Source organism: Tetrao urogallus, assembly GCF_951394365.1.
Source record: "Tetrao urogallus genome assembly, chromosome: 16".
NCBI lineage: Eukaryota > Metazoa > Chordata > Aves > Galliformes > Phasianidae > Tetrao > Tetrao urogallus.
The window spans coordinates 10571232-10639080 of NC_136829.1; the positions used below are offsets into that span (position 1 = coordinate 10571232).

General features: G+C 57.1%; 6 protein-coding genes across 7 annotated transcripts in view; 5 read left to right on the plus strand and 1 right to left on the minus strand.

Moving 5' to 3' along the window:
* Positions 1–1915: 1915 nt before the first annotated feature.
* Positions 1916–13061, plus strand: HM13 (histocompatibility minor 13; the record flags this gene model as incomplete). Its single annotated transcript, XM_079543493.1, has 12 exons — positions 1916–2086; positions 3206–3304; positions 4452–4534; positions 5445–5533; positions 6256–6341; positions 6457–6582; positions 8317–8374; positions 8848–8931; positions 9250–9286; positions 10320–10422; positions 10885–10970; positions 12911–13061. 12 exons carry the CDS (start codon positions 1916–1918, stop codon positions 13059–13061), a joined length of 1173 nt encoding a protein of 390 aa, XP_079399619.1.
* A 5346-nt stretch (positions 13062–18407) lies between these two features.
* Positions 18408–18906, plus strand: ID1 (inhibitor of DNA binding 1; the record flags this gene model as incomplete). The annotated part of the gene is made up of 2 exons (XM_079543528.1): positions 18408–18722; positions 18865–18906. The coding sequence occupies 2 exons, from the start codon at positions 18408–18410 to the stop codon at positions 18904–18906; spliced, it is 357 nt and encodes a 118-aa protein (XP_079399654.1).
* Positions 18907–20988: 2082 nt separating this feature from the next.
* On the plus strand, positions 20989–25590 carry LOC306952528 (bactericidal permeability-increasing protein-like; the record flags this gene model as incomplete). Its single annotated transcript, XM_079543243.1, has 16 exons — positions 20989–21118; positions 22110–22289; positions 22424–22538; positions 22685–22813; positions 22892–23047; positions 23129–23192; positions 23291–23351; positions 23439–23530; positions 23609–23785; positions 23876–23935; positions 24232–24399; positions 24540–24607; positions 24844–24886; positions 25126–25219; positions 25294–25367; positions 25522–25590. The coding sequence occupies 16 exons, from the start codon at positions 20989–20991 to the stop codon at positions 25588–25590; spliced, it is 1680 nt and encodes a 559-aa protein (XP_079399369.1).
* Positions 25591–27805: 2215 nt separating this feature from the next.
* BCL2L1 (BCL2 like 1) lies at positions 27806–41749 on the minus strand (the record flags this gene model as incomplete). Of its 2 annotated transcripts, none has more annotated exons than XM_079543199.1 (2): positions 27806–27943; positions 41387–41749. In XM_079543199.1, 2 exons carry the CDS (start codon positions 41747–41749, stop codon positions 27806–27808), a joined length of 501 nt encoding a protein of 166 aa, XP_079399325.1. The 2 variants fall into 2 exon arrangements, with proteins under 2 accessions (XP_079399325.1, XP_079399324.1); XM_079543198.1 differs by having other exon boundaries at positions 41198–41749.
* Positions 41750–49639: 7890 nt separating this feature from the next.
* TPX2 (TPX2 microtubule nucleation factor) lies at positions 49640–57810 on the plus strand (the record flags this gene model as incomplete). Its single annotated transcript, XM_079543579.1, has 17 exons — positions 49640–49742; positions 49953–50078; positions 50307–50415; positions 50940–51071; positions 51555–51605; positions 51734–51856; positions 52268–52401; positions 52737–52894; positions 53309–53480; positions 53596–53734; positions 54239–54455; positions 54669–54767; positions 55385–55561; positions 55705–55851; positions 56415–56526; positions 57171–57358; positions 57700–57810. The coding sequence occupies 17 exons, from the start codon at positions 49640–49642 to the stop codon at positions 57808–57810; spliced, it is 2298 nt and encodes a 765-aa protein (XP_079399705.1).
* Positions 57811–63935: 6125 nt separating this feature from the next.
* The window catches only part of MYLK2 (myosin light chain kinase 2), a gene marked incomplete at both ends in the record, with an annotated part of 4926 nt that continues 1012 nt past the window's right edge, over positions 63936–67849 (plus strand). The window contains 8 exons of the mRNA XM_079543352.1: positions 63936–65032; positions 65143–65477; positions 66317–66422; positions 66576–66669; positions 66757–66866; positions 67207–67348; positions 67487–67557; positions 67738–67849. The exon at positions 67738–67849 is cut by the window's right edge and continues 17 nt beyond it. Of these exons, the coding sequence (XP_079399478.1) occupies positions 63936–65032; positions 65143–65477; positions 66317–66422; positions 66576–66669; positions 66757–66866; positions 67207–67348; positions 67487–67557; positions 67738–67849 (2067 nt within the window). The remainder of the gene's footprint in view (positions 65033–65142; positions 65478–66316; positions 66423–66575; positions 66670–66756; positions 66867–67206; positions 67349–67486; positions 67558–67737) is intronic.

Sequence of the window (67849 nt, forward strand, 5' to 3'; positions counted from 1 at the left end):
ATGTTGGCACTGATCTGGGGGTGAGTGGACACCCAGAGACATCCTTTTAGGCTGGGTTATGGTCACCTGGACTCTGGCTGTCCTCGCTGCGCCGTGTCATAGGGTGGGATGCTGCATACTGCCTGTCCCTTTTCTCTGTGGGAGAACTGGTGACACCATAAGGACAGCGTCCAGGCAGGAGACCAGCCCCAGAGAAAGGCACATCAGCATTCCTGTGAGGGCTTTTCATCCACCCGCTGCCTGGAATACGAAACTATCAATCACCCCAGGTCCTGAAATAGATTTTTTTTTAAAAGAAGTGAAAAATATTGGGGAAAAAAAAATAAGTAATGTAACAGAGGCCTTTTTGTCCCTGCTGCGCTCTGCTCCCCACCCATGGTTCGGCTCTGGGCCAGTTCCCAGAGCCAGTGGAGATGCTGTGATCCTCACTGCCACCTGTGAACCCCAAACCAGACCCTGGGGAAGGGACGTGGTGGGACCACGGTGGCATCACAGAGGCTGGGATACACCACAGGTTCAGGAGGCTGATTTCACCCCATAACAATGTGCAGTGCTGGTTTACGCTGGGTGAATCCTTCTTTTCCACAACAGGACAGAAGAGATTTCCCTGCTGGCAGCAGAGGATCTCGTCCTGCTGAAAGGCAGGGGCAGCTCCTGCTGACCTCTGCTGAATTTCGACTCTTCTTTTTGGGCTTTGCTGCTAGATGGAAAGAATGCAGAAAAATCCATTTTTACCAGGCCTGAGCCTCAGATCAAGCAGCTGCCAAACCAGGGCTGTGGTGATGAGTGTGGGCAGCGCCAGGGACTGTGGGACATCCGAGCCATGGAGAGGAGGACAGGGTGGCACTGAGGAGGAGGAGGTGGCTTGGTGACATGGCCAGGATGCCAGCAGCTCAGAGGAAGGGAATATTCACAAGGAAAACACGCATTTTGGCCAGTTTTCCATCAGAGCTCTGGCCTTCGTCCAGCAGCACAGGAAGTTTGCTTTCACTGACAAGGCATTTCTGCAAGAGAGGTTTCTGCTGAGCGCAGTTACAGGTGGGCTGAGGGTGTGCAGGGGACAGTGCAGCAGGGCAGAGCACACAACCAGCCCGGCGCTGGAGGAGAAGCTCAGGACTCCCAGACCTGGTTCACACGTGGTACGGGCTCGGCTCTGTCCTGCATCCCATCCTCTGTCTCCCTTCAAAAAATGCTGTCCATACTTAGGCAGCCGCCGCCGTGTTCCCCTCTCAGGCAGAATGTCAGCACAGATCCTCGCAGTGGGGTAAACATGTTCCGAGCTGACACAGCGCAGTGTCCCAGCACTGCAATCCATCAGCAGGACCAACCTCGTGCCACGGCATCGGCAGCCATCGGGCATCCCGAGTTGGAAGGGATCCGATCGAAATCTTCCATCCCGCCAACCTCAGGGCGATCCGCTCCTCCTGCCGGGAGGGCACTGGGATCCCCCGGACCCCGCAGCACAAAACCATTCCCCCTTCCTCTCCATCCCTTCGGCCCGCAGCGCCCTCTTTCACAGCCTCCCACCCAGGAGGCAAACCCTCCGCCTGCACACCCCACGCTGCACCGCAGCACCCGCCGTGCCGCCCCGCGCCCTCCCAAGGGACAGCACTGCGGGGACACAGCGTGACGTTTTTCCACGGCACTGAGGAGAGGGGGGGTTTTTGGCTTTCAGCGGTGAGATCCGGGCTCGGAGTCAGGCCGGACGGTGGAAGGCGGGGCTTGGGGGGGGGGTTGAGGAGGCAGTAAAGCGAGCGCAGCGCCGCGCTCAGGCCTTGGCCCGGGCCGTGGGGGGATGCAGCGCTCGGTCTCCTAGCAACGCGCCCCCTGTTGCCGGGCGCTGACGCGGCGCCGCGTGACGCACTTCCGGTCGGTAGGGGGGACGTGTCCCTGGCGCGCGGCGGGAGCAGGCGCCATGGCGGAGGCGCAGAACGGCAGCGCCGGGCCTCAGGCCGTGCCCGCCGCCGGCGCCCGGCCTCCCGCCACTCCCGAGGGCATCGCCCTGGCTTACGGCAGCCTCGTCCTCATGGCGTTGCTGCCCATCTTCTTCGGGGCTCTGCGCTCCGTCAGCTGCGCCAAGAGCAAGGTACCCCGGGCCTCCCGCCCCCGGCAGCGCGGCTCCCGCACGGCCGAGCGCCCCGTTCCGGCTTTACGGGACCTCGGAGCTCGCTGGGCGCTCGGCCGTCCCCGCTCCGCCTCGCTTCGAAACCCCCGCTGCTCCCCGCCGCGCTGCCCGGCTCCGGGCGGGCCCGGGTTCGTGTCCCAGCCCTGCTGCTCGGAGCCCGGCTGCTGGGGGATGCGCGCGGGCCGCTCCGAGCTGTTGTTTTGAACCCCCGTTTCTGCCGCCGTGCCTCCGTTTAATGGTGTCAGCTGTTCTTACGGTCCGGGCGCCGGAGCTGCGTGCAGCAGGTCTGCGGCAGGGAATGGCTGTGGTGTTGTGGGGATTTCCCTTCCTGCACACCGCGGGGAGCCGTGTCCCCTTGGGCAGCGGCTGTGCCTTGGCCACACTGCTGTTCTCTCGCGGTCGCTTTGCGCAGCGGCTCCTGCCAATGTACGCTTTGGGAAGCGACGGACTGGGGTGTTTGCTGCCCGAGATTCCAGCCCTGAGCACCGAGAGCGCAGCCCCTGTGCCTCCTGTGGTGGGAAAAGAGCTGGGGAGGCAATTGTCCTGCCCGGTGCTGGGGGTCTGCTTTGGGAAGTGGCTCAGAGGGGGTTTGGCTGTGTTGATGCACAGCTGTTTGGGGAACGAAGCGGTTTGAGGAATCTGGGTCTTCTGAACGCAAGGAGTGGCTCAGAAGTGAGGTGAGCAATGAGAAGGTGATTGGAGAGAAACGGCATTCAGAGGGTGAGCAACATATGGTGTGCACAGATGGGGAGGCTGTGGGAACGGCCAGGCGCGAGCAGCGAGGTGCACAGCGTTGCTCTGAGCAAAAAAGGAGGAACGTCAGTATGGGAGGCAGGGTTTCTGTCTTCTCAGGAGGAAAAGTGCAGTGAATTGTGGCAGCCCTTGGAAAAACAAATGCAGGCAGGTCTGCTTTCTTCCATCTTGGGCTTTGCCTGCGATCCAATCGCAACCCTGCAGATGACTGGGAGCCAATGGCAGTGCTGCCATGGAACCCTGAGAGCCCCTGAGTGTCTGCTCAGGTACAAAGCCAGAGCACGGGCCACAAGGTAATCCATTTGTGTCCTCTCCTTCCTTCCCCAGAACTCCTCAGAGATGCCAGAGACCATTACCAGCCGAGATGCTGCTCGTTTTCCCATTGTTGCCAGTTGCACCCTTCTGGGCCTCTACCTCTTCTTTAAAGTAAGTGAGCAAATGGTGTTGATGTGCCATGAACACACTGCCTGCCTCCTCCATGCTGTGCCTGTTCTCAAGAGTTCTCTCCAGGCTGCATAGCCTTTGGGTAATTCAGAGCTGCTGAGAGTTGAGCTCACCCCTGGGCTCTTTCTGTCTCCTTGGGTGATCTGGAGGTGAACAAACCAAAACTGGAGGGGGCTAAGCACTTCTGAATTGCAAATGCTGCTGTCTGTTGTGTTCCTTGCTGTGCTTCTGAAGATGTCTCAGCTGTGACCCTGGCTAATTGCTGGTGAAGATGAGCTCATGAGCGAGCCCGTGTGTGTCCAGATGAAGCCTCTTTAGATGTGTGGATCCAAGAAGCTGAGTTAATGAGTTCTTGAGTCACAGAGAAGCAGTCCCAGCAGCAGATGCTTTAGGCCATATGGAAAAGGTGCCTTGACTTCAAGCACCTCTGGTTCCCTGCTCAGACCAGCTCCTCCTTTAGGCCAGTGGCAGTAAGGCAGGGTATCCGCCAACCTTCTGCAGATGGTGGGGTAATAAACAGCCCCCAGATCCACAGTTCTGGCCTTTGCAAGGATCCTCTGTGGGCACCAGGAAAGGACACATTGTAGCATGACACCGTGGAAACCACTGCGTGTGGTTTTTCCGTTTCGTATTTGCATCCTGCTCTAAGCTCTGGTGCTCCAGCATTCTTCCTCCTGTGTGAGCACGTAGGCTTTAGCACGTTCTGAATTAGGGATGTGATCCTGAGGAAAGGCATTGTGTGTGTTGGAGGGCAGGAGATCTAATAATACCCTGCTAAAGTGGGGCAGGGAAGGCAGTGCTGCCCTGGGAGTGGCATGCTGCCTCGCTCTGCTCCAGCTGCGCTGTGGGGATGCAGTGGGGAGGCTCTGCCCTCCTTTCTGCAGCACAGGGGTTATTTTTTTTTAACTGAGTGGCTCATAGATGTGTCACAACTCACAGGCCTGTTGCATTTATTTTGCTCTTTCCAATTTATTTTATATTAGCAATGCAAGAATTTGGGTTATTCCGACTCTTCTTCCTGTTTCCCTGGGGCACGAACGGAGCAGCTGCCAGTTACCACATTAAGCACTTTCTTATGCTTCACGCTGGGAGAATGCAGTTGTAACCTCTCTGTGGTTTTGTCTTGCAGATATTCTCTCAAGAGTACATCAATCTTCTGCTTTCTATGTATTTCTTTGTGCTGGGGATCCTCGCCCTATCCCACACCATCAGGTAGGGTGCAGTCACGAGGCTGCAGGGTGTTGGGCTGATTTGGATGTTCTGGAGCCTTGGTGCTTCGAGGCAGAGCCAAGTCCTGGCTTGCTGCCTGTTTTGATGGATCTGGACAGCTTTTTGGGGAGGCATGTCTTGAGCGTGCTGTGAGCCCTTCCTAGGGGAGCCAGGTCATCCCAAAGGCTCAGGAATCCTTCCTGCCTTGAGCTCCTGGTAGTGTGGGTCCCACCAACATCACACCCCAAGGAGCTGCTCTGGCCTGGCACTGTCCTCACTGCTCTGTGGAGGGCAGAGCTCCTCAACACCCTTGTTCTCTTTTCTGGAACAGTTGAAACTGGCAGCTGGATCTTGTGGCACCATCCTTGGTGTCTTGCAGTAGTGTTTGGTGCAAAGTGCTGAAACCTCGTGCTGTTTGAGTAACAGATGCACTAAAATCTGTTTCCTGTTTCCTGAGCTGTGGGACACTGGGGGCTAGATGCTTTCCCTAGAGCAGTCCTGCTGTTCTGCTCAGGCTTCATCGTTGCTCTCAGCTCGGTAGCAGAGCTGTCTTCTAGTGGCATAGTCAGTTCTGGGTGAGCAGACCTGTACAGTGTGTGGGGACTGTTTGTCTCCAGTGTGTGCACACCAAGGATGGGTTCTTGCTTCCTGCACGTGATGCTTTGTGTCTCTTTCCTTAGAGCGTTTCTAGGGACAGCCACGTGCAGGCAAATCAGACCTCTGGGGAGGATGAGCTCCCCTGCTTGGTGACAAGCTGGGGATTACACTAGATCCCTGACGTGGCAAAAATTGAGACTTCCTTGTCCTACTGGGAGGCTGACACTTCGTGCTGCAGTGCTGTCTTGCAGAGGTGCAGGCAGGGCCCTGTGTGGGGTTTCTCTAGAACTCTCCTTTTCTCCAACTTTCGTTTCAGCCCCATGATGAACAGATTCTTCCCTGCAAATTTCCCCAACAAACAGTACCAGCTCCTCTTCACCCAGGGCTCCGGGGAGAGCAAGGAAGGTACGCTGGCTTGCCAGTCTGTTTCTGTTTCTTGCTCGCTTGTTTCAACATGCAGCCCTTTAAAACAGCCTCAGAGACTTGCTTCTTGCTCCTTGCTGTGCCTTGTGTGTCCTACTGTAAGCCCTGCCAGCTCTGCACAGACATGTGCTTCATCTTACACAGGCTGGCACTCTCCCTGTTGATTACCTGTGCCTGGCAGGGAAGCCCCAGAAACAGTGTTACAGAGGGGGAGCTGATGTTAAACATGCATTTTAAGCTCACTGGATGATGTAGTACTGACTGCAGTGCTGCCTCCACTGGTCTGACTCAAGTCTCTGCACTGGTAGGCTGTGATTTGGTAAGTGTCTGCCCAGTAGCTTTACTGGTAAAGGAATACTTCAACTGATACCAGCAGGAGTTAACCGGGTGCAGGAAGAGTGAGCAGATCTGCCATAGGAGAGTGTCTGAATCCAATTTCCTTGCTGACAGAAGTATCACAGATGCTGTCCATGTGGCAGAGTCTGACAAGAAGGTCTGGTCTTGCCAGTGCAGGCTGCATGCTCACGTGCAGGTTGGATGTGGTGACTGTGGATGTGGCAGTGTGCAGGAAGAGAGTCCCCTCTTCTGGAGCTGCAGCACTGCGGTCTGTGTTGGTGCCTGCTGTGAGCTTGGCCTTCTCTACTCTGCACAGGAAGGAGAGCTGGCAGGGCTGCCTCAAGCGTGACTTCTGTGTTTTATTGCAGAAATAGTGAATTACGAGTTTGACACCAAGGATCTCGTGTGCCTGGCCCTGAGCAGTGTTGTTGGGGTCTGGTACCTGCTGAGGAAGGTGAGTGGGCCTCAACTGTCCTTGGGGGGTGCTGGGCTAAGACTGGGGTTTGGGATGCAAGACCATGGCTCTGCACGTGCCGTGGAACCCAGATCTCCTTTTCTGTTGTTTTCAGCACTGGATTGCCAACAATCTCTTCGGGCTGGCGTTTTCCCTCAATGGAGTGGAGCTGCTGCACTTGAACAACGTCAGCACTGGCTGCATCTTGCTTGGGGGCCTCTTCATCTACGACGTCTTCTGGGTAAACAGGAGCTTTCCCTGGGGCAGATGCGAGTTGCAGCCATTGGCAGAAGGCATGTGCGTGGCCTTGTGCCTCTTCAGAGGCAGCATGCTGGCTGGACGTGAACTTTTACTCAGGATTTCCATCTCCTCAGCCCAAAAGGGTGCGGTGGGGATGACGACAGAATCAAATGATGACAGAATGGGGATCACCAATTGTATCTTTAAAAATGTTTGACTTGGAGATCCCAGCGTGGGCAGGGATCTCATCTGGGAGCCTGGCTGTTGTAGGCTGCCCATGTGTTCAGCACATCCCGTCCTGGTGATCTGCATTTATAACTAAGGGCTGCCCTGTGCCTGGCTGGCAGATGAGGCTGCTCTGGGATAACACCGATCCTGCTTGTATTAGTTCCTCAGCTCTGTCATCTGGCAGCTTCCTTAGCATCCTTCTGTTCTCTTGCACAGAGAACTAAATACTGGAGTGCTTCCAGGCATTTTCCCTCAGCCAGTACAGCACTCCAATGTCTTTATTCTGAGGTTCTCCTTATCTTTCTGCAGTGATTCTGAATCCCTTTTTCATGAGTCCTGTGTAATGTCTGTATTCCTCAGTTTTTCCTGTCTGCATCCACTTTCTGAATTACTCTGTTTCCAGAAGCCTTAAAACTTGCATACCTTGAGGTCTGTCCAGCAGTGCTACAGCTGCCTGAGTAATCCCTCACTGTTTAAGCCTGGCTACTGTGTCTTATTTTGTACTTGGCCGGTGCTGCCTGTGTCAGAGGTTGTCAGCTGTGCAGCTTCTTGGTCTGCGTGCTGCTTCCTCCAGTGCAGTGGACTGGGAGCAGTTAGCCTTACCAGTGCCTTGTGCTGTGCTTGGGGTGTGAGCATCCTCAGGATGTTTTGGAAAACACCATGCTCCACGTTCTTCGCTTCCTGCTGCTGCCCATCAAGGTTGGCATTCCTGATCAGTCTCTCTAAAGTGGAGAACCCTTTGCTGTGCCCTTCTGCAGGGAGCAGGCACTTGGATCTTGGCACGGATTTAATTGCAGTGAGATCCAAGGAAGGTTTCAAGAAGGCAAAGGGATTGCTCAGTCAACCAACGATACGGTGTCCCTGCATAATCCTGAGAACTTGCATACAGTGCTTTTTGCTGGTCTCAGTGTAGAGTCCTGTCAGTCACTTCCTGGCAAAGTGCAGAGCATAATGCACCTTGGAGTGTTTGCTCTAGGACTTCTCATTAATCACTAGCTCTAGCATTAGCCAGCGTGTGCTTTATTTGCTTACTGCTGGTGTAGCCAAGACTGGAGGCTGGGAGCTGGAAAGGAACAGAAATAAGGGTGGTTGACCCGTGTGCTTACAGTCCATTCTCCAAAAGATGCCAACGTTTAAAGCTGACAGTGCAATAGTGATGAATGACCTCAGGGCAAAATGTTGCTCGTCTGGTGAGTGCTCTGGTCCCTGTTGAAGCAGGCAGCCTGCTGGTGGTCGGGACCCTCAGCCGAGGGCTCCTACTCACAGTGACACCCTGCACCCTTTCACATGTAGTGTCACATTGGCTCAGTGGGGCTGAATGCAGCCTGGTTGGTGCTGCAGGCCCGATGGCTTCCCTCCGTGTGCCCTCTCCCCAGGAGCTGGGATAGCCTGTCTGTATCCTCTCAGTACTGCTGGTGGGGAAAGCTGTCTGTAGCTTCATGCCACTGATGGTATGCCTGTCCCCCATGCAGCCATGGTCACCCCAGACTCCTCTGCTTTCCCTTAGGTTTTCGGTACCAACGTGATGGTGACAGTTGCCAAATCGTTTGAGGCCCCAATAAAACGTGAGTAGCTGTTCCCTGTGTGCAGGAGCAGCAGCTTCATGCTCTACCCATGGCTCTGCCCCAGCCACTGGGTTTGGAAGACAAGATGAAGGCAGGAAGGGGCTTCTAGAACCACTTGCATCAGCCAGGAGTTGGGGAGGGACTGCAGAGCCTTTAGCTGGCTGCGTTCACCAGCACTGCCAGGGGTGGCAGTTAGCCCAAACCCAACAACAGCCATGCTGGAGGGGTGAATTGAGGGGTTGCAGGGTGGGCAGTGGCTTCGGTCCTGGGAGTTGTGGATGAAACTTGCAAGTGGGGCAGGTCCTGAATCCTTCAGTTTCCCATCCAGCGCCCAGGGTTGGAGCAGGGGAGCCGCAGAGGCCTGGGGTAGGGCTGGAGGTCCTGCCTTTGTCCCTTTGTCACTTTTTGCCAGGCTCAGCAGTGCTGAATCTGCTCAGCCCATTCTCTCCTTCACTGCCTTTCTCTGCTCGTAGTGGTTTTCCCTCAGGACCTGCTGGAGAAGGGCCTGGAGGCTGACAACTTTGCCATGCTGGGGCTGGGAGACATTGTCATTCCAGGTAAGGACACGAGGGAGGACAGGACCGGGATTGCCTCTGAATTGGCCGTGGGGAGCTGAGCAGGCAGCTTCCTCACCTCACCTAGCTTTGCCTTCTGTTCTGCCAGAGCCCCACAGCCTCCCACCTGGGCTGGGTGCTGCACGAGTGCCACAGCCCCGTGGGTGTCCCACCACAGCCAGGCGCTGTGCAGCCCTGTCCCCGTGCCGTCCCTGTGCCTCGTACCACGAGAGGGCACTGTGAGCCCAGGGATGGCCGCACGGGGGCAGTGGGATTGCTCAGCCTTTTGTCGGCCTCCATCCTCTCTCCTTCTCCCTGCAGGGATCTTCATCGCCTTGCTGCTGCGCTTTGACATCAGGTGAGTGGGTGGTCGGGAAGGGAGCTGACAGGTTGAATCTTGCAGTCTCGTGAGCTGTTTGTTGTAGAAGAAAAGGACGAGCTGGTAGCACGGTTATGCTCTCATCTGGGGCTTGGGGTGGGGATGTGGAAGAGCAGCAGGAAGAGCGAGGTGCAGGAGGAAGCTCTTGGAAACGTAGAGATGAGCAGGGCTGGGGTGTGGGTAAGTCCTGAATGCTGGGGTGAGCGTTGCTGTGCATAGGGCAGAAAAGCAAGCTTTGGGAGGGGGCCAGGCCAGCAGCATTGTTGGGCCTCACTGGCTCACGCACCAAAGTGCAGGAGCTGTGCGGGGGGGGGGGGGAAGCAGAGACAGCGTGGGAAAGAGCTGAGATGCTGGCAGCTGGGACGTGCTGCTCACACGGGTGCCAGTCAAGGCCTGGCAGTGCTCACTGCCTCTGGGCAGATGCTGGGGAACGCAGCTCCTTCCTACGCAGGGAGCTGCACCTGCCACCAGGGTGTAGCTTTCAGCAGTTACCCCACACTGAATGTCTCCAGCTCAGGAGCAGCTGGGAACGGGCAGCCTCGTGCCACTGCCATGGTGTGGCCTCATTCCTGTTGTTGTTGCACAGACCCTCCCAGTCTGTGCCAGCCTTTCCAGGTGTTCCCACCCACATCCTGCTTGCACCTGCTGGGAATCCCAGCTCCTGCAGCCTGCCCATAATAAAACACCGTGTGCTGGAGCGGGCTGCCAGGGGAAAGCAGCTGTGGGACCTCTCCTGTGTCCCAGCCTTGACCCCTATGCTCTGCAGCTGTCCAGCAGCAGGGTTGTGCACCTCCTTCCCTTTCCCACCACCGTGCATTGGTGTTAACCCATCCAGGCCTGCACTGCATTCATGGGACTGGGGGCTGTGCTGGTGGCAGTGCCTGTGGTGGCCCATGAGCAGGGACAGAGCATGGCAGGAGATGCCCTGCATAGCTGAGCTGGCTCATTTTCAGCCACTGGCACCCCAGAGCCGCAGCCCAAGACAAGTTTTGCTCTGTTCCCTTCCCTACAGCTTAAAGAAGAACACGCACACGTATTTCTACACCAGCTTTGTGGCCTACATTTTTGGGCTGGGCCTGACCATATTCATCATGCACATCTTCAAGCATGCCCAGGTAAGCTCTGCTTTGCTGCTTCACACAGATGCATGCAGTCTGACACGCCAGCCTGGCCACAAGTGTCCCACAGCACGCCAGGAAAAAGTAGATGCATTCCTTCTCTTGGTTTTGCTTTTCCTGTGCCTTTCCCCCTGCTCAGAGCCCTGGAACTGAGCCCTGCTGGAGCAGGCAGCGTCACTCATCTGGGCTAGTGCTCTGGGGGCTCTTTGCAGCTGAGCTGCCTTGAACTGCAGAGCAAGGGGGGTTCTAGGAGCTGCATGCTGTGGGTGCTTTTGCCAGTCTGCATGGAGGCCAAGTTAGAAGAAAAAACGAGCTGCTCTTGAAGCAGCTTTCTGGAGCTTTAACCAATCTGTGACAGATGCCACAGGTGCAGAGGGAGAAGGCCAGCATTCCCTGCCCTCCTACTGAGGATTGGGTTAATTTGTGGCTTGGTTTCACAATTGTTTTCCTTCCTGGCAGCCTGCTCTTCTGTATCTGGTCCCTGCGTGCATCGGATTCCCGCTTCTCGTGGCCTTGGCAAAAGGAGAAGTAACCGAAATGTTCAGGTGAGCCTCAGCTGGGGACGGAGCTGTTTTGCCTGTGGCGTTGGAGCGCGTGAAGCGTGCAGATGTTCCCAGGCCTGGGCACAGCTGGAGGGACGGGTTCATCTGGGCATGCTCTGCGTGTGTGTGAGTGCATGCATGTAGGCGGAGGGAGTGGGTCTGTGTTTCTACACGCTGGCCCTGGCTCCAGCCACCTCCTCGTAGCCGTGTGGGAGCCTTGGTGCCGTACCAACAGGCAGGCAGCATCTGGTGTTGCTTTACGCTCTGGTGACAAGCTCTTCCCATGCGCTGGCAGGCAGGGGAGGGTGGGACCGCACACCTGGTGCAGAGATACTTGGTCATTGTGTCCCAGGGCCTGTGGGTGGGGGAGAATGGAATTGGATCCAGCTGCGAGTGCAGCCAGGGCTGGTTTAAGCACATCCCAGCCTCTGTGCTTGGATAAAGGAGACGCTTTGCAACCCTGGGCCTGCAGAAATGGGGAAACGGATCTAGAAAAAGGGGTCTTTGCTTTGCTGCACTCCTTCTCTTGAATGCTTTTATCCAGCCACTTCCCACTGACTGCAGACAGGTGGGCTTTGGTCTCCTGCATGCTGTCCCCTTGCTCCAGGCAGAGCAGATCCCCCTCCCCCTCAGGCTGCCAGAGAGCTGTTTATCCACTGTGCTGGCTGTTGTGTGCCTGAGGCTGTGGTGGCCCCAGCACAGCTGCTTGCCTGAAAACACCTGAAGCAAAGAAGGGAAGGGAGCATCCCACCAGGGCTGCTGGGGTTCCTGTGCTTGGGGGGGGGACCAGTACAAGCCCCCACCCTGCTCAGAGGCAAAACAGTGCCTGAGTGGGGCCTGGGCTGTAGCAGCTGCACACTGGGGAACAGGGCTGCCGCCGGCCTCCTTCCCCTCCCCTGGGAGATGCAGGTATGCGTGTTCCCACCGGGCTGTCAGCTGGGCTGGCTCCACAGCCCTGCAGCACCTGCCCCTGCTTTGATGTTTACTTCTGACGCTGCTGCAGGCACTGAGTGTCCTGGGATCGTCCTTCCTGTGCACCTGGGATCCTGCAGCCGCTCTCCCTGTGTGTGGTGACTCAGCTGCTCGCAGCAGCACCTCCTCTCTGTGCCAGGAAACACATGGGAGAGACGAGCTGCAGGGCTGGCCCCTGGGTCAGCGCGGTGCTCGGGGAGCCTGGCAGTTGCCTATGGAGGAATAAGGACACGTAGAGCACTAAGCATGGGCTGCACCAGCAGCAAAGCTGCCTGCTCCCCCCTGAAGTCACTCTATTTGCTGTCAGAGAAAGCAGGATGTGGCAAGGCTCCTAACGTGCAGGCCAGAGGCCCCGTGCTGCAGGAATCCCCCCCACCCAGGTGTGGCTCCCTTGCACCTTTGTGCTGCACCAGCTCCTCTGAGTCAATCCCTGGGGTCTCAGCCATGCGTGAAGTGCCTGGGAGAGGGCAGCCAGGCTGTGCTGCAGGGTAGGCAATGGTAGCTCTGTGATGTAGCCCTGGGGAAGGGGTCCTCGTGGAGCAGAGCTGGCTCAGCCTTCTGAGCCTCCCACTCCCATCTGCTCTGCATCTTTAGATGTCAGGTGTGGGAAGACTTCTGTGTCCTCCAGCCCCACGCAAGGCAGTAGGTCTGCTGCCCACACAGCCCCTGTGCTGCTCTCGTTGCCAGCACAGCATCCAGGCTCCTACCCCCACAGGTTCCAGCTGTCCGGTTTCATGCATGCCTTCAGGAGCTGCTTCTTCCCTGAGTCTCAGCCCTCACAGCATGGCCCTGGGCCAGCCTGGAGGTACCAGCAGACGGAGGGGATCCTGTTCTGCCTGCACAGGGTGCTAGGTTTGCAGCTATCTCACTCAGAAACTCTTCTGCTTTTTCTTTCTGTTTCTCCCCCCCTCCCCCCCCTCCTTTCTGTCCTGTCCTTCCCCCTTTCCCTTCCTGCTTCCTGTCTCCTGCAGCTATGAGTCCTCTGCTGAAATCTTGCCGCACACACCAAGACTTACCCACTTCCCCACCGTGTCCGGCTCGCCAGCCAGCCTTGCTGATTCCATGCAGCAGAAACAGCCCTGTCCCCGCCGACGCCGGCAGCAAAGCCCCAGTGCCATGTAGCAATTGCACGCGGTGCCCTTTCTTTGTCGCTCTGGCCAGGTAGGGGCTTGTTCCAGCTCTGCCCTTTCCCCATGCAGCAGCTGTCACCTTACTGCTGTGGGCTGGCCGCCCCTCCTCTGCGAGGCAGAAATCACGAAAAGGGAAAGAGGCTGAAATCTCTGCCCTGGTGTGCTCCCAGGTTTCCTCTGTTAGGGCCCAGTTGTGGAGCTGGCCTGGCCCCTCTGTGCCCCCCCCTTGTTTCCCCCCTGTGGCTGAGGGTGGTTGCAGTGGGGCAGCGCTCATCTCCCTGTGGCCAGTGGCAGGAGCCCACCCCGACCTCAGTCACTGTACTGAGACAAACCCAAACACACAGTGCCAGGCTCCTGGATGCACCAGGCTCTGGGCTGGGTTCTGAGACATGCCAATCCCCAGAGAAGGGCTGACCCTGATAACCGTTCTGCTCTCGTTTCTTTGTCCCCAGCTATGAGGAGAGCTCTACCCCCAAGGAGGTGCTGAGGGCCTCCAAAGAGGAGACGATAGAAGGTGACAAGAAAGAGAAGTGACCTTGCCCATGGACCAACCCTGGCGCCGCTGGGCTGAGGCCCTTCCAGACCCTTTGCAAGTGACAGACGAAACAGTTGTGCCAGAGCATCGTGTTGTGTGTGTTGGAGCAGCCGCCCAGGTGGGGATTGATGTACACCACATATCCACCCCTCCTGCTGCCCCCCGGGGCCGTGCAGCCACACTCTCCTTTGCTTTGTCTCCTACGTGAGTGCAAAGCAGGCAGGGGACAAACCACAGGCCGGTTTTTAAATTTTGTATTGTGCATTTGCTTTCTCTCATATTAAACCATCTCAAAGGAAGGAGAGGTAATGGGGCCGTGATTTTTGGCTGCTGGAACCTGGTGCACAAGCCACGGATGGGAGTCCTGACCCCTCCGGCAGCCTTTTTCTTCCTGTGGGATTTGGGCCCCTGATCTGGTCTGACTGTTTCTAAGAGACCTTCCCCTCCTGCAGTGCTCTGCCCTTCCCTGGCCTCTTGCCACAGACCCAGGTTTAGGGCCGTAGCTGCTGTGCCCAGTAGGGAAGTTTGAGTCCCTGGGGTAGGAGGGGGCTGTGTGCAGCTCACAGCACGCAGTGTCATCCATGGCTGCCTCAGGGCCTGCGTGTGGAGGATCCTGCATCTCTCTAGCTGTCCCCTCTGCCAGAATAAATAGAAAGTGCTCACTGGCTTGGCAGCCCCTCCACAAAAGCCATATTGAGCTATTATTCCCCACATCGGCTGTGAGCACTAAAAGTGGCGCCTTGCGTTCTGCCATCTAATGACCCTTCGCAGCCTCCTACAGATGTTTTCTATGACTTACAGCTCCTTTTCCAACAGCCCTGTCCGCAAAAACAAGAGGGGCCACTTTAATTCCAATTAAATACCTCCAGCTAAGCAAACAGTGTGCAGCAGGGCCTGGGCACGGTGCGGCCGACAGGCCCGGCCCATGGAGTCGCTGAGTCTAGACTCCAGATGTGATTTCAGCAGCCTCCAGCGTCCCATGGAAAATGACACGGGCTGTGCCGTGGGGTGCTGCGCCCTGCCCGGGGCTGTGGATCCGGCACCACAACCTATGGGGCTCTGCCTCCTCCCAGGCTTGAGCATCCTGGTGCCCCAATGCTTTTGCGCTCATCCCCGTGCAGCTTTTGGGGTTCTGAAGGATTCAGGACCGCGTTGGGGCCCACGCCGTACCCCAGGCTTCGCCCTTGCATTGCCTGCTGCCTCCTCTCTCCCTCCTCCTGCCCACAGAGCTGAGGGCAGCGGGTTGCTGGGAGCTCTCCAAGAGCTCAGGGCTGCGCCATGAGGAGCGGAAGGCACTGAGAGGGGAGAGCGGGGTCACCCCAGCCCTGCCTGGTCGATAAGCGGGGCAGGGCCCGGAGGGAAGGAAGCGTTCAGGCCCTGCAAGGAGCTGGGAGCAAAGCTGGCGCCTGGGCGGCCCCGAGCTCACCCGCCCGTGCTGCACCTGGGTCCTGCAGAGGCTGCACGGCTCCGCTCTGTCTGGGCCACCTTCCCCTCCCCGCAGGGTCCCTCCGGCTTAGGGGGAGGACACGGAAATGCAAACGCCCCGGCTCCGGTGTGAAACCTCAATGTGTGGAGCTGGGGGACAGGACAGAGCCAGCCTGCTGCAGCTGCGGAGCTTGGGGTTGGAAAGCTATGCAGATGCCTGTGGCCATGTTCCCCTTTTGCCAGGGGTTGCAGCTGAGCCCTGTGCCCTGGCGGGATGGGCTGTGGGTGCAAAGGGGGTTCAGATGCCAAGCATGGGTTAAGAAGTGTTGGTGCTTGGGGTTGCCGCTCACACCGTGTGTTTTACCCAGCAGGGATGTGAGGATGTGTGCTGGATGCAGCACCCCACTGCATCTGCTTTGTCCAAGCATCCCCCAGCCCAGCTGCAGCACCAGGGGACGGAGATGCCTAGTGCAGACTGTGGGGGTGCTGCTGATGAGAGCCGGGGTCCCACGGAGTGCCGGCGCCTGACCGTCGGCTGTGAGCTGGGAGAGGAAGCAGGAGAGAGCAGCCCCATCCCCGGCCTGCTGGCGAGGAGGGGCAGGAAGCTGGAATAAATCCCAGGAAGGGCCGCCTGGCTCCAGCTGGTCTGGGCTGCAGCGGATGGAGCCGGGAACGGGAAGGGAGAAGGTGGGAGGGGAACGCAGGGGGGCTTTTCTCAGGCCTCAGCCCTTCTCCAGCTGTGTAACGGGTGCCGGTGGCCACACGGCAAGGTTGGAGCTCTACAGTGCCCCGCTCTGCCAGAAGCCCTATTCAGGGCAGGGTGGGGTGCTGAGGAGCCGTATAGGTGTAGGGATGGCTAAGCTGGAGGCAATGCACAGCCCCAATCTGGGTTTTGGGGTGTGTATTCACAGCCTGGGGCCTCCATTCACTTGGAGGACAGCCAGCCTGAATCCTGGTGTCTGCAGATCTGTGCATCCATGCAGGTCCGTGCTGCTCAGCCGTGTGTCTGCATCCCGATCTGTGCTACTGGGACACGTCGTCCTTCCTGAGTCTGTTACGCTGCTGCTGCTGCTTGGGCTGCAAAATCCATCCTAAGCCCCAGCCCCCAAAATGCAGCCAAGCTGCGGAGCCCTGCACGAGGCTGGGTGCTGCCACGGGGCTGTGGCAGCGTCCCCATCATCTCCACAGCACAGGCGGTGCAGCTGTGCCCTGTGTGGTCCCTCCGGTGCCGCGGTGGGGGGAACGGCCGGAGGCTTTGATGTGCTCTGCTGCTGGGCAACCCCTACTCGGCGCAAAGCAGCCACAATCCCGGCCAGGCTGCGCCCCGCCAGCGCCATATGGCCGAGGCCGCTGTTACCGAACCGTGTGCCCCTTTCCCAGAATTGAGATGGAAATGAAGCCATCCGTCTTGCCCGCAGACACCGGCGCACCCGCTCCCAACTGCGGCCGAGGCAGCGGTGCAGGGCTGGCATCCCCGGCACCCCAACGTGCCGAGGGGGGTCCCTCAGAGCCACCTAATGGAATGGGGCGACCACGGGACACCCATCGCTGTCCCCTCACCACCCGGGGTGGCCGATGCTCAGGGCTGGCTCATCCCAGCCGTGGCGTATTGTTGGCGGTGCAGCTGGCGGGCGCCCGGCTCTGCTGAAAGGCATTCCTGTGCACAATGTCCTCGGCCTCCCCGCCGCGGCCAGGCCAGCACCGCCAGATGGGGGCTAATTAGTGGCTTTGAGAGCCGTGGTGGGAACCGGGCAGCACCAGGCCCTCCGCGGGGCTCTGAATGGAGGGGGCGACCCCAGAGCTGTGCCCACCCTGGGAACCGCACTGGGACAGAGGGATGGTGACAGAGGGCTGGAGGTGCTCACAAAGGCAGCGGGGTGGGGGTGGAGGGGGCAGAGGGATGGAGGGACTGGGGGATGCGGCTCTCACAGCCAGGCTGGCAGGGCAGAGCCGAAGGTGATGGGGTTAAAGGCCCTCTGTGTGCAGAGCTCTCCAGGACTGCTCCCTGTTTGCAGAGGAGGAGGATGAGGGGAGGCCTTTAACTCACTTCGATCCAGGGAAGGCTGCTGCGGCTCTGCGCAGAGCCATGGGATGGACACAGGGGGGAGAAGGGGGGGGTCTGACCTACAACAAACCCCTGCCACGAGGGCAGGACGGCGCGGCCCCTTGCAGCCACAGCAACGCCTGCGCACCGACCCCCCGCACAGCGTACCTGCTGTATGCACGTGCGTCTGTCCACGCGTGTTTCTGCATCCACGTACGTGCATGTGTGTGTGTGTGCATCTACGAGGTTTTGTGCGTGTGAACCTATGGTGCATGTGTGCACACACCTACGTACCCACGTGTCCGCGCTGCCCGCACGGTGCCCGGAAGGCCCTCAGCTGTGCCGGGGGGGGGGGGGGGGGTCCCCACGCAGCCGCCCCGCTCGGTGCTGCCCGGCCCCCGCAAAGCCGTGACCGCACCTCCCTGCAGGTGTGAGCTAAGGTAGCGATCATTAACGCTAATTAACGCTTAGATCGGAAGCCCTTTAGGGCAGGGACTGGGTTTCTGTTTCGTCTTCAGACCGCACGAAGGTTTCCACCGCCCAACCGGCCCCAGGTGCCGCTCACCGGCGCCCCGAGCTGGGTGTCTCCGTGTCCCCATGGGGGTGGCCGTGTTCCCGCGTTCCCGTGTCTCCGTGGGGGTGGCCGTATCCCGTTCCCGGGTCGGGCTGCAGGTGCCCCCCCCCCCCCGCCCCACTCCGCCCCCGTCGCCATGGGCACCGCCCGCGCGGCGCCGCGCTGACAGCGCGCGGAGTTTTATGAATGGGTGACGTCACGGCCCTGGCGTCTAACGGTCTGGGGAGGCGGGAGGAGGGGGGGGGGCTACACGAGGCCCCGGGGGCTGCAGTGAGCGTGTGGGGTCGGCAGGGCTGGGAGAGGGAGAAGAGGGAGAAGAGAGGCTGCGGGAAGCGCGGGGCTGCGTGTCCTGGGGTGCAGAGGATGCGCTGGGCTGAGCGGAACCGGGAATGCGAGGATCCCGGGAGGGTGCAGGGAGACACAGCGCCGGGAGCCCACGGGGTCACTGCCGATGGGACTACGGCGGGGCGGGCGGTGCCTGCTTGTATCCCGCACCTCGAGAGCCACCCGCACCCCCTAGGACCCCTTCCGCATTTCTGAGCTCCCCCCCAACTCCATTCTCCAGGCTGCGGACCCTTTAAGGCGCTGCCCGTCGGGGCGCATGAATGGGGCTGGCGCGGCTGTCTCCGCCCCCTCTGCGCTGCTATTGGTCGTCGCTCGCCACGAGGCTCCGCCCCCCCGTCGGCGGCGCTCTATAATTGGCGCTGCGCAGCGCAGAGCTCCCACGGCCGCCCGCAGGGTCCCGTTGCCGCCGCTCGACATGAAGGTCGCCGCCGCCGTTCCTTCGCCGCTGCCCGCCGGTCCCGGTGGGGCACTGAAAGCCGTGCGGCCCGGGGAAGCCGCCCGTTGTGGGCCGGGCCCGGGAGCTGTAGCTGCTGAGCAGGCGGCCGCCGCGCTGCTGTATGACATGAAGGGCTGCTACTCGCGTCTTCGGGCGCTGGTGCCCACCTTGCCGCGGCACCGGAGGGTCTCTAAAGTGGAGCTCCTGCAGCATGTGATCGACTACATCTGGGACCTGCAGCTGGCGCTGCAGCCCGGCCCTCCTCGGCCCCCCGCTGCTGCTGAGCCTCCCGAGGTGAGTGCAGCCCTTCCGAATCCTTCCCGACCCCCGGGTCACGTTTCCATTCTCTGTGCGCTTCTCCCGGTCCTCCTCCGGTTGTGCCCCGTCCTGTTGTGCCAGCCCCGTTCACACTGACCGCCCGCTTCCCCTTCTGCAGGCTCCGTGCATGGCCGCTGCCGACCGCATACTGTGCCGCTGAGAGAGACCTCCACGGACCCGAACGGGGCCCCCCGCGCACGGACCGGACCGGCAGCTGTGGGTTGTGCCGAAGTGCACGGAATGGACGCCCCTACGGAGCCGACGGCCGCGGCTCGTAACCTTCTCAGATTGCTGAGAGCATTCCCTGTATTGTATATTACAATGATGCTGGAGAATATTGTTCTACAATAGCTGGAGTTTTGTTATTAAACAAGCCCTGATTACCAGGCAAGCTTCTTCCTCGTGGTCGCACTGCATGGGGCTGCTGGGGGGGGGATCTGGGCACGGAGCATCAAACCCGTAGGAGCCATTCTGCACTGGTGCGGGCTGTTTGCACGCGGTGCGGCAGCACTGGGGCTGGGCTATGGTGGTGGTGCTGGGGCGTCCCGGGGCGGGCTGGGGAAGGGGAACCTTGGGATGGAGCAGGGAGCACCTGGATTCCCAGATCCTGAGCTGGCCGTGGGTTTTCCTGTGCACCCTGCGGTGCCGGAGGCTCTGGGCTGGCTCCTTGCTTCCCCTTGGGGCGGCCACAGCTTCCTGGTGGGGGGTTTGGGGCGCAGGCTGCTGGCTGGGGCTTTCTGCGATGCGCTGCTGGGACTGCAGATGTCACATCCCTGTCCCAGCACCGTGCTTGTGGAGCCGGTGGCTTTGCCCTGAGACCATCATGTCCTGCTACTTAATCTGCCCTGGGTTCTGGCGTGGTTTGAGGCTAAGATTTGGGCTGGAGGGAAAGAGGCTCCCATTTCTGTTCCTGCCGTGGGAAACAGCAGCAAGGCCTGGAGCTGCCCCCTGCAGGTGGGTGCCGGGCTCAGGGCTCCGAGCCCACCTGGGTCCCACACCTCGGGGCAGGGCTGAGCTGCAGCTGGGCCGTTGTCGGGCAACTCCTGGGCCTGCCCTCGCCCCGCTTCCCCACAGGGATGCCCGTGGTTCTCCCATGACTCACATGCTGTCACCTGTGAGTCACTCCAGCAGCTGGGCAGGGGACACTGCGTGGGACAATTCCCCACGTGCTGCCTGGAGCTGTGGCAGCAGCTGTTGTGCCTGGGATGCCCGTGCAGCTGCTGCTCACCCTGGGATCGTGGTCAGGGCATGAGCAACGTTCCTGGTGAAGGAAATTGCATTGGACACGGTTGTGCAACTACGGTGGCACTGGAGAGGCTTGGGTGCTCACGCTGGGTGTGGTGTATCCTGGAACAGCCTGCAGGGCTGGGGGACAACCCAGGCTCTGGGGGCTCCAGCTGCATTCCGCAGGCTGACTCTGGGTGTTCATACCCACGGTACGCTGATGTGCCCCTGATGAGGGGATGGCTGTGTGTCCCACTCTGGTTGGGATGGGATGGGAATAGTGGGAATATGGGACCCACATCGCTCCTGCAGCCCCATCCCTGTGCGTGGCCAGTAGTGCCGCTGCACAGTGCTGCCTTCACAGCTGCGTGTGCACTTTTCCAGCACAAGCAGTCCCTCCCAGCAGAGCGAGGGATGCAGGGAACTGGGATGTGGCCCAACCGAGCCCACCTGATGCCAGCAGCGGAGCATGTGGGAAGCGGGTCCCTGGGATTGCACTCACCCGTTGTCCCGCCTTTCTCCCAGCACCTCCCCATCCCTTTCCAGCACTCTGCTCCCGCAGCTCTGGTTCCCTCTCCCGGTGTCCGCTCGCACTACACGGCTGAACCCGGGGGGCTGCCCTGGGGGGGGATTCAGCACTGCCTGATGGAGCGTCTGGCCGTGGTCTCTACGTGTATCATCATGGGGAGCAGAGCTTTGCGTATCGCTGCTCCCACTGTCCCAATCCTCTGCTCCCACCCTGCTCGGTGCCATCGCCACGTGGCATCCTCCTGGTTTGAGGCACAGGGACATGTTGTGGCAGGGACACAGGGCGGGCACCGCTGAGAAGAGACAGAGGGCAGGGATGAGGCCAGCAGGGCTGGGCTGAGTGCTGCCACGTGCCGCTGTGCCGGATGCATCCACGCCGGCATCTGTGGGAAAGCCCCAGGGAGGGCCTGGCCCCTGCGGGCACCCAACAGGTCCTGGGTGCTGCGGTGGGTGCCTGACTCATCCCGGAAGGGATTAGGGACACGGGGACATGGGTGATGTTCCGGTCCAACCAGCCCGTCCACCCCGGGATGGACATTGGCGTCACAGGTCCCTGCTGCCCGCTGTCACTCACAAGGAAAGTGGACCCACCATGGGACCCGCTACCCCTGTTGGCCACGGTGAGGATGGGCATGGGGCACCTGGGGTCGGAGGGGCAGGATGGCACTGAGCCGGGGTGCTGGGATGGTGCTGGTGGCTGGGTTGGCCTAGGGGGAAACGCAGCTATGGGTGCCCAGAGGAAGAGGGCAGTTTTTAAGGTGCGCTGTATGGGGCTGTGGTTTGCTCAGCAGCGGTTGGCCAGGGGTCTGTGTCCCATACAATGCCAGGGTGGGACCCCACACCCAAGAAGTGTGCACTGCAGCTGGGCTGTGTGTGTGTGTCTGTCCACACTCCTGGCCACTCATTGTCTCTGGGCCAGCAGCATTCCCTCCATGCAGCCCCCTGCCCCATCCCCGCAGGGGATTTCCTTGGATGGGAGTGGGCTGTTCCCTGCCTGCAGTGGGTTCAGAGCTCAGCTCCTCACCACCCGCCGGGGCTTTCAGCAGGACCACAGAGTTCTGCTCTCGCTCTGACTGGCCCTGCCTTCCCGTCACCCTGCGCCTGGGGCTGTCAGCTATGTCCTGGGGCTCCCTGACCCTGTATGACCCAGAACCCTCCTGAGGTGGGAACGGTTACACAAAGGCTGAACCCATCCCCAGGCCCACGTTGTCCCATCTTCCTGTTCCTCAGTTGTCCTTAGGCAGGGCGCGGAGGCCCTGCTGGGTCCCCACACATCCCTATGTGCTGTCCCCTCTCTCTGGGACACGAGGGCAGGGCTGTGGTGGTGCCTCCATCCCCGTGCAGCCCACAGCCAGAAGTGACGACGCGTGGGACCCTCTCCTTCCTGCACTCCCAGGAGAGGCGCAAACGGGGAACAGCAGGGGAACTGGCTTCCCCTCTGACTCACACGTTGGGCAAGGCCGGGCTTTTGGTGGCTGGAGCACCGCGGTGGCCCCGATGTGCGCACGGGAGCTGATGTCAGTCGATGTGCCCCGATATAAGGCCTGAGCTGGTGAGGATGCTGGGGGCTCCGCATCGGCTGGGTGCCCTCAGCCATGTGCTCTGCTCCAGCTCCAAGGCCCTGCAGATGTTCTGGTGCCAGTGGGAGTCTCCCAACCCGTGTCCACCTGCTGAGCGGTGCAACCCTGGGGATGTGGCTGTGCCTCCTGCTCCTGATGGCTGCCTGCGTGCCCACCTCCACCTCCAGCCCTGGTATCAAGGGCCGGGTGACCCGGAGTGCTCTGGAATATGGTAGGTGTCTGCACTTGCTTGGGCTGTGCTGGTGGTGGGGGGGCCTTTAGGAACCACACGCAGATGCTGAGGATGGGTGTTGGAGGGACTCTGGGTGCCCCTGTGCCAGCCCTGAGCTCCTTGCTTTGCCCCAGGCCGGAGCTTTGGGCTGGATCTGCTCCGCTCGCTGCTGCAGAAGGAGCACGATGTGAACCTACAGGGCTCCTACCAGGCCCCATTCCTGGGGAGACTCAACTACACCGTGCCTCAGTAAGAGCTGCCCACATGTGTTCGTCTCATCCCCATCCCTGTCCGCATCTCCATGTCCCTCCCCATCCCCATCTCCACATCCACCCCTGTCCCTTTTCCCCATCCCCGGGGCACTGCTGTGAGCCCCAGCCACCCCTTGCGTGCAGGATCCACATCCACGAGCTGCAGATGAACGACTCCACCGTGGACTTTGCTGAGGATGTGGGTGTGCAGCTGACAGTGCAGCGTGCCCGGATCCAGCTCAGTGCCACCTGGCGAGCACAGCTGGGTGCTTGGTGAGTCCTCGCTGGGCCGGGATGTGAGGACAGGGACAGGGCCACCTCTGTCCTCGTGCTCAGCTGTGCCATCCCCAGGCAGGACAGCGGCTCGCTGCGGCTGCGTATCAGGGACCTGGCGGTGGCTGTGCTGCTGGGGCTGGGTGCTGATGAGCAGGGCCAGCCCTCCATGTGGGCTGCAGGCTGTGACGCCCGCGGCACCGACCTGCGTCTGGAGTTCCACCAGGGACAGAGGTGACCGTCGCTCCATTGCTCCTGCTGTGGCTCGGGGGTGGGTTGGGGAGGTGAGCTGAGCGCCTGCTCTGTGCCCCACAGCTGGCTGTACAACCTCCTGGTGCCGCTGCTCCAGAGAACCCTGAGGCAGCAGCTCAACAAGCAGGTGAGCTCGGCTGGTGACTCCAGTGCTGCCCCTGTGCCTTGGACTGGAGCTCAGGGACCCCTACCCTGAGCCTCCCTGACGCTCTGCTCTGCTTCCAGCTCTGTGTCGAGATCCAGAAAGGCATTGGCAGGCTGCAGGACAGCCTGAAGAATGTGCAAGGTGGGTGGGGAGAGGGGGTAGTGGGACAAGGGGCTGGTGGGACACGAGGGTCTGGCTCATTCCCTGTGTGTCCCCACCACCCTGCAGTGTCTGCTCAGCTTGACCCCTTTGCTGCCATTGACCTCTCGTTGCTGGGACAGCCAGCGATCACAAAGCAGCACGGGGACGTTGACCTCAAGGTAGAGCCATCGCACAGGGAACTGGGCTGGGCCTCACGTTCATCAATCCAAATATCATCCCTGGGTCTGTCCTGGCAGGGAGAGTTCTTTGGGGTACGCGGGCGGTGGCAGAGCCCTTTCTCAGCACAGCCTGTGGAGCTGCCTGAGCTGCAGGAGCCCATGCTGCTGGTGGCTGTCACCGAGTTCGTCGCCAACACTGCAGCCTTTGTGTATTTCACAGCCGGAGCTCTGCGCAGGAACATCACTGCTGAGATGGTACGGGTCAGGGCAGAGCTGCTGCCCCCTGGGGTCCTGGCCGTGGTGCCCCTGTGCCCCCACATCACCCCAACCTCTGTTGCCTTTCAGCTCCCACGGCGCTTCCCCCTGAAGCTGAACACAGAGAGCATGGGGAGCTTCGCCCCGCAGGTGGGCATGGGGTGGGGGCGATGAGGCCATGGGGAGGCATGTGGGAGGGATGGGACGTTTGGGATGGAGTGCAGGCAGGCTGAGGCATAGGGTGGGATGTGGGAGAGATGGGATTCAGGATGAGATGCAGCTGGGACAGGACACAGCTGTGTTGTGATGCAGGAAGATGAGACATAGGATGGGATGCAGCTGGGATGTGGGCAGGATGGGGTGTGTTGTCACTCCCTGGCTGTGGCGCTGCTGGGTGCTGGCAGTGCCATGGCAGCTTGGTGCCAGCCCTGCCCTCGCTCTGCCAGCTGCAGCAGCACTTCCCCAGCCGCCCTGTGGAGCTGCACCTCTGGGCCCGCCGGCAGCCCCTGCTCTCCTGCCATCCCAACGCCCTGCATGGGGCTCTCTTCGGCTCTGCTGAGGCCTTCGTGGTGCTGCCCAATGCCACCCGAGTCCCTGCTTTTCTGCTGAACATTGTGAGTGCCAGGCTGCCACAGCACTGGGGCTGGGGGCTGTGTGTGCTGGGGCCGTGCTGGATGACACAAGGTGATGCTGGGGCCATGCGGGATCGATGCTGGTGCTGCTCCGGTCTCTCTGACCTCTCCTCTTGTTGCAGGATGTCAATGTGACAGGGAAGCCAACCATTGCTGGGAACAGGCTGGTGGGCACAGTGGGGCTGAAGAGGTGAGTCCCCAGCCCTGTGCTGTGTCCAGGCTCCTTGAGCTGTCCCCACACTCCACCTCTGGCTATTCCCATCCCTGGGTCCGTGTCATCGGCTCCGACTCCATCCTGCTCCTGATTCTCACCTGTGCCCACTGCCCTGCTGCTCAAACTCTATCCCAGTCCTCAGCCCCTTCCTGCCCTATGGAGGGGACAGCCCTATCCATGCGCTTGATGCTGACTCCTCTCTCTCCTCTCAGCCTCAGCGTGGTGCAGGTGATGTCGTACGTGGGCCCACTGCAGGTGAGTGGTGGTGATGGGGCCACAAGTGGATGAGGAGGGGGGGGTGAGGACAACACCCTGCATGGGGCCAGGGGCTGAGGGAGATGTTCTGGCTGCGCTCACGGATGTCCTACAGGTGGAGAAGCTGGAGAACATGCTGAAGTTTGGGCTGTGGCTGTTTGGGGTGCCCTGGGCCAACAGTAAGTGCTGTGTCCCCTTCCTCCTGAACCCCCAGTATCTCTGTGCCACTCCACTCACAGCTCTGCTATCCCTGCAGAGCGGCTCCGTCCCGGCATCCCGCTGCCCACCCCACGTGGCATCACCCTGCTGCACCCACGCCTGTCATTGCACAAGGTGGGTGCCACCCCTGTCCCCTCACCCCTGTCCCTGTGCCACCATGCCCTTCTCTTACCCGTCTCTCCACGCAGGGCTTTGTGCTCATCGCCACAGACCTGCACTACAAGCCTTGAGCCCTGCATCAGCGTGGGAAGACGCTGGCACTGTACGCTGTATTGCATCCCCATCCCTCTCCCCATCCCACTGGCATCTCGTGCCCTCACAGCCTCGGCTGAGCAGTGGGTCCTATACCCCATCGGCTGGGATTAAAGCTGGCAGTGTGGCTCAGCCTGGCTGTGTGTGCCTCGTCCCGCTGCCAGCCCCGCACGGAGCCATCACCACCGCATTACCGCGTGGTGCTCCGTGGGGACGGCGGCACCCACTCGTGAGGATGGGTCTTCGTGCCTCCCGGTGCCTTCGGCGCCCCCCCGGTCCCACTGAGTTGGGGAGGTGCTCGGGGGGTCCCGCAGCCCTTTCGTGTCGCGATGCCGTCGAGCAGCTCCCGGTTCGCCCACGCGAGGGAGCCCGTGCCCGTGGCTCCGGGAGCAGGGAGCGCTCAGCCCCGGGTTTACAGCATACATCCGCAGCGCCGCGCTCGGGGGCTCTGCAGAACCAAGGGAGGGGATAAAGGACGAGGTGGGGTCTCCGTGGCCGGGCCCCGCAGCAATCTGCCTCTCCGAGCCCTGCGTTCCCCTTCTTACGGCTTCAAGAGCAACCCCCAGCCCAGCAGGGGTTACCAGGGTGCCTCCAGCTATGCTCCGTTGTCCTCGCATTGGGGGCACAGCACGAGGACGGACACAGGAGCCCGATCCCAGTGAGGAGAAGCAGAAGAGATGAGCATGGATTTGTGCCGGATGGGGAGCAGGCAGCACCGTGCCCCGGTTCTGTGTGTGCTCCAATCCTGCCCAGCACCCCCGGGCACAGCTGTAACCCCCACCCCAATGGGGACAGAACCCTCTGCCTCGGCTCCTGTTCTGCCCACCCTCCCTCCCCCTCCCCAGGGCAGCCCTGCATGAAGCCCAGCAGTGTGACACTCAAAAAAACACGGAACCAGCTCCAATCACAGAGTTTATTTGTGGGCTCACCTCCACCTGCAAACCAAAGCATTCAGCGTTCGCCCCGCAGGGCCAGGGAGCGGGGCTTGGAGAACACCCCACTCACACCCCACTCTCTCGAGTGCTCCATCAGCAGAGGAGCCCGGCCCCAGCCCTCTGCAGAGCGTGGCACCACACATAAATACAGACGTACAGATAACAAAAATAGCATTAGAGTATTCACAAATGAATAAAAACTACTCGGATATGTACAGCAGAGCGCGGGCGCTATGTACACAGCCCAGCCCACCGGGACAGCCGGGGGGCCCTGGTGGTCTCCCAGGGATGAGGAGTTGCTCCTGAGGAAGCAGTGTGGTCACCTCTATCACTTCACACATCCGTCACAGCCACACCACGGGACAGGGACCCCACACTGCCTGCGCTTTGGGGACCAGCAGCAGCAGCTGGGAGAATGTGGCCACCGGCCCTCAGCTTCTGCCACCCGCTCAGCCCTGCTCCCACCCCTGGGGTTGGCTTCTACATTACATTGGTCCCATAGGCTCTCGCCTACCCCAGCCGTTCCCCTGCTGTGGTCCCGGGGATGTACAAGAGCCTCATCCTGTGCTGTCTGCTGCCTCTGGGGTCCTGATCCCCTGGCTGTTTTACACCCATTCCGTGCTCCTGCGTTTGCTGGGATGCTGTGGTCCCACAGGTGAGCCCCTTGTGCCACCCCCCCCCCCCCCAACTCTGGCTGTGTGTCTGCAGGAAGGGGAAGTGCTCCTCAATTCCCCTGCCTCCATCCCGGCCCCAATGCAACAGCAAAGCGGGCTCCTGGCGTGGGGTGCGTGGGGAGGGACGGACATGGGGCAGAGAGGAGGGCATGCAGTGCCACACAGCAACTCTGAGCAAAGGGAGGGGGATGAGGAAGAGGGGGTTAAGAGGAGGAGGTACAGCCCTGTGCCTGGTGTAGGTGCAGGGGACAGAGGCTCTGGGGCTGCCAGGCAAGTCTGGGGCTACTCACCATCAGCCTTCTCCCAGTGCCCTCTGCCTCACTGCAGTGCCAGGCGAGCAGGGGACAATCGAGAGATTTGTCAGGGATGGCAAAGCTCAGCTCTGTCCCTGTGGTGGCCAGGCTGCTGCAGCAGGGCAGGGCTGGTAGCAGGAACCCTGCCGGAGGCTGGAGCCCAGATCCTTGCTCTGGCTGGGGAACTTTATATTAGTGACACATCTACACACACGCACGCACTCACACATGCAAAAATAAGTCTGTTTATTCTTTTCAAAGTGATCTAAAGGATCCTGCAGGGCTGGGACACCTTCTAGCCACTACTGGTGGGATCTGCCCAGCACTGGGAGCTGTTGGCTGAAGTGCTGCATCGCTCTCAGCGCCTTTAAAACACAACGGAACGGTAAATGAGAGGGGCTACAATAAAAGGAGCTGGCGGCGCAAGGGAAGGAGCTCCGTGGAGCGGGGTGAGGGCCCCGTGGTGGTGGTGGTGCTCGGGAGCTGGGTGGTGGATGTGGCGGTGAAGGCGCAGCCGTCCTGGTGCCAGGGGACACAACCACGGGGTCACTTGCGGCTCAGCAGGGATCCCAGCAGAAGCACTCCGGCCACGGTCGCCCCGGTCAGGAGCCATTTGTTGAAGGTCTCCTGGCCCTTCCTCAGCTCGGCAGCAGCGTTATTCCCATACAGGTCCACAAAGCGCTCCTGTGGGCAGAAGAGAGCGGTGAGCAGGGAGAAGGAATGGGGCTGCAGTGCCAGCAGCGAGCAGCAGGGAGGTTGGGGCCCCGGAGAACAGCCGGCCCTCAATCGCAGACCTCACAGGGCTCCCTCACCTCTGCTGCCCGCTCCTCAGCCACAGTGCAGGCTGTGATGATTTGGGGCTCTCCTACACAAAGCTGGAAAAGGCCGAGGCATCCCGGGAAACAGGGTCACAGAATGGTTGGTTGGAAGGAACCTTACAGCTCATCCAGTCCCCAACCCCTGCCACGGGTTGGTTGCCCCCCTCCACCCCCCAGCTCAGGCTGCCCAGGGCCCCATCCTCCAACAATGGGGCACCCCCAGCTTTCTGGGCAGCAGTGCCAGGGCCTCACCGCCCTACTGACAGAAAGGCTGCCAGGCTCCCACAGGCAGGAAAGCACTGGTGGGGACCAAGCGGATGACAGACGCCGTGTGCTTCCTTGCTCTGAATTATGCACACAGGACAGGGGGGGAAGCACAGGACTGGCCATGAGAGGAGTCGATGCCAGGAAAGATTTTCAAGGAGAATACCACAAGGCTCTAAAATTAGCATCAAAGCGTGATCGTTGCAGGAGACAAACGGAGCCAGTGTCAGGCTGCACTCTGCCAATGAAGTCTGAGAAGCAGCAGCATGGCCACAGCCCATGATTGCAATGCAAGCATCATTGTGTCCAGGGCCTCACGATCCCTCTGCTCCCCCGTCCTTTCTGGGTCACCTCGCAGCACTCTCTGCATTTTGCACTTGGGTTCTGCAAGTTGCTGCTGTAAAGCTGGACAAGAAGCCCTGCCTTCCCCCAGGCTGTGGGAGTGTGGCCAAGCACCAGCCCAGGAATGCAGCTGCTCCAGCCTGGCCCAGCCAAGCCGGCCTCTCCAGCCCTGCATCCCCAGCCACAGCCAGAACTGGGCAGATGTCACCGTGCAGCAAAGTGCTGCTGCCCTGCACCACCGACCCTGCAAAACCAAGAGGAAGCAGAATGCCAAGGACCTGGATATCACCCTGCAAGACCAAGGATATGTGCAGGGCCCTGTGGTCAGCAACAAGGCAGGCTGCAGGGAGCTTCACTGCACGGGTTTATCAGAGCTGAGCAGGAGCCCCAGGGCTACAGGCTGTGTACCTCTGGCCTTGGGACCTCCTGCAGCTCAGCCTCAGCCAGGGGCTGGCAGTGCTGTACCTTGAGCCATCTTCCCAGCGAGGTCTCTGCTCCCTGATAAGTGAATGCAGTTCCAGTAAGCAGCTGCTCTGGAAAAGCAGAGATAAGCCTGGCTGGCACTGTGCTGGTGTCACGCCTCGCCACAGTGTTCCAAGGCTGGGACAGCATTCCTGCCTGGTCTTTCACCTTGCCACACGTTTGCATTGCACAGCAAGCTGTTGCACATCAAGGTGCTGCACTACAATGCATGCAGCTTGTCTTGCTTCCCCTGTTTGGCCACACAGCTCTCCCATCCAGCAGCTGACAGCCACTGGTTCGTGTAGGTGCTGCCCAGAGCAGCTGCTCCCAGCTCTGCTCAGCAGTCTCAGTAGGAAGGCTGTGGAAACAGATAGAGATGGATGGGAGGAGAGCCTAAACCAACGGAGGGGATATTTTTAATTACAGCATAGGAAATCCTTCTGCTGATAGGTGGTGACAAGCAGAGGAGTGGTGACAGAATGTGGCAAGTAGAAGAACTGATGGGAACCAGTGGGCACAGGGAGCAGGACAGCAGACACAGCACTGTCCAGAGCAGCCCCAATGCACCCCTGTGCTGTGGCCTCCAGCTCCATCCCCTGGGTCACGTCCCAGCTGCACACAGAGCACTCGATGCTGCAGCTGCACTCGGGTCAAAAGAAAGATGCTGTGCACATCAAGATATCTTCTCTAGAAAAAAAAAGTCTCACTGCTCAGATATTCCTTAAGGCAGGTCCCACTGAGCCCAGCGCCAAGTGCTTCTGTCCCTGCTCCTCAGCGTCCTCCTGGGGCATGGAAAGAGATGTCCCCAGTGTACCCAGTGAGGCCACAGAGGTGCCAGGGGCCACGCAGATGGTAGCACCTCTGAGCCACAGCCTCCCACAAGGGTGAGAAAAAAGAGTCACAGGGAGAAGGCCCCAGGGCAGAGGGGGGACAGGACAGCATCCCATCCCTTGAGGCTCCCTTTTCTTTGGTATGTACCTCGCAGCTTGGGGAAAGGCAATTCCAAGAAGCATAGGCTTTGGAGAGCCTGTTTCTAAGAAAAGGAAGTGTTTGCTGAAGAAGAGATAAATGCATATGGTGAACTATCGGGTGCTACAGGAGAAGAGCGGGATAGGAGCTGAGTGTGGTGGGGGGGGGGACGGGACAGGACCCCCTTCCTTCCCCTGGGGTCACTGCAGCATGGATAAGGGGCCTGGGGATCCATCCTGCCACAGAGCACAGCTGTGATCCCAGATGTGTGCCCCGGGAACAGCAATCCTGGAGCAAGGGCTGTGGCAAAAACAGGTAGAAGCCTCATCTCTCCCAGCCTGGGGGGGTTGAAGGTTAGGGAAAAGCATCTTGCTGGGTTCCCACCCCGCCCCACACCTCCTCCACTCTGCGCCTGAAGTCCAGCACTCCGATGGAGCATCAATTCTGACCATTCTGGCCTCGTGTTTGGACTTTGAGGCTTGTCCAGACACGTCCAGATAATCCTGGCCTCCCCCAGTCACCTTTATCTGAGAGGAAATATTTGGAATTCCTGAGTTGCTCAGAAGGAGGACTATGGTAGCAACAGCACGTCGGTGTCACAATCTCCGGCCCCAGCACAGGCCGTTCCACTGCCCCAACCCCGTCACATCCCTGTGACACAGAGGGGATGCTCTGGCTCAGGCAGTGAGGAAACAGCAGAGGTTTTACCTCGCTGAGGCAATCCCCAGTTTTGAAGCTCTCAGGAAGGACAGCCCTTTTTTCTTGCTGCAGCTTCCTGCTGCATGCACCCCGTGCCGCCCCATGCAGAGCCTCTCCTGGGCCAGCAGCCAGAGGGCTCGGGACCTCATGAAGTGACTCAAACTGCCACCCACCCACCTCAAAATGCTGCCCCCAAGAAGGGTGCAGCAGCCCTTCAAACACAGACCAGCAGGCTGCAGCAAATGGAAAACATGAATGGGTTCAACTCCAAGTGCTCTCTGTCTTGGGTCTGACAGCACGTTAAGGAGATTCGAGCTTGAGCTGAGACAGCACTCAGGACAGGCCTGAAAATGGGGAAGAGCCCGAGTTTCAGACTCCTGCTGCTCCACACGCCAGGCCAGCTGCCTTCATTCAGCAGCACAGGATGAACAGCGGGGACAACAGTCACTGGATCCCATTCATGGCGAGCGAAACAGACCAGGTTCCTCTTTCAAGATAAGCTGCAACACTTTGGGAAAGAGGATTCAGTAACACTGAGCTGTGAAGGGAGGTGAAGGCAGCAGATGCCAGCAATTAATCCCCATCTGCTCCCCTGCAAGGAGGGGAAGGGGCAGCTGCACCTCGGGTACCCCAGGCTTCCTTTTGTGGCAGGCACTGAGGTGCTGAGAAGCAGCCAGGCCCAGGATCCTGCTCGTAGTGAGCCAGGGCCACGTGGTGCAGCTTTGACACGGGGACCCTGGCAGCAGGCAGAAGGCTTCCCCGTGCCCTGAACACCGACGGGGTCCCACTGCCACCAGGGCTGTGCTTTGTGTGCACGGAGCAGAGCAGAGCCTGGCTGCTAGCACCAGCTGCACGTCACAGCCCCCACCTGCGCTCCATCCCACAAGCACGCACCTATTGAGGCAGCCCCATACAAAAGGCTTTCCCAGCCCAGAACCAACCTTATTGTGCTTGATGAAAAATGAGCTGGCTCTCTCTGAAACCTCCTGTGGGATGAGCCCACACCGCTCCCAGACAGATTGAAAGCGGTGCAGCGAGGTTAAGTGCTCTGCTTGGGGTTGTGCATGAGCCAGCAGCGTGACCCACAGCATCTGACTCCCGATCCACACATCCTCATCACGAGGCAATGTTTCACTTGAAAACAAGGCGCTCTGTTTCTGTTGTACCTTAGCTGTAAGTACAGCTGTGTCACTGCTAAGAGGTTACAGCCAGGAGCGGAGTCATCTGGGCAAACAGACATTTGTTAATGAGATGCTGGGAACAGTTTTGTGCTCAGAAAGGAGACAGGCGTGCAGAAAGAAAGGCAGCAGCTCAGTGCAGAGCAGAACAAAGCCTCGCGTCGGCAGCAACCTGTTCCCAGAGCCCCTGTGGGCTGCCAGCTCACCGCATGGGACTGGCATGTGCAAACCTGTAGGTGAAGCACGGGGGGGGGGGGGGAGAAGGCTGCTGAGGTCGTTCAGAAAAATGGAAAACATGAGTATTCCCAAAGGCTGCCAGTGGGATCCTGTAAACACAGCTCAGCGGGTCCCCGTACGGCGGGTGCAGCAGGTCCCTGAATGTGCCAGAGCCATCTGGAGGTCCCCAATGCCCCACTATCCAAGAAGGTTCGACCCCAGGCTCACAGCAAGCAGGGATGCCCCCGTCCCGCCCCATCTTCAGCTCAGGCCGCAAAGGAGGGCAGCGGTGTCACCCCATGGAGCACAGCCTGCGCCCCCGACCGGTGCGCATCGTGCCAAGGAGATCTGCCATCCAGGCGCCGCTCTGAGCTTCTCCAGCCCCTCAGCTTCGGGCTGGGGATGGGACGCGGGTTGGGGAAGGGCCGTGGGGACGGACACAGCGCAGCTGCACGCCCCAGGGACGAGGCTGTGTTATGCAAATGCCGACCTCCAGGGAAGCAGCTGCCGATTTCCATGACAATGGCCGGGAATGCCGCCCGCCCGCTCGGGGCGCAGAGCTGCGGGGCTGTGCGTGCGGATGGACCCGCAGCTCCGCAGGGCGACGAGCTGAGCCCCGCACCGAGCCTTGCCCCGCCGAACCTGCAGGGCTTCAGTGCACGCCGGGGTTGGAGCCAGCTCTTCCCTAAGCAGAAACAAACCCTCAGCAGCACATTCCAGCCCTAATCCTCGCCGCGGCAGCCTCCTGTCAAACTGGTTTCATCACCAGCTCCAGGGAACCTGCAATAACCCCACACCATTCAGCACAATTTTAGCGTTTTCCAAATACATGAAAGGGGCTCGGAAGACAGCTGTAACCCCTTTCCCTGCCCCAGAGACTGCTGCACGCAGCAAGAGATGCAGGGGAGGGAATTGTGCTCTCCCGTTTCAGAAATCTGCTGAAACATTAATGTGTATTAAAGCAGGAGACGGTGCGAGTGACTAATCTACTTGCATCCATCTTTCATCAGAGCTTCTCCCAGAACTCACCGGGCTGAGGGCTCCCAGGGGTGCGGGAGCCCAGGCCAGCAGCAGGCTCAGGGCACGGGGAGCCACGAGCCCACGGCACAAAGGCACAGCTAAGAGCACGTGGGCTGAGCCGGATCCACTCAAGAGATTAGCACCTGCTGGGAATGGGATTGTTTTCCGAAGAGCGTTAGGCCGAATAGTCGGTCTCTCTCTGATGCTTCTCCCCAGCAGACAGATGGTGTCTGAACCCCGGCAGGCACAGCAGCCTGCCCGCCTTTTGTGCGAGGGGCACGCTCCGGGGGCAGGGGATGCTCCTGCTTTAATTCCACAGCGATTCCTTGGGTCGAGCCTGGCACACAGGGAGAGCACCTCCGTGCTGCAGCAGCGCCCAGGGAACAAAGCTCTGTTTTCACCTTATCGCTGCTTCTCCCCAACGGCACCCCGTGCCAACGATGCTCTGTGCTCACGTGTGCCCAGGTGCAGAGCCACGCTCCCCTCACCCTGGGCTGTGGTGTGATCCTCGCAGCTCTCCCCAGCAACTGACCTCGCCACAAGCCCTACCCCCAGCCAGAGGCCCTGCTGAGTGGTGCTGCCTGCACTCCTCACAGTGCCTGCTCCCCGGCTGCCCTACCTGGAGTCACCCATCCCCAGCATCCCAGCAGCACACCCTGCTTCCCTCCGCATCCCGAGCGCCTCACAAGGCTGCAGCGCTCTTTACATGGCACTTGAATGAAAAAGGGGAAAGGGTGGAGGGGCAGGAAGAGGAGGAAGATGTGCTCATTCTGTTTTCGCTTCCTGTTAGTCCACATGAAATCTCAAATAATTCTGCCTGTGGAGCCACTTATAGCAAAATCCTCACCGACTCGAGGGGAAGAAGCAGAGGACAGAGCTGATACAGCAAACGTATGAGAACAGTGCAGCAGGAGAAGAGGACTTTATGTTCTGCTCTGGGCTCCTCCATATGTGCTGTTGCATGAAATAATCACTGGCTGGTGCACTGGAAGCTTCTAAATGAGGTCAGTTGCTCTAATAAAAGACATTAGCTCTCTGACAAGTGTAATACGCTCCTGAGCCACAGTGTTCCAGGATGGAAGCACTTACAGCACCACTGCGGTCATCCATTCACAGGTAGCAACCCCTCATTTTCTCAGCACATAAGCCTTATGTCACCCACAACTGCCTGGGGCCGCACACACACACCCTGCCTGCACGTCCCAGCCCAGGCCACGAGCTTCATGCACAGCAGTGCCACGTCCTGCCACCCACCATTCCTCTTGCACAACGCTCGTGAGGTCCCCGACCTTCTGCAGCCTAAGTCATAATAAAAGCACAGCAACGTGCAGATGGGACCAACAGCTGCCCTGCTCCGCTGGAGCACGGCATTAGCTGCTCACTGACACAGCCAGCTACACGATAGCCTCTTCTCTTGGCTTTCCAAAGAGCCCTTCATCCTGCAGCAGGGAGGAAAGCTCTGTTCTCCTTGGAGCAGCAACCACCGCACTGACAGCAGCTCCAGCAGCCACCTCTGCTCGGGCACGCAGTCCAGCTGCAGGACAGGACCGGGTACGGGCAGCATGCACTGTGTCACTGGGTGGCCCTGCAGGACCACTCAGCAGCTCTTGCCTCCCTTCTCGTGCAAGCTCCTGCTCTGAGCCCTGCATGCTGCCAAGCAGCTGCATTTTGGAGTGTTTGATGGTAGCTGTGAGAGCCCCAGGCTGGCAGCAGCTCCAGCAGCATGAAGCCAGCGGGGCAGCCCTACTCCCAGCCCAGCTCAGGCAGCCCTGTGCCCATAGGTGAGCCTGGCCTGTATGCCCTGGGCTCCTGACCCCAAGGGTGACGGCCCTGAGCCAATGCCAGCATCCAGCTGCTAATTGGATCTACTTAAATCAAGAGCTATGTCTGCAGACACAGCTGAAATGCAAGCTTGAGCAGGAAGGAGGATAATGCAATAAATTCAAGCAGCTCTCCCCAGGGGAATCACAGACCCCTGAACGTTCCCCTTGCTTGAACACATCTCACTGCCCTTCCTCGTACACGACGTGTTAACGGCTATCAAGACAGAGCCAGAGCAACCACTGCTGCCGAGCCGGTAGCAGATCCCACACCGTGCTCCCCCAGCTTCCATTGGCAGAGGGGGCAGAGCAGGACAGCGCAGCGCTCCCGCAGTCCCGCAGGAACCGCTCTGGTTAATGCTCTGAATCGCGGCCGCTCCTCCCTCCCTCGCTACCCCGGAGGCACACAGCCGTGCTGAGTGCACTGGGTTTCCCATTAAAGAGATCCTGAGAGACAGCACTGGGCTGGTACACGTGCGCACGTGTCCGAGGGAAGGCAGGGGCGGAGGAGGGATGCTGGCTGCACGGAGCTGCAGCAGGCGTTCCCTCCTGGAGGCAGTCCTTCCCAGCGCTGCTCAGCCCTTGGATTTTTTTATTTTATTTTATTTTTAATTTTCTCTAACTAAATTAAACGTGAAGATAAAATAAGCAAAATACCTAAAAATAAAGAAAAAAAAAAAAAAACCCAAACAACAAAAACAACCCAAAACAACCCTAAAAGGAACGTTTTGACAGCACAAGTAGGTCACAGCTCCCTGGCGTGCAAGCTGCGGCTCAGCCCCCCCCCCCCCCGGGTTCACAACTGACATCTCTCTTCAAACACTGCCTCCCGAAACCCACACCTGCTCCCCGGTAACCCCAGCTGGGGCCATCTGCTAACGGCTTGGCCCCCGCCAGCCCCCACGACCTCCCTGTGCTGCAGTGCATGCTGTGTCCCACCTGGAGGCTGCCGACAACCCCCAAGCCCCAGCCGAGCCCCCACGCACAGCCACCAGCCAAGGCCATGCAGGGGAAGCTCTCAGGGTTCTCTAATGAAACCCCGGGTGTCCCCAGGACATCCTGACACACAGCTTCAGAGATCTCGCAGCAGCGATCACTTCTCTGCACGCCCTCCCAGGTGGAGACAGGGAGGAGGGGACCGGCTTTCCCTGTCCAAGGGCAGAGCAGCCAGCCAAGGAGTGCCCTGGCACAGAGGAACACTGCTTCCCTTTCATGCCTCTTATCACCCTTCATCTTTACTCAGTCAGAACAATAGTGGTTGAGGGCAACATCCCTCTCAGAAGGGCAGGAACGTGGCTGCTTTCCTGCCACTCCGAGCCAGCAGCCACCCTGAATTGAGTGTACTTTCACCCTGAATCATCCAGGAAGAAAGGCAGCACCTCCAAGACAGCCCCTTCTGGGATCACCAGAGGGGAAGGGCAGCCTCTCCCACCCCTTTTCGCATTGCCATGTCAGAAACCACCATCAATCCCCTTGGCTCTCAGTTCAGCGGCTCAGCTGCACTTGTACAACTGATACCCAGCCCTCCCCTTCCCTCTGGGAATGCTCTGGCTTCACTCTTAGCGGGGAAATAGCTGCTGGATGAATACTCTTTGTGCTGTCAGGAAGGGGCTACGCTTGTAGCCTGCAGCAGGTAGGTAGAAATGAAAGAAGCTTGAGCAGAGGCCTTGGAGCATGGCACCATGCTAATGCCTGGTGTGGGCTGTATGAGTATCAGTGCTGCAGGAGGTGGACAACACACACAGGAACACCCAGCTGCTCCCAGCTGAGCACTCCGGACACATTCAGAATGCTGCAGAGCACGCTGCTCCTTCCCAGCCCTCCTGGCTGGGATGTGGTGCCCCACAGCAGCTACCATGGGCTGTGCTGAGGGAAGGACCCGGCTCCCTTCTACACAAGGGCGGGATGATCAAGATGACCAGCATTATCCAGAACAGCTGTGAACACAGAGCAGTAAGGAATAGTTTGTTAATAATTTCACAGGTGCTTTTTAAAAGCCACGGCTCTTTGGATTAAAGCATCTCAGAGAGCTTTACGAGTGTGAGTTCCCACAGGCTCCCCTGGGAGGGGAGGAAATGCTATCCCCTTGTGCTGCAGCGCTCGGGGTTAAGCGGCTGCCCTGAGTCACAGCCAGCGCCAGCCCCAGAGATGGCAGCTCTGCCTTGCAGGCGCCTGCTGTAATCACAGATCTAAGGAACGTAATCAAACTGCACCACACGCCCAGGGGCAGAAGGAAAACAGGCCGGGGCCCCAGAGAAGGAGAGCAAAAGGGGTGAAAAGCAGAGCTCTGGAAGCACGTTTTTGCATCTTTCACGGTCTAGCGGCAGGAATGCTGCTGTGGCCGGGCAGGAAGCGGCAGTGGAAGTCATTCCAATGGCATTTCCTGGAGAGCACTGCAGAAAAGACTCCCGGTTCCCAGCCAGCTGGAGGAGCTGCCAGTGCTGCAGAGCCCAGAGCTCCAGCTCTTGCCACTTGGAGTGCTCTGCCATCCTGCCTCAGCAGCACCTGGTACTGGTGAGGGATAGCAGGGACTCGGCTGGGGACAGCGCTTCTTCACCCCCAGCAGGTGACATGGGATCATCATCTCAGCTGCAAGGGGTCCAGAGCATAGAACAATCACTGAAGGCAAAGCAGAGAGTATCCTTGCTTATTGCCTGGTCACATCCCACAGCAAACTCTGCCAACACATAAAGCTGAGCTGAGAGATCAAACAAGATCAACAGTGCCTGGGTGTCCCAAAACCTCGTGCACTACCAGAGTCATTCATTCATCAAAACAGCAGAGCTTTGGAAAGCAGTGCTCTCCCAGAGGTGGCTGCATTCCCCACAGGGCACAGTGTGCAGCTGGGCCACTCTATACATGCATTGCACACCTCATGCTGCTCCCCTGCATATCTCAGGGTACAGCAGCAGCAGAAAGGGGCAGCCAGCATCACTGGGTGCAGGGGGAAAACGTGTGCAGTTTATCCAGACAAGCAGCACAAGGCCAAAAAGCATTTCTGAAGAGTTGAATGGGAGTCTAGCTCTTAACCTGAAATCATTGAGAAGGTTGGAGCAAGAGCACAGGATGAAATCCCAGCTGCAATCTGTCATATGATGCACTCTGAGTCATTTCCTACCATTCAAGAAAATAAACCTGAGAAAATAGAAAATGAGTTCGCTACACTGACATCTTCTAAGGGTTTTCCCCAAAGAGAACCACAAGCTTCCAGTCCATTGCAGAGCAGTACAACGTGTCTGCCTCAGCACATGGAGCCCTGATGGCCACAGAGCACTGATAGCATGGGACTCACAGGGAATAGTCCACTCCAGACCAGCCTGGACTGTCAGGATTCAGAAGTTACAGACTGATAACAGAGACCCTGCACACTTTCAGCCCTGGCCTCCACCACATATCCTGTTCTTGCCTCTGTGTGCACAGAGCTACCCCCAAGCCCTCCATGGCACTGGCTGCAGGCCCTAGTCTGCACATTTAACTTCAAAGGAAACACAGTCACCCAACACTGTCACTGCTCAGCTCCCTCCCTCTTAACACATCAGGCATGGCCAATGCACCTTTGCATGTCAGGCACTTTTGCATTCACCTTGCGTTTCCTCCTCTCATGTCTGACCTCTCACCAGACTTCTCCACACCCCATTGATGCTGCAGATCACCACTGGCCTCACTGTTTAAAGTTCACAGCCAGGGGGATTCAGTCCTGCTCAAAGCATCTACTTCCAGAACACACGCTGGTTGGTTTTGATGAGTCACAGAGGCAGCAGCTCTCTTCAGCCCAGGGCTGGCTATCAAAATCCCCTGAAGTTCTGCTTGTGTGTTTGTCTTCCTAGTAGCAGATTGTGGAGTGATGGAGAAGCCAAGGCAGGGCCAGTAAATATGACAAAATATACCCACGTTGATATCACACACCAAGATTTATCGTTACTTCCCCTTCAAAAAATGGTTTATCTGGAAAGCTGTAATAGTCCAGCACTTGGCAGCCTGAGCACTCCTCTCTGAAGGCAACCCTCACACCCACCATCATCCTCTGCTCTCCTTTGTTCGGCTGATCCCCCACCTTGGGACTCACCCACTGCACCTCCTGGGAAGGCTGGGAGCAGTCCTGCACCAAACAGGGCAGCAGGAGAGGGGCTGCTCTGCCCCAGGCAGTTTGCTCCCTGTAGCAGGAGTCACATTAGGGCCTAGGGAGCATCCCATGGATGCACCATATCACAGGCACTCAGCAGCCTACACAGCATCTGATGAAGAAAGGCTGAGGAAGCTGGGGGTGCTCAGCCTGGAGAAGGCTCTGGGGAGATCTCAATGTGGCTTTTCAGTACTTGAGGGGAGCTTATAAGCCTGCTTTTTGGAGGCTGCTGGGTTGGATTCCCTTGCTACGGCCCCCATGCAGCACCCAGCTCTGTTTCACACACAGCAGCAAGGTCGGGAACCCCAGTCAAGGTTGGGAGGAGAGAGAGCAAGGCTGCTCCCCTGGGAGAGGAGCAGGCTAACAGAGATCTTCAAAGGCAGAGTGGGTGGGTGGGTCAGATAGGGCAGTCCTGGCCCTTCTGCAATCTATTTGAACAAATATTTGCTACAAACAATGAATTTAGAGACAGACACACAAAAAAATTGAAGAGTCTTAACTGTGATAGTTGATTGGGGGTGGGGAAGAGAGGGAGGAGGTATTTCATTCCCTACAAGCAGAGACCAGTGATTTTCCACCAGTGATTTAATCTAAATCCCCCAGAGAGTTCATTTACAAAAAATCAGATTGCATTATCGCCTAGGTCTCCAGGATACAACCCAATCCGTCACTAACAGCAACAGCCACACTAGCTTGGAAACCTCAATTTGATCACTCAATTCCAAGACTAATCTGTGGCTTTAAAAGCCAAAGGCAGAGGGAGGGGGGGGGGGAAGGAACTCAGCATTTGGCCAGCGTTATCTGCGCGATGAGAGAGCTAATGGGCTAGACAAAGCCAGCCAAAATAGCCAGCAGATCCCAGGTTATTAATCGAAACCAAGCTTCAGAGCAGCCCCACCCAGGCAGTGCCCCAGGGCGGCCACATTCCAGGGATTCCTGCACGCTGGGTGCACCGCTCCCTCCCTGGGTGCACCTACTCCCCATGGTCCTGGTGCTGCTGAGGGGCCCCTGTGTGTCCCAGCTGCCAGGAGGGCGTAGAGCTGGCCTTGAGGATCCTGCCCTGCGGCCGGCTGCTGGGAGCTGGGGATGAATAAGGCTAAAAGGCCGCAGCACGCATGCAAAGGAGGCAATACCCCACTGTTTAGATGCTAACGATTGATAGCACGAACTCTTTCCAGTGGGCACCAGTAAAGGTTACATCAGCAGGGAATCACTAAGATGCAGAAGTAGAAGCAAGGAGAAAACTCAAACATCTGCAGGCTATATACCTCCTGCTGGCAATCCCATGCTGTCCCGCACAGACAGACCAAGCATTTCAAGAATGCTTCCTGAAGAAATGCTTATTCATGTTAATACCTAACCACTGAAAGCACTCAGTGTGCTGCTCAGGGCGGCTGGGAATACAGCTCCAAGCCAAGCAAGGAGCAGCTATAGACACAGCAGCTCCCTGGCACAGAGCTGCTCCGTACCGTGCTGTGAGGGGCTGCTCCCAGCTGCCCACCCACAGAGAGCTGCTGCAGGATTCACTCCACTGCGATGGCAGCGGCAGACATCGTCCCATCTCCAGAATGAAGAAGTAGCTGTTACCCCACCAGATCACAGGGCCGGGCTGGAACACTGCTGAGCACATAGAGGAGGAAGCTCCACTCCCTGCTGTTAAATGACACGAGGAACATGCCCAAGAGCAAGGGCTCCCATTTGAAGAACAAGCTTGGATGACATTACATTTCCACAGGCTCTTGGAAAATGGGTCTCTTATGTAACAGCCAGGGAGAAGGAGGAGAAAAAGGGATGCAGGAGGACAAATCAGAACGTTAACTCTTTGTTTCCACCATCAGTGGACTGACCCTCTTGCAGCAGAGCATTAAGAATGCAGAGGGAAGGGCCACGTACCAATTTACTGCCCTCCCTGCAAGGTCTAGACCGAGCACAGGCACAATCACTGCAGGCAGCTTGATCTGGCCAGCACCGCTGCTGGCCTTGAGCTAGGATGCAGGGAGTCACCCCTATGGGAGAGCAGTTCTTACCCAGCCGCCATTCTCCTGGATCCAGGGATCTAGATGGTCGGTCAAGTACGTGGTCATCCAAGACACAATGCGTCCCACCAGTACCCGCATCTCCTTGTCCACGCTCTCCACGCACAAAGCCCCTCCGAAGGAGAAGAAAGCCACGATGCGCCCCCAGTTCACACCATCATGGAAGAGTTCATTCACTACCTGCTCAAAGCTCTGGTACGCCGTGCCAGGGGTGATGTGGAGCTGGGAGGTGAGGTCGCTGAAAGCCCTCCGGTACCTCAGCTCAAACTCATCCCCTGCATCTCTCAGCGCCTGCCTCACGTCAGATGCTCGAACAATTTCATGAACTTCCAGGCTGCTCCTGTGCACGGTGGCTCCATTCACTACGTGGCCGGCAGGCGGGTGCCAGGATGGGCTCCCATTGAGGACGCTGTCCATCTCTGCCTCTGCTGCAGTGTCAGTCCTGTTCTCATCCTCTTCCTCCAGCTCGCTCCAGCAGTGCCCCTTCTGCGAGAGCTTGTAGGAAACAAAGTCAATCACTAACTCCCGGTTACTGCTGGACATTTTCACACCTGAGACACCCTCAATGAGTCCATGGTCCAGTGCACGAGCAGATGAGCACACTCAGCAGCTCCTGGCTCCGCGCTCCCTCGCGACCGGTGAACACATCCGACCTTCGCACAGACAGACAGAGAGGAAAAGAGAGGCAAGGAAACGGTTAATACGACAGCTTACTGCGCCGTGCACATCAATAGCTTAACGTTACACTGAGCTCATCATCCAGCTTCGCTGGGAACCGACGCCACACACAGAACAGTGACCCACTCCCCCCCCCCATGGGGTCAATCCCAGCCCTCCCGCAGCCCCGGGGCTCACCGGGCGCAGGCAGAGCCGGGGCTCACCGGGCGGAGGCTGAGAGCTGCGGGTGCTGCGGGCGGCCCGGCCCCGCTCCGCTCCGTCAGTCCCGGAGAGCCGCGGAGGCGGAGGCAGCACCGCCCCCACCCGGCCCCTCCCGTTAAAGGGCCCGGCCGCGCCCCCCGCCGGCGTTGCCCAACGGGACCGCCGGTGTCCGAGCCGGGGCTGCAGCGCACCGCTTCCCGTTCCCGTTCCCGTTGCCATCCCCGGGGGCTCGCCCCGGCCCCGTGCCCCTCGAAACGGCCCCCAGCGAGGGGAAATGGGAGGGAGAAAGGCTCCAAGTGTCCTTTAAAAGCAGCAGGTAAGAGGTGCGGGGGTCTCCTTTGGAGGTTTGTCCACGTGGCTGCAGTGGGAGAAAGGATGCACGGGGCTCAGCACTGAGGTACCAGGGTAGAAAGTACCGTGAGAAGCATACATAGGAATAAGGTAGGAACAGAAACAACCCCAGGAAGAGTCTTCTAAAGACTTCCAGCAACTACACACAGGTGAAACCACCGCTGCTGTGAAAATAAAGGGCGTTTGTAACGTTATTTAAACCGTCTGAGGTCTCTACGCTCAGTTGCTCTGTTTCCTCTGCACAGACTCTGCTGCCCCTCCTCCTCACAAGGCATCTCTGTCCCTACATGCACCCCAGCACCCTCCATGCAATGCATTCCTTGCCAGCCCGCATTCCCCCCTCAGCCCACCCTGGGGTCTGCGAGGAAAGCTTGGAGGGGCTGCTCCTCCCTAAGACCCATAGCAGTGGGCAGGCAGGGCTGCAGAAAGCACAGTCACTGTTCTGTTCCCGCCCACCCGTGAAAAGCTGCGGAGAGAAAGCTCTGGGCTGGGAAATCTCAGCTCGTTCCGGCTTCTGGCGGAGAGAGTTGGATTAAAGTAATTTGACGCTGAGAGAAGGCAACTTCCCGGCCCTCCCACGGTGCTCCCACCCCACTCCACCCCTCCTGCCCTCCCTCCCTGCCTGCTGCTCAGTGCCAAGGCTCCGTGCTCCCACGGTACCCCCAGCCCTGCCAGCCCCAGCAGTTTGGGAGGTCCCACGGTTGCAGAGAGCTTCTAGCAGAACCGAGATTTAAGCTTTCTTCTCCAAAAGGCAGATAATGAAGCGTATGATTTATGAAGAAAGCAAGGGCCGCTCCTCTGCTCGCAGTGACGGTGTGTTAAGTGCTCAATAATTTATGTGCTGTACAATGGTGTTTCTCTGTAACCTTCTTTTCGTGCCAAAGCCTGTCAGTGAGTCAGAGCAGTGCAGGACTGGGTCACAGGTAAGGGCAAGGGCTGCAGGGCAGTGCACAAAGCACCGCTGTGCTGGTTTGTGGGCTCTGAGCCGTGACATCCCCAGGGACAGCAGTGCTACAGGCCCGCAGCTCGGCCCCGACAGACGGGAACAAAAGGTGCCGCAGCCCAGACGGGGCCGGGCTGAGAGCCGCGGGGTTCGTCGGAATGGAGACCCTGGGGTACCGCAGCCCCGCGGTCATAGGGCTCCCACCCGTCCTAAGGGGAGGCCTCGGCGCACAGCCTGTCCACAGCCGGGCTTTCTCAGGGAAGCGGCTCCGGTACCCACGAGGCAAGGCGTCGACCCCAGGAGGGCTGCGGGAGGGGCGGCCCGACCCCCAACGCCGCCTCGGCCCCTCGCGGCCGCCGTACAGACGCACAGAGGGGCGGGGCCGCCCGCACGGGGCCCGGGCACGAGGGCCGCCACAGGGCACGCGCCCACGCGGCCCGCCCCTCGCCGTCAGCCAATCACTCGCTGCGAGAGCTCTGCGAGGGCGGGGCCGGCGAGCGGCCTCCCTCATTGGCGGAACCGCGCGTCGCTCACGGCCTGCCCCGCTCCGCCCCTCACCTCAGCGGTCGGTGGAGGGTCCGGGCCCTTACAGACCCCGCTCCGCGGGCCCAACCGGCAACGACGCACGGGGTGGCCGGGAGCCCCGCCGGGTCTCGGCCCGCTCAGCAGTCCCTGGTCTCCTGCCGCATCACCACCGAGCGGCCACCGCGCTCCTCGGCCGAGCCGGGGGGGGCGGGAGAACGGGAGGGGGCAGCGCGCATGCGTGCAACGCCGCGAGGCTGAGTGAGGAGCGGTGCGCATGCGCGAAAACCTCGGGGCGAGAGAGCGTTGGGCAACCGTGCCAGTGCGCAAGCGCAACGGCTGCGAGGACGGTTGGACTCGGGCGTCCCCTGGTGGCAGCCGCTTCTCTTCTGCTCGCAGTTCTCGCCTTTCACGCATCTCTTGTCCTGTGCCCCGCACTGCGGTTCGGTGCTGTGCTTGCAGAGGTGAGGTGAACCCGGGGCAAGGCCTGAAGCCGATGTGGCACAGGGCTGACGTGGCTGCCTGAACCCACGGCCATGGAGAGCTGTGTGGGGTGTGAGGGGTTGGTGCGGGGCCGTGACTTCTTCGGACGTGGGGAGTTGAATGTGGGATCCTTCCTGGATCCTGCAATCAGGTGACCTGTCATCTGTTGAGAGATACAGCATAGCAAGGAGAGCAGGAAGGCGACAGTCCTGCTGTTGCACTGTGTACCGTTTCTACCCCTGCAGAGCCTCTGCAGTAGGAGTGAGACAGACATCTTTGCTCATGGGAGCTATTAGCCAGGCGTATCAGTGACCCGTAACACAGCAATGGCACAGGAACTGAGTGCTCATGGCTCTGTTCTGCAATGCCCATGAGACCGTGGTTCTGTTGGCAGCTGTATGGAGAACAAAACACCCCCGCTGTCATCTTGCCGAGCCAGTCACTGGTGACTCACGACCAAAAGATCTTTAAGCCGCTACAGAAATAGCTAGGGATGTTATCTCCTGCCCGCAGCGTCTTGGTGGAACGAGCCAAGGCGGCTGCTGCTGCTGATGTCAAGCGGGCCTGGAGGCTCTGGAGCCTTGTTCCTTTAATTCTAAGAGCCTGAAAGAAAGCACCGCCGTGCAGCCGCGGATGCTGACCGTGCCCAAACCCGACAGAGGGCGGATGCTGGAGCCGGACGCGGACCAGCCGGACGGCGCTCTGCCCTGCCCGGGAGACTCGCCTCTAAGCAGCTGATAGGTAGCCTCAGAGCTCCGCCTCCCCTGATTGGCCAGACCCCTCCCTCCCTGTGCATTATGGGAGTTGCTGTTTGTTCTTGATGGTAGGGGTCGGGGCTCGGTGCTTTGGATCCTACATTTCCCATCAGCCTCTGCTGGCAGCCCCGGGAGGGGGAGGAGGGAAGGTGGAGAGGGTCGGGCTTGCTCATCCGGGTCCTTTAGCGTCTGGGCAGCCCGCCCAATCAGCACGCAGCTAGGGCGTGCTCTAGGCGCTGATTGGTCCATTCGGACAACACGAGCCCAGTTTGAAATCCGCTAACGGCGGCAGGCAGAGGCCCCGCGCTCGGCGGCTGCGGCGCTGAGGTGAGTGGGAGCGGAGGGGAACCGGGGGTGAAGCGGCCTCTCCTCGCGTCCTGAGTGCGTCTCGGTAACGGCGTCCCGGGTTGCTGTTCTCCTCTGGACCCCTTTGGCCACATTTTGGGAGTAGGCCGCGGCCCGGCGCTGTGAACGGCTCTGGGAGGAGAAACGTGTGCCTGAAATGGGGGAAAAGGGCTTTGCTGCTTTGTAACGGGATCTCAGTCCTCAGAACAGTAAGGAGCAGGAAAGGGGGATGTGCCTCGGTAACGGAGTGCTACCGCGTCGGCTCTTCTGTTTTTTATTTGGACATCGGTTTATCCAATACCTAGCAGAGGTTACCCGCCTAAAAATAACGCTCGGTTCCTTCGGTGGCTGTTCTTAGAAAGTGCCATCTCCGTGCCTCTCAGAGCTCCTGGGGTCTCATTTACGGAGTGTGAGGTGGCCGGGCTCTATTTTGGGCTGCTGGAAAGGGAACAGCCCAGGCGAGCTGTAGGGCAGAGGCTGCTGGATCCTCGCTCCCCTCGGGCTGCTGTGTGCGGCTCCTCCTGCCTGCAGCCCGGCTCTCTGCCTCAATCCAAGCGTTACACGATGGGATAATAATACTGCTCTTTGGGAGGGCAATGAATTCAACGTCGGTTCTGTGCTGCAGAAAAGCGTGTTTTTCCGCCCTCCCCCCCCCCCCCCCCCAGCTTTGAATGATGAAACTAAAGAAGAAAGAGAAGCTGCAAATCCAGAATTTGAGAATTCTCACCCCTACTCAGGAGAAAGCGAGGGTGTTGCTGGCTGCTGTCATCCCCCTGAGGAAGTTTGCATGGCAGCTGTGTGGGGGGATAGCCTCCCCCAAGCCTTTGGTGGCAGGATTGTATCTCTGGAGAAGGCAGTTTCCACGCCTTTATAACAGCTCAGTTTATATATTATCCAGTGAAAAGCACCTGGGAGCTTTGGGTTATCATGGGGAGCTTTGTGCTCTAGGAGAATGAAAAAGCCGCCAGGTTGAATTAAAGGAGTTGCCCTGTTAGTGCAGCGTTCTGTGATTAAATGGCAGTCAGCATTGAGTTCGACAGCAAAAGGCACTGGAATCGCTGCAGCAAATGGCTGTGTGTTGTCCTCAGCCCTAAGGGGGCTGCTTCTGCTTACTCCTGTTTGAATAAGTTGGATCTGTTTGGTTCCCAGTGGAATTCAGGATGTCCTTTTCGCATGTCTGGTACGTTTGGGTTCTTTTTGCCTTTCCAAACTGTAGGGGAACTGTTGGATCGTGGCCCGAAGCTCTGATTGATCACCTGAGGTGAGCACCGAGTCAGCTGTGGGGGCACAGCTGAAAGCAATTCACCTGTATGATTGGAAGGGGTGGAGCCTGGCTCCAACTTTCCTAGACTTCCCATTTAAGTGCTGAGTGCCACAGAGGAAGGATCTCTTTCTGGAGATTGCTCCTCATGGAGTTTACTGTGAGCCTATGACACTGGGGAGCATTTCCATTTATCTCTGCTTATCTTTTCCAACGTGATAATCTTACTATCCTAACTTCTCTGTACGCTTATTGATCATCCTTTACCATGCCTGTGTGCTTGCTGATGTTACACAAACCTAGTGGATCTTAGAGGAAGTAACGTCTGCAGCTTATGAAGCTACAATGGTGAACTGTCATATGATGGTGTTCCAAATGGACCAGAGGAGCAGGAAAGAACAGATTTTCCCTGCACCCTCCTTCTCCCAACACTGAACCCCTCCAAAGGGGGGCCTCTTGTGGTCAGATCACACTTGTGTAGCTGAAGCATCCCCTTAGCACATGCTTGGTGCTGTATTGCAGCTGGATCAGCGCTGTGCAGGTGTCACCCGAGTTGCTCCTCTCTGGCCTCATCCAGCCAAAACGTTTCTGGCAAGAAATTCACAACTGCAATGAGATAAAGACACTGAGCACATCTGTGATGCAATCACGTCAGCGTTTTAAAGCTAATTTGGATTAGAGCGAGGTGTGAAGTTAGTCTAAAATACCCATTGCGCTTGCTGTTGGATCAGTCTTATTCTGGGATAGGAATGCTTGTTCCAATTTAGCTTAATCCTTTATCAAAGCCAACTAATCCCAACCAGGCTGAGGCACTCTTCTGGAACGTGCCGAAGTGTAGTTACTCAAAAGCAACCTGATGTGTAGAGAAGCCCATGGCCTGTTCACCTTTGCAGATACGGCTTTGCTGCTCTGTACAGAAGCTGGATGGGGTCACGTCTGTGTGTAGCTTATTTACGTCACTCAGGCCAGTTTGCAACTAGGAAGAGAATTACAATTTTAGTCTTGCAGTCACTTTTACCAAATGAATTCGGGCTGTTCTTGAAAGTGAGGGCACTGGATCTTTGCTCTGTGCTGCTGTTCTGGAGTCAGGGTGGTGTGAACCAGGCACAAACCCTGCTGTGAGCTGCCCTGCAGGATGGGGCTGTGGGTCCCTGCAGGGCTCTGTGACCCTGTGCTGGCAATTCCTTAGCCTAAGACTTGGGGGCTGCGTAGGGAGTTATGAGCAGGGTGCTGGGAGCTCACCTGACTGAAGCACAGGCTCTCTGGGGGTCGTTCAGAACAGCTCTGTACCATGCAAAAGACTTGGAGTATGAAACCATGGTGTTGCTGCGCTCTTGTTTTTGTGGCTGATGTGTTCAGGCCGGGGTGGGGAGGGAAAGGGCTCAGTGTTGAGGCTCTCCTGCATTGCTTGAGCCGTGGAAGAACACGGGCTTTATGCAGCAAAAAAACTGGAAGCAATTTGGCTTGTGGGAGGTGTTGCAGCCCAGCAGCAGTGAGCAGTGGAAACAAGTAGCTGTGAAACACGATCCCTGCAGCTCAGCTCCCAGCGCTGACCGGAGGGTGAGGGGAGAATGCAGATGACGCATTTGATTTTTAAAAAAGTGGGTAGTGTTGACAGAAACCCTATCTTGATTAAGGGTGGTAGGAAAGCATTCGATTCCAGCCGTGTCTTGAGCTCGATTACGGTTGGTTTTGGCTCAGATCCTTCCGTTTGCCTTCTTTGGATCTTACCTTGACACCTTCAGTCGTGGGGGTGATGCCTCTGTGATGGCATTCTTCCCCTTACAATAGCTGTTCTCAGTGCAGCTCCTTTGGAAGGTGTAAGCCTGTGGGTTAGAGGCAGCAGTCATACCTCCTAGGTGCTGCTTTATTTACTCTTAAGCTCCTGTTTCTGCAGCTTGTTGCCTAGGGGGAGCTGTGTGGGCTCTGCCTGGACCAATGGCTGACGCCTCAGAATTTGTGGGATGTGAATACTTTGGTTTGGAGTTGGTTGGACTCCAAAAAGCAAGGTTCAGGGGATTTCCTTTGGGAGTGTTTTATGACCTATCCTCCAGGGCTTTGCCTTGTGGCTGAATGAGGCATTATAAAATCATTCCTTTTTAAAAAAAAAAGGCCTTTGCAAAAAGGTTTTGTGGTTCCAATTTGCGGATTTATTACTTAGTTGCTGCCTTTACTCCTGTTCCCTTGTATTTAATAACACTTGTTGACATAAGGACTCCTTCTGCTGTCATTGCTCTCCTAATTAACTGCAGGGACTGATCTTGACACTCTCCTACTGCTTGGTTTGTTTACAGCCTGGCCAGCCTCTCAGCAGAGTTCCATGGGACTTGCCAGCAACCCAGTTCTGACTTCTTCCTGCTTGTTGCTCTATGACAATGCTTTGCAGAACTCTTTTCTGTTTTGGAAATCAGTGTTCTCCACGCTGGAGCTTCTCTGTGTTATTGGCTCTTGTTTGTAGTGTTGCAGAGGGAGAAAGGCGGAGCTGTGCTGTGCTCTGGAATCCACCTGGTTGTCAGCCTTTTGCTCTGTGCATCAAATCTGGTAACAAATCTGGTCCCCTTTGCTGTGTGTGGAGAGGGAGGAAAGAGCAGATGGGTCACTGTGTGAAAAAGCTTTGTGCTTCACTTCCTTGTGGAAATACATCTCTAGCCCTGCCAGGTACACAGAGAACTTCTGCAGTTTAGCCTCGATGTTTTCAAACCTGTGCTGCTTGTGAGCCCTCCTGCCCTAAGGCCGTGAATTGCAAGATGGGAAAACATACCAAAAGATACCTTTGTCTCTAGTAAGAGTGCAGGAGTGGACACCTGTGCTGGGATCTGGTGTAACAAGTGACAATTGTTGTTGTCTGCAGGGTTGAGCAGTGCGGGTGGAGGCCTCCCAGGGGCGGTGTGAAGATGGCTCGCTCAGGGTCTCGCTACTCCTTCGATGTCCCAAACCCCTGCATCAACTTTGCGACTTTAAGCGATGATGATGTGCACAATGCAGACTCCTGGTTTGGTAAGTTGTTTCCAACTCCTTGGTTTGTTTCCTCGTTGGATGAGGGCTTGCTGTGATGCTTGGTTGGCTTCTGTGCCAGTGGATGAGTCGTTATTGACTGCATCATTCATCAATGGATTTCATCATAGCATCGTAATGGTATTCAGAGGTATTGTTATGAACTTCAAATATAGTGTATATAATGAAAGTCTTCCTTCCTTTTCTTCACAGACCAGCAAGCCAACCTGGAGAATATCCCTCCTGCAGAAAATCTGGCAAAGGTCTTGCAGAACAGTCCTGCTTTTTCAAAGCCTCCTCTCATTCTTTTTCCTCTCACATCACAAGGAATAACAAAGAGTAAGCTGGCACAGGGTGGGGAGGAGGGGATAAATTTTACCTGTTTTTCACGAGGGAAATGGAAAAGCCTCAGTTTGGCTATTTTGGAAGCATCTTCTTATATTGCTGTGTAGCAAAGTCTCCTGTGGCTTCATTTTTGCATTCTACTCTGTGTGTGTGTGTGTGTGTGTGTGTGTGTGTGTGTGTGTGTGTGTGTGTGTGTAAGCTGATGTGTGTTGCTGTTCTCAGATGAAAGCTGTGAAGAGGATGGAGCAGAAGTATCAGAGAGCAATGTGGTTCCTCAGAGTACTGCTGGATCCCTGACAAGCTGGAAAGCTCCTGCTGAGGCCCCTCAAAGGTGAAATACTGGTATTTAGTTTGTGTGAAGCTTGATAGCAGTGTGATTAAGCAGGTCCTTACTCTCAGTGTTTGCAGTTCTAGTTGTTTTGGGGTTGTCCCGAGGGACTAATGCTCTCTAGCTCAAGGATTGTGTTTTGGGATAGCTGATCTGCTTGCTAAGCTGGAAGGGTAATCTCTAGGGGTGGCAATGCAATGCAGTGTCTCACATTTGTCAAATGAGACTCTGTGGCACTGGGAGCTTCTGGAATGTGAGGATATCTGAAACTGAGGTGACTTATAAAGTTTCTTTGTTTATGAGTTGGGCAGAACTTGTTGATGTGTATCAAGGGGTTCTGTACACTTGTATACACCATAGACTTATGTTTGTGGATTGACAACTGAAGACATTTATGCTGCATTTGGCCCGTTAGATTAAGCACACAGCGTGTTGGAGTGGGGAAGGCACTGATGTGGTGCTGTACTGATCGCAAGTCTTTTTGGACCTGGTGGGAAAGCTGACCTCTGCTTTCTGTTCCACTGCAGAGCGGGCAGAAGACCAGCTGCAAAGCAAAGGAAAACACAGCAACGCAAACAGCCAGCTGCAGTGAAAGTGGAGAAAAATGATGCTGCGTTGGCTAACAAGGAAGAGGCTCCACCCCTGAAAAAAATGAGAATGTATGTCATCAGAGCTTCTGTTTGGGGCTGAGAAAGAGGTTGAAAATATTTCCTTTCAAAAGGATTTCCACTTGGCTGGCAGGGTTCTTTGGTTCTCAGAGCTGTTCTGGAGGTTAGGGGCAGGAGACCAAAGCCTGGCTCCTGGACAGCGGTCTCATAGGTGAGGAGAAATGTCTGTAAGACGTGAATTCAGTGCTCTGATGGTGAAGGTGTGAATGAAACAAGCTTGGGAATCTGAAGCTTTTTATTACATACTCAGTGTCTGTCAGCTAGCTGGAATTTGGCTTCGCTTGTCTGACAGGAGGTCACCAATTAGTCGTAAGTGTCGGGGGAGTCACAGCTAAAATATTTATCAGGTTTGCTTAGCTGCTGAGGTATTACTTATCCATAAGCTTAGGGCCAGGATGAAGTACAGCATGTTTACCTCCTCAGAAGGAAAAGCTGAAGTTGCAAAAACTCAGTAAATAATCTTCCCTTCTACAGCCGTAGGGTGCCAGGGAAAACTAAACGGTCTGTGCCTGGGCCCGTGGTGAGGTAAGGCCCATCTGGCATATCTTAACTCACTGGGTGTTGGGATGCTGTGTGGGATGGTGAGAGCTGCAGGTGATCTTTTGTTTAGAGCGTGGCAGTCGGTGATTTGCCCTAACAGCTCGTCGCTTCAGTTCTAGCAGCAAGGAGAAGCTGACAGATGGATCCCCAAAGAAGGAGCTTTTGCATCATCCTGACCTGTCCCCAGCAAGAGGGAAAAACAAACTGACCGTGCCCTCCACGCCAACAATGTTAAAGTAGGTCATTTGCTGTGGCTGAAGCTTGTCTTTGCTCATGATGGTTGATTTAGGTGACAATCCTTGCTGTAGTGTTTCTAACTTCAATTCAGAGTGCCATGGCATTGCACCTGGTAAATAGGAGATCAAGGCAACAATGTTACCATGAAATATACTTCACCGACTCTTCCTGTGCAAAGGAAAACTTTCCCTTTAATTTTGAGGGGGAAAAAAGTTGTTCTGACCAAATGTGTGTGCCACAAATGGCTACGTGGGGTGGCAGAGGAAACAAAATCCCAACAGGTATTTTCTAAATAATCTACTTGTAGGAAGAGTGGTGCTTCTGCAGTGAGCTCAGAGATGAGCATGTTCCTGTCCACTAATATGCCGATAACCAGGGAAGGGAATATCTCAGTCTTTGTGCTTCTGCAGGAGGACCAATACTGCTGGCAAGCTGAAGAGTACAGAGGAGCAGGAGTTGGAAAAGATGCAGCAGCTGCAGCGAGAGGTCATGGAGCTGCGGAAGAAGAATGAGGAGTCCCTAAAGGCAGCTATTGCTGGAACAGGTGAGCTCCAGCTGAATTGCAAGCTGAGCCTGTGCTGGGCTCATGAGGAGAGTGCTGCATGAAGCTGTGCAGGTATTTTTTGGAAAGCAAGCATTCCGGACTTTGTACTACATGTTATGGTTTAGGTGGCTTTTATGTATGTTTCTCCTTAAACTTCCTGGAAACAAAGTTTTATTTTGTCATGTTCTGAAAGATTCTAAATAAGTTCTTTAAAAACTTCACCAGATATTAGGGAATGTTTTTGGTGTTTTTTTTTTTTTTCCCCCTTCCCAAAAAAGTCTTCCTCTGATCCCACCCCAAAAGGTTTCCAGTCCTTACATGCTCTTCTTCCCTAGGACAACCTGTGAAGAGAGCTGTTGGTCAAGTAACGAAGCCAGTTGACTTCCATTTCTGCACAGAGAATAGAATTAAGCAACATGTGGAAAGCCAGCCTGAGAAGGAGTACAAGGAAGTGGATTTTGCAGCAGTGCTGAGGAAGCATCCTCCTTCTCCAGTAAGAACCTGATATTGCCAGCACTCAGCTGAGTAATTCTGCACACTACTTTCCTTTGTTTTGCTTTTGCAACACGTGCTGCTGGTATCTCTCAGCTGGTAAATTCTTGAGAGGTGAGAGTGGTGTGTCTGTAACTGTTGGCTTACTGTGTGCCTGCACTGCACAAGATGCTAAAGGATGCTTTTGCAAAGCTGGGCCCTTCAGTATTGGATCTATTAGCTGCTACATGTTATGCTTCAGTCTTCTCCCTTGTACAGTTTTTGGTATGGCTATCATGCGTGCTCAGAGATTTGTGTCACATTAAATGTTGTCCCCTTTCTAAATAAGGGGAAGAAATTGCAGCTTCCTTCTCTCTCTGATTCACATCGTTCTGTTAAATGGCCATAATGACTGCAATCTTGTTTCTTTCTCCAGATGCGAATGCCAAAGGGACCCACTGTCCCCAAACCTTTCAATCTGTCCACGGGAAGCAAAAGAAAGCTGGAAGACACCTCATCTGAGTACGTGTCCCTTGCTCAGCAGGTTGAAGCATTCCAGAAACGCACACCCTCTCGTTACCATTTGAGGAGCAGGAAATCTGATGAGGGTAAGCAAACCTGTACACATACAGCCAGGAAACTGCACAGAGACTCTCTGCTTACTCTGCTGGGCAAGCAGTCTGCCTTGCCATTAACTGCTCAGCTCTGTTACTTGAATTTTAGGCCCAGCTCCTGCAAAGCCAGTGAAAGCTCGACTTACCAACCCTAAAACACCAGTGCTTCAAACAAAGCACCGCTTCAGACCTGTTGCCTGCAAGAGTGCAGCAGAACTAGAAGCAGAGGAAATTGAGAAAATTCAACAGTAAGTAAAGGCTGGTTCTGATCCTCTGAGAGAACTGCTTGTCACTGGAACAAAATACTGCATCTTAAGACCCTTTTTTGTGTGTGTATGTGTGAAAGAACCATAAAAACACTTCAGCTTCTTGGTGTCATGCACAATCCTGGGGTAGTTAATGTAAGGATATAAAAGCAGCCAACTTATTTTGAAGAAGAGAGTCTTCAAGAAGAGATGGTTGCTGAGTGCAGCTTATGATTAGTAAAAGCAATCTGATATAGCACCAATGTATAATCTGCATACAGCTTAAAACTCTCCTGTAAACTAAATTTTGGATTTCTAAGAATGCAATCCTTGAGGTGGTCCTTGAAGTCTTGCTTTTTCCAAAAGCCAAGGAGTTGCCAACTAGAGCTGCACACAAAGCAATGCATGCGTGTGGCACAACCCGAGTGCTGCTGACTTATGCCATGAGAAGCCATTTGCTAGGAGCTGCATGCAGTGTGTAGGTGACTGTTTGTCATCCCTGTGTAGGTACAAATTCAAAGCACGGGAGCTGGATCACAAAATTTTGGAGGGTGGGCCAATCCTGCCCAAGAAACCCCCAGTGAAGGAACTCACACAACCAATTGGCTTTGAGTTGGAAATAGAGAAAAGAATTCAGGACCGTGAGAATAAGAAACAGCAGGAAGAGGAGCACTTCAAATTTCATTCCAGGCCGTGTCCAACTAAAATCCTGGAGGACGTTGTGGTGAGTTTATAATACCCAAGAATTAGGACTGAGGTGACAACTAGCTTCAAAGTGTCCTCAGCTATGTTTCATTGTGTATTTAATTGTCTGCAGTAAATGCTGTCTGTCATTGAGTAAGAACAAAGGACAGCAATGAATGCAATATGTAAGACTGCTTATCTGTGGCATTTTTTTGTTGATTGGAGTTGACTCCTTACTGTCTGTCTTGAACAGGGTGTTCCAGAGAAGAAAGTGCTTCCTGTTACTGTACCCAAGTCTCCAGTCTTTGCCTTGAAAAGCAGAACCCGAGTGACTAGCAGAGATGAAGAGAAGGTAACTGTGGATGTGCTGTTGTAAAGCCTTCCTCTTCCACCTTGGTGACTGCCTCAGTCATCCTGCCATGTTTGCTGGTTGGTGTGATGCTCTGGTTTGGCCAGCCCTTTCCTCCTGCTAGGCAGTCCCCCAGTGGGCACTATTCTTTGCTAAAGATTGAATTACTGGCACTCATTTCACAGAAAGTGAATTCTCTTGGGGAAGAGCAGAATTCTTAAAACATGAGGACACTGCCTAGGCTGTTAGATGAGTTGCTCTGCAAATGGGGAAAGTAAACTGCTTAGTTCCAGAGAATAAAGGATATTGGCTTTCTCTATTTGAGAAGGACGGATTTTGCACTTCCCTTTCAGCTTAGTCGCTGTCTCACTCTGGTTACTGAAGGAGATGGTTCAAATTATATACACCCAGAGTTGGGTTAAGAGCCAAATGAGGCATCAAATGTTGTCCAACCATGCCTGTATATTGGTGCTACTTGGTTTATTACTTTCTTGTGGTATCAAAAGTGTTTTCTTGAAGTTATTCTGACCCTTACTACAGGGATTCTAGACATTGGGGCCTGAGTTGTAACCTTGCTGCAGAGTGCTGTGCGTCAGATCCTAACACTGCTATCACTTTAGGAAAAGGAGGTTGCCCCTGTGATCAAAGCTCACCCTATGCCACACTACGGAGTGCCTTTCAAACCTAAAATGCCAGAACAGAGGCATGTGGAAGTTTGCCCCTTCTCTTTTGATTCCCGTGACAGAGAGCGGCTAATACAAAAAGAGAAAAAAATAGAAGAATTGCAGAAGGAAGAGGTAAGAGCTAGAAAGCACCCTGTGTTCCACCTCATAAGTAGGAAGCTTGTTGCAGGACTTGCTTCTTGCTGTTGTCTGTTAAGCATCCCAAGCTTTATGCGTTTGCAGAAGGGGCAAGGAATACTTCAAGCTATTTCTTTTAGGTGCCAAAGTTCAAGGCGTTACCTCTGCCTTATTTTGACCACGTGAAGCTGCCAGAAAAGAAGGTCAAAACCCCAACTCAGCCTGAGCCATTCAATCTACAGATTGACGAGCGGGGAGCTGCCAAGCAACAGAGCTGGAAACAGCAGGTAAGATAACAAAGGTAACACATAGGAGCAGACTGAAAGTAGCTGGGGTTGAGCTCGGCTTCAGCACTTGAGATCAGGGTATAAGTTGAATGGATTGCTCTGTACTTGGCATGGGATTTTACTGTGAGTAAGGGACTGGTGATTTGGGTTTCTTTCACCCGTTACAGTGGGTGATGGGCTTCCCATGACTGCATGAACAGCTGTGGGGTATCTGCTAAGCAGCAGCTATGTGCTGCTGAATCCCTTTGACCATCTCTGTGCTGAAGGATTTATTGATGTATGAATAATATATTGCTTTTCTCACGTCAAGTTTGCAGTGGAAACTTGAAGATTATCCTGGTCTGTGATCTGAAACTGTTTGAGCTTCTTTTTTTTTTCCTCCCAAAAGTAACTGGCAGGCAACAAGTGACACATCTTCTTGGCTTTAATAATGTTTTCAGTGCAAGTGATCCAATCTGAAGGCAGCCTGGCTTTTCCAGTGTCTGGAGTGCTGAATTCTGTGGGGGGGGGAAAGATGGTGTTTTTGTTATTCCTGGCACTTGATGGGTTCTCTTCTCATGCAGCTTGAAAAAGACTTGAAAAAGCAGAAGGAGGCAGCATGTTTTAAAGCTCGTCCCAACGTAGTGGTGTACCAGGAGCCTTTTGTGCCTAAAAAGGAAAATAAGATGTTATCAGGTACAGTACTTGCTACCTAGGCTTGGTTGTAACTCAGAACTGATGCAATTAGTGATGCTTAGGCTGGCTGATGCCTCTTTCTTTATCAGTGCAGCCAGGGGTGCTGTGCACTTAACTAATTCCCTAACAGCTTGCCTCCCTGGGGAGTGTGGGGGAGTTTCCTCTCCGCTGCCCCCCTGGCCCACGCCAACATGGCAGCTGTATTTAACAGCTATGCTACAATTGGCGGATGATTGATGTGTGTGCTAGCTTGGGACAAGGGTAAACAGTATGCAAGGAGCTCCCTGTAGAGACAGATGGCAATTCTGCAGCAGCTGTCAGTCTTTTCTTCCCATTTGTAATGAGATGAATGCATCTACAACTTAGTTTATGTGGAGCTAGAAACTTCATAGGGTACAGGAGTCAAAAACTTGTTTGTTCTAACCACTGTGTGCTTGCTCCCTCCTGTGAGAACACCTGTGGCATGGGCAGTGCCTGCGTTAGTGCTACTCATGTTGGACTGTAAGCTGGAACCCCAGAAGTGTCTACTAACTACCCTCACAGGATGAAGCTCTCCATAGGGAGGCTGCTTCTTGATATTAGTACTGCTCTGCTTTACCTGACTGCCTTTGCACCAATGTTATTCCCTCTATTTCTAAACTTAGAGAGCCTTTCTGGTTCTGTAGTTCCTGAAAGCTTTGAGCTGGCAACAGAAAAAAGAGCTAAAGAGCGACAGGAGTTTGAAAAGCGATTGGCAAACCTAGAAGCCAGAAGAGAGAAGCTTCAAGAACGAGTCAGACAGCAAGAAGAGGAACGTGAAAAGGAAGAAATTGCTAAGCTAAGACAAGAACTGGTAAGTGAACTCATTCTAAACAGGGACCCAAAGGAATGTGTGAGTGTACTAAATGAGCTAATGTCAGTGTTGAACCGCTTTAAGACTGTATTTTCAAGTCTCCCTGTCACAGCCTCCTTACTGATGTCCCAGCTTAAAAGTAAAAACTGAAAAGGTGGCTGAGAACTGATTTTGGAGCTGTACGCGTGTGGAGTGGAATAATCCTAGTGAAACCCACAGCCTCGGTGTCTTGTGCTCCTCGTGCCTCACTCCAGTGACCAGGGCAGATCAGATGTCTGGCCTGCATGTTTCAGCTTCATCATAACCGCAGCCGTTTCTTCACGCTGACGTTGGTTTTCCAGGTTCACAAGGCAAACCCCATACGCAGATACCGCAGCGTAGAAGTGAAGCCCAGTGAGCAGCCGCTGACTATGCCCAAATCTCCAAACTTCTCGGACAGATTCCGATGCTGACATGCATCCTTGTGATAGCAGGAGTACAGCACATCCTGCTCTGCCCCTTGACGTGCAGAGGAGGAGCAGTTGTTTGTGGATCCCCTCGGTCTCAGCAGCCACACTTGGCTCCGTTATCGTTTGAGTGGTTTGACTCCGTTTGAGGCAGATGGCAGAGGCACAGCACACTGAGAGCCACGCAGCCTCCGTTGGCCTCCTTTTTACATCTAGACATCTTAGTCTCCCAAGACTAAACCAGGTTTTTATATTGCATACAAACATTGTGTACTTAAACTAAATAAAAAAAAGTCATAATTTGACTGCTGTCTCTTGCTAGCAGGCTCAGTCTCGTTCCAAGAGAGCTTTTCTTAAAGGACACTCTGAACCTGCGGGGCTGTGCGCGCCTGGAAGAGCTGCCTTGCCTTTGTACACCTAAGTATTGATTTCAGTTTGCTGTCTCTTAGGCTTTTACAATATATTAAGTTTGAGTCGTGTTGAATAATACGAGACTTCCACAAGCCAGCGTGTCGGAGGTCTGTCATGATGTTTAGATGAACGCTGATATTTGTCTTGTCTTGCTTTAAAGTAGTTCTGTGTGTGGTAGAGCATTAAACCTTCTGCTGTTTTATAACTGAAGTCATTCTATTTGGGGAACCAGTTAACTGGCAAATGACTCTTGCTGTTTTGCTGCCTCCCTGGCTTGTGCCAGCACAGCTATGTTGGCTAAAGATGCATTGTCTCCTGGCCAGTCTAGCACAGCCAAACTAAATATAGACCGAATGGTCTGAGGTGCTAGAGGACAAAAATTGCAGCGTTGTGAAGAGATGTTCAAATCCAGATTAAAGCTCATTCAGATGATCCCTTAGCATCGCGGTAGAATTTCAAGGTGTGTAAGACTGCAGGCTTTTCTCTGAAGAACTGATAGGGGCAGGAAGTCCTACGAGAGCTCAACTGAAAGCTGGGCATTCACTGTACCTGGAGGTTCTTGCTTGGCTGTGGGTGTGTGTTCTCTTAGGTACCGTGCAGTTAGAAAGTGACTGAGGGCCTCGAGATCTGTGTGTGGTTGAATGGTGCTGCCCCGTGGTCTGCAGAATGCAAGAGCAGCGTGTGAGCGTGCTCTTCATCACTTCTTCCTGAAAATGCTCAGGTCTGCACGGCTCTCCCTGACCAAAGGTGTGCAGCCTTTTCTCAGTGTGCCGTAAGCTTAGCGCTGGCGCGGTGGAGCTGTTCCATCTGAGCTGCCAGACACAGAAACTGGGACTTTGAATGTGCCACCAAGAAACTCCTCCAGCCCCCAGTGCCAGTTCCTGTGAAGCAGGCAGCGCGTGGGCTGCTGGAGCTGTGAATTCGTGGCGAGTCAGAGGGAAACCTGAATGCTGATGAGCTGTGGAAGAATGTGAAGGCAAGCAGGATAACGAGGCTGCTGAGCTGCAGCAGACAGCGATCCCTGAATGATGGAGCAACTGTGTTTCCGTGACGGCCTTACATGGCTTCTGCTTTGGACTTGAGAAAGGGGTTGTATGCCTGACAGCTTGCCATTTTTTTCCAACTATATCACAGAGGCTAATAAAAGATATTATCTCTTCCTGCAGATATGGCCTCTTATATTCCCCATAAACTGCAAACTTGGTGAAAGAGGGCCTGGAGCTGCCATGCTGCATGGGGCAGCAGGCAGTGCTGCTGAATGGGGTACAGAATCTTAAGCTGCTCTCTTAATTAGGAGGAAAACATCCATGTGCTGGAAAGCAATAAATGCTGGGCGTTGGGGGGGAGCTGCGTGCCAGGGAGGAAGAGGCAGAACCACAACTCAAAGTTCATCAGCTTTGAGCGTGCATGGAGGGTGAGGGGGACTGGGAGCAGGAATAATGATGGAGAACTGGAGCGGGGAGAAATTCTAGCATCAAATCTCCAGCGTTGTTTTTCCTAAGTCCTGTTGTTTCTGTGCAGTGACTTGCTGTACTCCCACTAGAGCTGGAACGAAAGGCAATGTTTTCCTGGGCTTTATGTTGAAGGGTAGCTGAGAACAGGAGGATTTTTATCAGCTGGCAAAGAGGATCCTGACTAAAATGGCTTTGTTACGCTGTCAGACCCCTGGCCTCGATTCTGTCTGCCTGCTCTCAGCTGCTGGAAGCTCTGCAAAGCATCTCTTGATGGCGTTGGGATTTCTCCCTGTCTGTTCTCACCTCCATCAGACCCAACGTGGTAGGACTGTGGCTGGCCTGCAGCGCACATAGAGGCAGTGAAGCTGTTGACCACAGGTCTGGGTTTGTCCCTGTGGGGACAGGCAGGCTGGCTTGTGTTACCGTGGTTCAGCCAGCGTTCAGGTGGGCTCTGCTCGCGGCCCTGCTGCTCGATTTAGCTGAGGTGTTGGGTTTCCTGGATGGGGCTTGGCTGTGCAAAGAACCTTCCTTACCCATGGAAAGCATAAAGGTTAAAGTACGCTGCCGGAGTTGTGACAACCGCGTCGCCTGGGAACGGTGTGCTTGGTGCTGTGCCAGCCTTCCCTGCGACAGCCTGCGTTCCAGTTGCAGCCAATGTAGACCATGGCTTGAGTACTTGAATGGGGAGGCAAAAAAAAAAACCCTACAGCCTGAGAACCACCAGTGGTGGTTGGTTTGTCTTCTACGAGCTGCAGAGATTGGAGCTCCGTGCCCCAAAACCCAGAGTATAGCAGCTGTGCCCTTCCTGCAGCACTCCGAATCTTCCTTGTGAGGCAGCCATCTTCATCCAGCTTGCTTCCCGTTCCCTACAAAACATGGTCTTGTAGGAGCACCAAAACAAGCCGCAGCATGCTCTTCCTTCACACCTCTTTAAGACAGCCACGTTTGTGCTGAGAGAGCACGAGAGCTTTGCTCCTCACCTTCTGAAATTTCCTCCCGTGCCCCAGCAGCTTCTTAAATGAGATTAAGATTGGATGAACCAGGATGCTTGCTGAGCTCCGGGTGCTGCTCCTGGCCTGCGGAGTTGCGATGCAGCTCTCTTCCTTTGCCCTCAGTCACTTCCCAAGCGTGCCGTGCAGAGGTGGCACCCGCTGTGAGCCCGTGGCTGCAGGGAGGTGCCTCCAGGCGCCTGGCACCAATGCATGGAGGCCAGGCCATCGGCTGGCAACGACAGAGCTGTCCCTGTGCAGTCCCTGAGAGCCGTGGATACCAGCGCTGCCCGAAGCCCCACGTGCCCACGCTGCCCCAGCACGGCCGTCACGCGTTTATGGGGTGGCGGAAGCGCCGTATCCGCTCCTGTGTGACCCCGTTGGTGCCCTGCCGAATACCAGACGCTGCCTTTGATCTCTGGAGGAGGGGAGCTGAGCCGTGGGAGTGCAGCCCGGCTGCCTGCAGCCATGAACCTGCACTGCCAGGGCTGCAGTGAGGCTGCATCCTTCAGAGCGATTGTTGCTGCTCGCGTTGTGGTTGTGGTGGGAGATGCCTGAGGCTCTGGCATCGTGCAGAGCTATCAGAAGCAGCTCCCAGCCCCACACTGTGCTTTCTTTTTTGCTTAAGCCTCACCCTGAACCCCAGCCCTGGGGACGAGCAGCGAAGGAGAAGGAAAAACTGCTTCTTTCCCAGTCTCTTCCATTCGGAGCGGGCAGCAGGGTGCTGGGGGTATTTTCACTGCTCCTCTCTGCTGCAGAAGCAAATGTGATCACAGCCCTTCCTGCCCCAGGCCTTTGGGCTTCCTCCAGTGGTGGCCATATCCTCACCTGGCATCCTGCTCTTCATGCCCTGCACAGACCATGGCTGACCCCGGCCACAGCCCTGCAGCCACTGGGAGCATCTCATGGGTGCTAAGGATGAGGAAAGGCTCACGGGCAGCCATTGCCCAGCATTAACATCTGCTCATACTGTGAGCATTGCATCCCCCTGGCACAGGAAGTGCTGGCCCCACTGTGGGGCTCTGCTTTGATATTCAGCAGTGGGACGTGAGGCCACTGGCAGCCATGCGCCTGAAAAGGTGCTTCACCCTGCGCTTTCCACTGAGGTTGATTAAAAAAGAGCATGGCCCGGGTCTTTTATAGGCTTATCCTGGAGCTTTTCCCACCCAGGTTGGTTTTAGAGCTCCTTTTGCCAGCAGGGTTTGTGCTGAGAGCAGAAACTGCTGCGTGACAGAGCTCTCTTCTCCCTCGATGCCCACAGGAGGGAGAGCACAGCAGTGCTGGTGCCACGGGTGGTCCTGAAGCCCCTTCCCACCTCTTTGTGCGCACTGTGCCAGGGCAACCCCTCAGCTCCCGGGGCTTCTCTGCCGGAGGGGATCCCCAGGACCAGCACTGGGCCACCCCCTACCCACACTGCGTGCAGTGCCCGAGCAGCAGCAGCTGTGGTGCTCCTGGGGACGGCGCAGGGCAGCAGGAGCCGGGTCAGGAGCGAATCCTTGGCCCCGTGTGCCTTGGGGCGGCTCCCTCCCCTGCTCCCTCTACTTTATGGTGCGTCACCAAGCCAAGAGCTCTGCTGTCCCCTCTCAAAGGAGCAATGCAGGTAAAAGGCTGAGCCCTTCCTCCTCAGGGCGCTGGTGCTCCGGCTGCCACCGCGTGATAAATCAGTGCTCTCGGCTTTAGGAGCTGTTATAATTGGAGCGCCCTCATCCAGAGGGGAGGGCCGGGTCCTGTTACCGGGGGTTCCTCCTGAAAGCCTCAACTGACCGCCTCCACCCCCTGCAGAAACCCGAGCGACGGGGGATGTCTGTGCCCTTGTGAGCAGCGCTTTCCTCACCTTAGGTTTCAGAGATTTAAAGTAAGCAAGGCTCTGCTGGGAGCGGGGCAGGGAGCTGGCACAGCCCTGGGGACTCGATCAGCCCCAAAGCCCCGCTGTGCACCGTGGGCTCGTGGTGCACCCAGCAGCAGCCCCGGTGTCTTTGTTTCTGCCCCTGATCCCCAGACATGCACTCTGAACTCGGTGCCTTCTGACTGCTTCCAAACGACAGGGGTATGGGCTGCTGCTTCAGTTCCCAGTGGATATCCCTTTCTTTCTTGGTCCCCAGCAGCAATGCCCAGAGCTGGCTGTGCCCGTGGCACCCCATGGCATCGCTCCAAAGCCACTGTCCCCGAGAGTTGGCACCAATGGGCAAAGCCACCGGCAGCTCTGTGGCACCTTTATGGATGGCTCTCAAGTGCCATCTCCATGCAGTGACTGCCCCGTGTTCCCTGTGGGCGCCTTGGAAGCGCTCGGTCCTTTGGGCAGCATCCAGCACGCCCTGGCCAAGGGCTGTCCCCAGCGGCGAGGCACGGCGCAGTCCCCGCACGGGGCCACCTCCAGCCCTCCCTCTCTCTCTGGTGGCCGTGTGCCGGCTCCCGCTCGCTGTTTGTGTGCGTTCTGGCCGGTGGGAGCACATGGAAGAGTGGCGTGTCCTTTGAACGGGCTCCAGCAGCAACAGGTGCTGGGAAAGGCGAAGCGGGCCGGCTCCTGCTGGTGTAAAGGATACCCCTCTCTCTCCGCACTAATCCGGCTCCGTTACACCCAGTATAGAAGGGGCTGCTCCCCTCCAGGCGCTGCCACACCGCGGATGCTGCTCTCCTGACTGCCCTCTGCCCCGGGGACCCCAGGTAAAGGAGATGGGGGCTATGGGGTGGGCGGAGGGGTCCGTGCAGTCACCGGGGTCACCAGCTCCGTGGTGGCCGTGGGTTCACCCGAACCGCAAAGGCACAGGGTTGAGCACAAGGCACTGCAGAAGCTGTGGGAAGCCCTGTAAAAGCAGCTCCGTGGCCAGAAGGGTTGCTGGGGGGGTTGTTCCCGGGATGGGCCACCCACACCTCAGAGACGGACATGCAGGGAGCCGTGCTTTGGGTCCTGGGAGAACGGAGCTCGTGGCTGAGCACGGTCAGGGCTGTGGGAAGTGGAGTACGAATATGCTGCTGGGCTGGGAGTTTGTAGTGCCAGGCTGGAGGCTCACAGAGCTGGGCTGGGGGCTCACATAGTGCCAACCTGGCAGTCACACCAGGACATGTGCACCCATGGGCTCCCAGCTGCCCCAACTGTCCGCATGGCACCGTGATCACAACAGGTGCCGGTGTCAGGCTGCTGATCAGTCACCGCGGGGCAGATAGCGGAGCACCACGGCAGTGTGGCAGCCACGTGCATCCCGCTGCTCCCCAGTGCCCCCAACTCATGTCTTCTCCCTGCAGGAGCCTCGCCGACCCGGGGCAGCCGCCCAAGCCCATGGAGCAGCACGACGTGCCGGGCAGCACTGCCTATGCGGGGGGGTCTGGGAGTGCGCCCCCCCCTGGAACAGAGACCAGTGCAGCACAGCCTGCCCCCGCTGCTGCCACCAATGCTGTCCGGGCTCAGAATGGAGGAAAGGAAGAGCCCATGGAGATGGCTGTGGGTGCTACAGAAGAGCCACGTGGAGGGACGGCGGAGCCCGCACAGGAGAAAGTGCCAACTGCTGCAGGGAAGGAGGAGCCTGGGAAGGAGACGGCTCCGGGTGCTGCTGCTGAGGCTCACGGTGCCGTGAGGGAGAAAGCTGAGCCCGAAGGAGGGAAGGCACAGCCTGAGCAGGAGAAAGTCCTAAATGCTGCACAGCATGGGGGTGGTGGGGAAAAGGAAGTTGCCAAGAAGGGGGCTTCGGCTGCAGAGACCCACAGAGGGAAGGAAGAGCCTGGGAAGGAGAAAACCCCAACGGGAGAGTCCCAGGGAGAGACAGCAGAGACTGCACAGGGGAAGGGCTCAGCTGTAGCAGAGGCTCATGAAGAATCTCCAAAGGAGAATGCTCCAGGTGCTCCAGGAGCTGGGGCTGGAGGAGAAATAAAGCCTGCAAAGGCGGCTTCAGCTGCAGCCTCAGCTGCAACACCAGCCCATGGTGAGGGAGAGCCTGCGAAGGAGCAGCCGGCTGCTGTGAAGGCCGAGAATGGAGGGAAAAATGCTGCAAAAGCAAAGAAAAGCCCGGCTGCAAAACAGCCTGCAAAGGAGAAGACCCCTGCTGCTGCAAAGGATGGAGGGAAGAAACCCACAAAGGTGGAAAAAAATACAATGGTGACAAAGGCTCAGGATGGAGGCAAAGAGACTGCGAAGGAGAAAGCCACAGCACCTGCAAAGGAGAAGGCTACAGATGCTGCACAGAAGCCCCCAGCTGCAGCAAAGGCTGAGGATGGAGGGCAGGGGCCCACAGAGGAGGCGCCGGCTGCTGCAGGGGCTCAGGGTGAAGTGGAAAAAGAGGCCAACACAGAGCAGACAAACAAGGAGCAGCCGCTGAGGGGACCCGAGCCCACACGCCCAGCTCTGATGCAGAGCCTGAGCTGCCCGGCCACCTGCCAGAGGTACCCAGTGCTCACCCTTTGGGATGGGGTCCTCCTAGGATGGGTCCCATCCTGGGGCAGGGTTGGGGGCTGGGCTCAGGGTGATGCTCACCTCCCGCTCCTGCTTGCAGAGAGGAGCAGCTCAGGCTGGAGGTGGCTGCGATGGAGACAATCTCAGAGGAAACCCTTATGGAACCAGCAGGAGAGGGTCTGGTGGAGCTCAGCCCAGCCCAGGAGGATCTGCAGCCCCCAGAGCAGCCCGTCCCTGTGGGCAGCACCGCCGTTCCACAGGAGAGGACATTGCCTGGTGCCGAGGAGCAGCCTCAGCTCGGGTCAGAGCCCCCTGGGCATGCAGAGCAGCCGGGCCCTGGGGCCATGGGGCAGCCAGCTGCGACGGTGGCAGAGCCACCACCCAGCCCCTACCTCACCCCCGATTTTGGGAAGGAAGACCATTTTGAGATTCTAGGTAAGGCTGCGCCACGGCAGATCTGTGCCATGCCCTCAGCCCTGTGGAGATGACACCCCAGCACCCTCAGGGGTGCAGCAGCCCTGCGGTGTATTCACATCTCTGCTGCTGCCCTCCTGGGGTGCCAGCTCATGCTGCTGGCTCCTGGCCCGCCCGGCAGTCTTCAAGCTCCAGTTTCACTGTAAACAGGGCTAAATGCGGCGCGTCTCCTCCCCAGGCTTCTCCCGGCCTCAGCCTGGCACACATCGTGCTTCCCGGGGCTGCCCAAAGCGACAGGAGCCGTCCCCGTGGCCGGAGTGACAGCCACCGCCTGGCTGGTGGCAGGGGACAGCGTGTCCCGATGTCCTGCACCACGTCCTTGGGAGGCACAGCAGGGCTGGGGGATGCGGTGACCCCTGGCTGGGGGCTGCTCGTGGGGCTCCTGTTGTTGTGGGGTCTGTCCTGGGTGGGTGAGTGGGATGTGGTGGCACAGAAGGGCAGTGTGACACAGGGATGGTGGCACGGAGGCAGCGAGGTACCGCATGGAGGGGGCGAGTGTGACATGCAGGAGAGTGGTCCGCTGAGGGTGACGCACAGCTGCGCGGCCTGGAGAGGGCGAGCGTGACACGTGGGATGGTAGCCCGGCGGATGGTGAGCGGACACATGGCAGGGTGGCACGCAGCAAGGTGATATGCAGCAAGGTGATATGCAGCAGGGCAGTGCTGCAGGTGCCGGGGCAGCTGCTGGCAGGCTCTGGCAGACCGTGCTTTTTGCAGCACCCGAGACGCTGGCAGCCGGGAGTGCCAGCGATGGGCTCCCTGTGACGCAGTGCTGCTCTCACTCCCCTCCTCTCTCGGCAGATGATGTCCCCCCTCCTCCCGCTCCCTTTGCGCACCGCATCGTCACGCTGCGGACGGGCAGCGTCAGCTCCCAGTACAACCTCAGCTCCAAGGAAATCCTAGGAGGGTAAGGGGCAGTGGGATGGGAGGGCTGAGGACACCCGAATCCCTTTGGCTCCCAGGGGGGGCTCCGAGCCCCCAGGACTGCCCCGACCTGCAGCAGGATGGGTGCAGGGAGCGGGATGCAGCCGTGATGCCATCAACACCTTTCTGTCCTCAGGGGAAAATTCGGTGAAGTACACACGTGCACGGAGAAGCAGACGGGGATCAAGTTGGCTGCCAAAGTCATCCGGAAGCAGGGAGCCAAGGACAAGGTCTGTGATGGGAGCCTGGCTTTGGGCATGTGGAGTTGGGGATCAGCTGGGTCTGACAGCAGTGCCATGGTGGGGGTCCTGCCACAGGAAATGGTGCTGTTGGAGATCGACGTGATGAACCAGCTGAACCACCACAACCTCATCCAGCTCTACGATGCCATCGAGACGCCCCGGGAGATCATCCTCTTCTTGGAGTTGTGAGTTCTGGGGCTGTGCTGCACGGTGCCTGATGCCTGGGTGAGGGGCAGCGTGGCAGGGAGGCTGTGTCCATGCGTGGGGATGGAGCATAGGTGCCAGCCTCACGCCAAGCAGAGCTGGTCAGCACCGAGGGACGTCCCCAGCACTGCTTGTCCCACCTTCCTTCTTATTCTGGGGACAACCTCTGTCTCGGGGCAACACTGTGCACGGCTGCGTTGGGGCTGGCGATGACCCCAGCATGCACGTCCCACCCTGGCTGTGCCCGTGGTGCTGGGGGCTCAGGGTTCTACAGGAAGACACGGAGCCCCCGGTGACGCAGGGATCTACCTGTGCCTACAGCGTGGAGGGCGGAGAGCTCTTTGAGCGGATCGTCGACGACGATTACCACCTGACAGAGGTGGACTGCATGGTGTTCGTGCGGCAGATCTGCGAGGGCATCCGCTTCATGCACCACATGCGCGTCCTGCACCTCGACCTCAAGGTGAGTTCACTCGAGGCTTTTGGAAAGGACGGGGCTCACAAGGCTCTGGGCAGCACTGACACGGAGCACTGCTGTGCCCTGGGTGTGGGTGACGTGTCCCCATCCCCCCCCGCTGACCCCCTGTCCTTGTCCCCACAGCCCGAGAACATCCTCTGTGTCACTGCCACCGGGCACATGGTGAAGATCATTGATTTTGGGCTGGCTCGAAGGTGCTGTGCTCCCCTTCTTCCCTCGGCTCCTTCCATGCCTGCTCCCACCCTTCAGGGTGGGACTGGGTTTGGGGGATGGGAAGGGCAGAGCCTGATGGGAGCAGGCTCATCCTTTCCCAGGGGGGACATTGCTTCGGGGACAGCCTGTCACCCCCTGCTGAATCACTGCCCCATCCACAGGTACAACCCCGAGGAGAAGCTGAAGGTGAACTTTGGCACTCCTGAGTTCCTCTCCCCTGAGGTGGTCAACTACGAGCAGGTCTCCTACTCCACAGACATGTGGAGCATGGGA